Consider the following 72089-nt stretch of genomic DNA (forward strand, 5'->3'; position numbering starts at 1 on the left):
GCAAACGAATGGCACATATGGCATACGAAACCACACAGTTCCACATGTATTGATGACACCGATATTACTAAGCCTTAATGTCATTTGTCTTTTTAACTCCTTTGTTCCTTTTTCTTCTCTTAATCTCAGTTCTTTAGGATATGCTTCTCCATGCTTGCGCGCATTTGCTGCTGGAAAGGCTGCAGCATTTAAAATGTTTGAGACGATAAACAGAAAGCCGGCTATAGATCCTTATGATATGAATGGACAGAAACTTCATGACATTAGTGGTGACATTGAACTTAAGGACATTTATTTCTGTTATCCAGCAAGACCACAGGAGAGCATATTTAGCGGTTTTTCTCTGTCGATACCAAAGGGAACAACAACAGCTCTAGTAGGGCGAAGTGGAAGTGGAAAATCGACAGTGATAAGTCTAATAGTGAGGTTCTATGATCCACAGGCTGGTGAAGTTCTGATTGACAGTATAAATATCAAAGAATTTCAGCTTAGGTGGATCAGGGGAAAGATCGGGCTTGTTAGCCAAGAACCTGTGCTGTTTGGTTCAACAATAAAGGATAATATCGCCTATGGGAAGGACGATGCAACTCTTGCAGAAATTAAAGCTGCTGTTCAACTTGCCAATGCTTCCAAGTTTATTGATAATTTACCTCAGGTCAGGCTTTAGACTTTGGAGTTGTTTTATTTCAGTCTCTACTTTGAGATCTAATTTTCTTCTTGCTACTTAGAAAGATTAGCTTTGTCCATTGTTTCTTCTAATTCAGGGACTAGACACCAGAGTTGGCGATCACGGAAGTCAGCTGTCGGGAGGCCAAAAGCAAAGAATTGCTATTGCAAGAGCAATACTAAAGGATCCCAAAATTCTACTTTTGGATGAAGCTACAAGTGCTCTTGATGCAGAATCTGAGAGGATTGTTCAAGAGACATTGGACAATGTCATGATTAACCGAACTACAGTTATTGTTGCGCATCGCCTGAGTACAGTAAAGAATGCAGATACAATAGCTGTAATCCAAGAGGGAAAGATCATTGAAAAAGGTTTGTGTCACATATACTATCTTTTCCAGTACACCGGATTCAAGATTATTAGCTAGTTCATTTAAATGAATGTAATTATAAAGATGATAGCAAAAATGTACAACAACAACCACCCAGTGAAATCCCACAAGTAGGGTCTGGGGAGGGTAGTGTGTACGCAGGCCTTACCCCTACCTTGGAAAGGTAGAAAAACTGTTTTCGATAGACCCTCGGCTCAAGAAAATTAAAAGAAACAGTAGAAACAAGCAATATCAACAAAGAGGGCCAGAAAGATAATAACAACAAAAGGAAACAGTAGCAACAAGCTGTAACAACAACAAAATACTAAGAAACCGAGGCGAAAGATAAATAGGAAAACAACATGAACTACTAGCAACCTAAGACAAGAAAAACTAACAGACTAACCCTAAAACCAACGGTACGGAACAGAAATGATAGCAAAATATGTATGATTACTAATTTCTTATCCTTTTCAAACTTTCAGGTTCCCACAAGGAACTGCTGCAAAATAGGGAAGGAGCATATGTTCAGCTTATACAGTTGCAAGAGCTTAGCAAATATTCAGGAGAACAAGATTCAAATGAACTGGACAAGGAAGAGATAGTCCTAACACCTGAAAAGAAACCAAATAAGCAGAATATCCTAACACGATCAGTAAGTGGAGGCTCGTTCAGGATCGAGAATAGTAGCCATCATTCATTGTCCATTCCAGTTAGTGCAGCAGAGAAAGAAGTTAGGGAATGCCATGATCTTAATTCAACAACAGCCGTACTGAAAAAGGGTAAAGACAACGCACTTTGTCGCTTGGCATTTATGAACAAACCAGAGATTCCAGAATTATTACTTGGTTGTATAGCTGCAGTGGTCAATGCTATAATACTACCTATTTTTGGTGTACTTCTTTCTAATGTTATCAAGACTTTCTATGAGCCAGCTCATGAACTCAGAAAGCATTCAAGATTTTGGTCATTGATATTTGTCGGTCTAGGATTGGCTTCTTTACTAGCAACACCCTTGAGGACATTCTTGTTTGCTGTAGCAGGATGTAAGTTAATTAAGCGGATTCGCTTAATGTGCTTCGAGAAAGTAGTTTACATGGATATAAGTTGGTTCGACAGAAAGGAGAACTCCATTGGAGCAATTGGCACCCGACTATCTACAGATGCAGCATCTGTGCGAGGTATGGTTGGAGAATCACTTGCTTTGGTTGTGCAGAATACGTCAACAGCTATAGCTGGTTTAGTTATAGGACTTGAAGCAAGCTGGCAATTGGCACTCATAATGATAGTTATGGTGCCTCTAATTGGATTAAATGGATATCTTCACATGAAATACGTTAGTGGTTTCGGTGCTGATGCTAAGGTTAGCTCCAAACTTCTGTACTAACGAAAAGTTACAACATCAGTTTTCTTAATGTAAGTGAAATATTTCGCAGAAATTATACGAGGATGCAAGTCGAGTTGCCAGTGAAGCAGTTGGAAGTATCAGAACAGTGGCTTCTTTCTCTGCTGAAGAGAAAGTGGTGCAATTATACAAAAGAAAATGTGAAGAACCGGTTAGAGCTGGAATAAAAGAAGGATTATTGAGTGGTGCAGGATTTGGTTTTTCAATGTTCTGCTTGTATTCTGTCTATGCTGCCAGCTTTTATGCTGGTGCTCGATTGATTGAGTCCGGTAAGGTTACATTTGCTGAGGTTTTTCGGGTAAGTCTTGTGAGCTAAAGATAAGATTTGTATTTTAAGTTTCTTCTCTTTGTTGTTTTATTTTTCCTAGTTCTGAGTTTCAGGTTTTCTATGGTCTTAGCTTGACAGCAACCGCGATTTCTCAATCAGGTGGACTCGCTCCTGATTCCACCAAAGCCAAAAGTGGTGCATCTTCTATCTTTGCACTTCTTGACAGACGATCCAAGATAGACTCAAGTGATAACTCAGGAATGATATTAGACAATGTGAAGGGAAATATTGAGTTTCAACATGTCAGTTTTAATTATCCAAGTAGACCTGAGGCTCAAGTTCTAAAAGATCTATGCCTAATCATTAGCTCTGGAGAGGTAAATTCTAATGCATTATTCTCATAATCATTTTTTTGCGGTCTTATGACGCGATTTGTCAATGATTCTGATGTAAAAAATGTATTTTTTTATGCTAGACGGTTGCGCTAGTAGGAGAAAGTGGGAGTGGAAAATCAACAGTTATATCTTTGTTGCAAAGATTTTATGATCCTGATTCAGGCCTAATCACATTAGATGGAATAGAAATTCAAAAGCTGAAGGTGAAATGGTTGAGACAGCAAATGGGACTGGTAAGTCAGGAGCCTATATTGTTCAATGACACAATCAGAGCTAACATAGCATATGGAAAGGAAGGTGATGCCACTGAAGCAGAAATATTAGCTGCTGCTGAGTTAGCCAATGCTCACAACTTCATCAGTGGCTTACAACAGGTAACTTTTTATGGAATGAAATTCTAGCTTGTTACAAGGGGAGTCTTGGTGTAGCTAGTAAAGTTTCTGCCATGAGACAGGAGGTCACAGATTCGAGCGGTGAAAACAGTCTCTTGCAGATCCCGCGTATAGCGGGAGCTTCGTGCGCCGGGATGTCCTTTTTTCTTGATAAGATTCACTAAATAGGTTCTTGGTCACCTTTCTTGTGTGTAAGTTCACATACACCCTAAGGGGTGTCATCCGATATTGGTTCGATTTTTGTGTGTGTGTAAATAAAAAAAAATTCAAAAAATAATATGTATATATACAATAGACCGAATATTAATCTTGGACATGACGTAGAACTTTAAACCATCATAGTTCTAGACCAAACCTACTTACAAGATGAATTGTGACAATAGGCCGACACTGCTTTTGCAAAATCCTGCATACGACATTGCATTATGTCATATGACATTATATTTATTTTTTATACATTATATGTGTATATATATATATATATATATATATATATATATATATATAATAGACTAAGTTAAAAGTAGATATGAAGTAGAACTTTAAAACCATCATAGTTCTAGACCAAACCTACTTACAAGATTAATTGTGACAATAGGCCGACATTGCTTCTGCAAAATCCTGCATACGACATTGCATTCTATCCTATATTACATGGATTCGTTACCTGTATAAATAAAATACGAATACATGGAGTTTTTCTAGCTTTAAGTGTATTTTGAAGAATTTGCACGAATATCTTAAGTCACAGCCGTTCAACTCGCGTATGTCAAGACATATAAAAGAATCATGTAACATAGACTTTATCTATGTCCTTTGACTCTTAACAACTCTAGTAAGTTGTTCTCTTCTTTGCCTTTAATGTGCAGGGCTATGACACATTAGTTGGTGAAAGAGGAATACAACTATCTGGTGGACAGAAGCAAAGAGTTGCAATTGCAAGAGCAATAGTGAAGTGTCCAAAGATACTACTACTAGATGAGGCCACAAGTGCACTTGATTCTGAGTCTGAGAAAGTGGTTCAAGATGCACTTGATAGAGTAAGGGAAGGCAGAACTACAGTTGTGGTGGCTCATAGGCTTTCCACAATTAAAGGAGCTGATGTTATTGCAGTAATGAAAGATGGTGCCATTGTTGAAAAAGGAAACCATGAAACTTTGGTTAATAGAGAGGATGGTATTTATGCTTCTCTAGTATCAAAGTCTACTAGCACTATGAAGTAGTACATGTTTTTAATATAATAATGGTGTCTAGACCATAAGGGAGCTTGCAACAACGGTAAAGTTGTCTTCGTGTGACCTATAGGTTACGGGTTCGAGCCGTGAAATCAGCCATTGATGCTTGTATGTATCAAGGTAGGCTACCTACATCATAACCCGTTGTGGTGCGGCCCTTCCCCGAATCCTATGTGAACGCGGGATGCTTCGTGCACCAGGCTGCTCAATGGTATCTAGTCTAGTTTATGCCTACATCGACTATTTCATCACGCACCTGCTATTTCTAACAAAGCAGTACTAAGGTAGTTGGAAATGTAATGTTGGACAAGGGAACTACAATTTCTTAATCTCTTTCATTCTCTCCTTTGTTTGACATATTGTGCTATTATTAATGGAGTATTCCATATTCTTTCTTTCTCATGGAGGAATGAAGCATCAATCCTTCTCTCTTTTCTGTTATAATAGCTTTTGGGATTGCTTGGACCTTTGACTAGTAGGAGAATGGAAGGTAGAAGACAGGGCTACAACCTTGTACTTCAAATGATTCTCCCTCTCAATTTATGTGACGTAGTTTGACTTGACACCGAGTTTCAGAGGAAAAAAGAAGAAGAAAGCTTTTAAAATTTGTGGTCTCAAAAACTTAAAAGGTAAAAGTTGGTAGAGCCATAATATTTGTATGACTATAAAAAGCTTCTCATTAAGGGTAAAATGGGTTAATTAATTTATTTTTTTGAATATAGAAGCGTGTCGTTCTTTTAAGAACAAAGTAATAAGGAAAGTGTGACACATAAATTGAAACGAAGGATGTATGTATTTAAGTTATACTTATATAATAGTAACAATGTCAATTCTTTTTTGACATTGAAATTTTTTGTTATCATTCTATCTTTTCAGGTCACTAGATCCGACATGATATGGAGAATTATTTGTTATTGTTTACTAATGTAACCTGATAGTGTAAACGAATCTAAATATTGTTAGTACACAAAACCTAAATTCAAATGAAATTACAATCCTCAGACTCTATTTCCAATCCCTCCTATCAGTCGTTATTGCTTCTGTGGTGCTATTTATTTTCTATGTTTCTGGGACCTTTTAGATTGTTATACCAATAGCCGGTCAAATTAATTGTTTACCTTTTCTAGCCGTTATATATTTACCAGCTATTTTTAGTTTAAAAGATTAAGTGGTTGGTTATTTGAATTAATTCTTCATAACTTTAACCTCACTCCTATTTTAGTTTTTAATTGTAAAAGTAATATTTATTTTTCTTAAAATAGTTAAGGAAACTAATTAAAGAAAAAAATGTAATAATTTTAAATTTTGATTAAGGAAAAGACTAATTCTTTCCAAATTTGGGGAATTCTTAAGTCGTCCAAGCAAAGATTTCGTAAGAAGGGATGACAACTGATGAGGATATGAAATACTAACCTAAACTTAAAAGAAAAGAAAAAGAAAAAGAGAGAGATTATTTTCTTGCTTCTAAAGTAACGTTTTTTTTTTTTGTTTTTTTTTTGTGTGTGTGTGTGTTGATTGAAGTTGGGAAAAAGGACTACCTGAAGCCACAATTCAGTGACTTGGCAGATGCTAAAAGACACTTGGTTGTATATGTAAGCTTTGGGCTGAAGATTGACGATTGAGTAAGCGTGCTTTAGCTGTTCGTGGTGGAGTACTCTATGATAAATTCACTCTATTATTGCCTCCTATTTTTGAGGTAGAGATCGGGATTAAGCCGTGTTTCTCTTACGAAAGTTGAAACAGGAGACTCATTACTATCTATGTGAGATGTGGATCACTTTTCGAAGTTGACAAAGTATATATAAGAGCGTATCTTATTTTAGAAAATAAAAGAATTTAATAAGTTAATATGGTTATTGTTTGAAATTTCAATCCCCAATAAAGCTTGACACAAAACTACTTTTTGGACACTCAAAATAAAAAAAATACCATATCTCTATTTCCTTTTAAATATATTTTATTAATAATTTTAATCATATTATTAATCTTTCAAAGTTTGAATCATATTTATCACTACGTCTCACTATTAAGAAATTATAGTTAAACTTATGTTCCCACTTTACAATTTCTTGTTATTAATATCACAACCAAAGAAGCAAGAAAAAGAAAAAGAAAAAGAAAAAGAAAAGAAGTAAAAATAGCAATTGCCACGTAAATCATCAAGCATTCCACGTGTCTTACACAAGGCATAATCGTAGCCGTAGATATTAATAAAAACAATCTGACGGTCCTAAACATAAGAAAAAAGCGTGGCGGGAAGAAGGAAAAACGTGGGTAACCGAAAATGTTAGCAAGCTCACCTGCGCAAAGCACAAAATTGCTGCCACGTAAGCCTCAACCAACCAATATCTTCCGCGTGTCATAAATACAGTTAGTGAAACTTCTCCTTTATTTCTTCGAACAAGGAACAATTCTTTTGTATATAAAAACCAAAATCTTTGTTCGGTTTGACGGTGAAGCTCAATCAAAAGAACTTCAGCGTCTATATCAAAATGGAAACCTCTACCGGAGTTTTGCGCCGATTTCCTTCCGTCACCGGCGCCGGTGCCGGAGTTAACATCAACCGTTTTCACCATAACTCTTCTAGTTCAAAACTGTCCATGTTAAGTTTTACAGAAATTAGGGGAAGTTTGAAATCGAAAAAGTTAATGGTTTCTGGGTTTAAAGATGAGGGTTATTTGGAGTATTATAATTCTTCTGGTAGAGGTAGTAGTAGGATTATTAGGTGTGGGAAGAAAGAGAAGAACAAAGAGAATGACGTGGCGTTGAAAAAGACGAAGAAGAAGATGAAATTGCTTAAGGGTTTGTCTAGGGATTTGTCTAATTTGACTAAGATGGGATTTGGTTTTGGTTCTGATATTGGTTTGGTTGATCAAGTTCAAGGGAAGACTATTTCGGTAAGTATTTAATGATTTAATTTTCTGTATTTCTCAAATTTGAATTGTGTTGTTATTGTCTTATTTGTTTAAATTAAGTTAGTGCAATTATTCAATCTGTGTATAGTTATTGTCTTGTTTGTTGTAGCAAATCAGAAGTTAACTGATCTTGTGAGATGATCATTTTTTTGTTGGTGTTCAGGTTTGAGCAATATATATTAGTATACAAATATATAATTTTAGTAAGTTCAAACCTAGTTTTGCACCTATGTTGTCTCTGGATCTACAAATCTAAAATTGTAGATTTAGCTTACTCATTTGGTACTTGACACCCAACGACATAAGTGGTATTTTCATCAAAGGGATTCAAAAAATGAAAAAAGTAAACACGCGAAAAACTAAGTTAGATTCAATATCTAACATATATAATTCTGTTAGATATTGACCTTCATAGTTTAATACCCCAAAATATAATTCTGCTCAATCAATTGCTCGAATCGACCAGTTTAGTTTCATTAGATTAGATTTAGACTAGTTAATGGGCACACAAATTGCATGCACTGAGTTAGATGGAAGTGCAAATAGATGATTAACCATATATTAATACAATTTCTTTCATTTCTATTCTTGGTAGTAAATAAGTTAGAACTATATGGCAAATTTATTTTCAAGTTTATTTATGTTGCGTTTCTTCTCTATTCAGGAAACAGCGGAGCTATTGTTAGGACAACTTCAACAGCTAAAGGCAGAGGAGAAGGAGTTGAAGAGGAAAAGAAAAGAAGAAAAAGCACTCGTGAAAATGAAAGGAGCAAGTCTAGTACAAGGTATAACGAACCGTGAAATGTCATCATCTTCAAGCTCTTCTTCGGAATCAAGTGATGATGAATGTCAAAATTTGGTTGACATGAAAAGCCTAAAAATAGAATCTCTTGCCCAAACAATACCCGAGGCATGTGAACGTGCACTCGAGAATGCAACATCAACAATAGAGAATCATATGATTGAGCCTCGGACTCAAAATCCGGAAGTGGATACATCAGTAGAGATCTCAAGCAAATCATCAATTTCCAACGAGGACTCAATAGAGGGGAAGACGAGTCTAGTAGTTCCGGTCCCTACTATTTTAGATCAAAATGAGGAACGCTGCTTGGAAGCTAGTGACCGCTACATTGGCAATGTAGGCAGCAGCCCTAATGCAGCTGTAGCTGCTACAACAACAACAGCGGGTACGAAGAAGATTGAAGTATGTATGGGCGGTAAATGCAAGAGATCAGGCGCTGGGGCGATATTAGAGAAATTTCAGCAGATGGTTGGGATTGAAGCTGCAGTTTCGGGGTGCAAATGCATGGGAAAATGCAAGGTTGGTCCAAATGTCAGGGTTTCAGTGAGTAGTGACAGTTGCTTCGACGCGTTCCAAGCCGGTGATTCTGTCTCTGTTAACTCTGCTCCTAGCAGTAATAATTCTTTGTGTATTGGAGTTGGTTTAGAGGATGTGAGTTTGATTGCAGCCAATTTGCTTGGTAGATATCCAGAAGTAGGGCTAGCCAACGCTGTGCCTTGAGATGTTCTTTTCTTTCATTAGTTTTTTCAGTGCATGTATTAGGTAGGATATGAAGTGATTTTTAGGATTAGCAATGGGTTTGAATTGCTTTTTGATAATGTAAATATTATCATTATTGACTAAATTCCTTTGTAAATATTATCATTATTTACTGAGAATTTTAGTGAGTAATTTGTAATGGGCGTATATGTCATACTATACTGTACTTTGGTGATTTCATTTTACATGGCACCTTCTTTTTGATACGTTGTAGCACTATAACTTATTTTTTAGTCTTTTGGCACTATTATTTACTACTAGTAGTTGATATGGCAAAAGTCGTTTTTCTTAATATTGAGTTCCATCGAACACTGTTGTCAAGGACTAACTTATAGTTTGTCTTGTTCAGTCGAACGCTATCATCTAAAATAAAATATACGGACTAACTTTTACCTAGCTCGTTGACACCATTAGCGATCATCGTTTTCTTTATTAATTATATAACATTCAGACTTGTGAGGTGAAGTCTAATGCACTTATTATAATTACTTTGTATGATCATGTTTACACGAAAAATGGATAGAGTTCAATTTATACGCAATTTCGAGAATATGTGGCGTAACTTAATACAAAATACAAGGATAAATAAAAATGTAAATGTAGATTGGAGAGAATGCAAAAATAGATAAGGTTATCAGGAACAATGAATCTTAGGATTCAACAAATAGAATCAATTTAAGGAGTCTGAAAGAGCGATTTTTTACTGTAGAAGAATATAGCACTTTTATTACAATGTAAGCCTTAGAAAAAACTTGTCCTACAGAAATGATAACCAAACCCTTTTATAGTGGAGGGATTTGGCTCTAAGCATAATAAAATAAACATTCAGTGGGAGACCCATGATAAGTCAGCTTTTTCATAATTTCTGCCAAGATTCTCTCTAGTGGGATTGCAATGGCTTTTGTCTGCGAGCTCGATCTTGCTTAGAACCCTCGATTTTGGTTTGAGCTTGATTTCGGCTCGAACTTGTGATCTTGGTTCGAGCCCTCGAATTGATTCGAGGTCAATGTTGGTTGGTCTCTGGATTATTAGCATGATAGGTCTACTTTGCATCATGGTTCGATTCTTATTCGAGCTTGATAATGATATCGAACTCGACACGGATCAGCCTCCCCGTGTTCGAGGTTAGTTTGTTCCCCCTTCGGGATCTTACTTCGATAAATCACCGTTCGAACTCGATCGGAAGTGCCAAGGCCGAAATCTATTTCGACCGTATACAGATAGTCCCCTCGTTTCTCAGAAAGAATGTGGCGAGAAACGATATGATTTTTAACAACTCGATCGGATTATATCCTGTCGTTTCCATCAGGTTCGACCATGACGCATCTGGTAGCTGTCCCGTCGGTTTAGTCTTTCAAGGCATTTAATGCATGTCAGGCGGCGATCGGCCACTGCTGATACTGAACCGCCATCGTTTGAACCTATAAATAACCCTTACTTTTATCTTTTACCACTTTTACATCTTCTATCTTCCAAAATTTCCCAAGTTCTTCTTCGTACTCTCTAACTTACCAGTAAATCTGTGATTTCTTTCCGCAAAAAACCCCTCTTCAATTCTACCAAATCTCTGTCACTTTCTTCTATTCCTTACCTTTGAATTCAAAAATGTCGAAAACATCGCAAACCATTCCTCAGAAAGGGAAGGCTTCATGTTCACAGTGTGCCGCCGATGAAACACCGGCAGAACCACGGTCTGAGGAGTGTGTTCCCGGGGCGTGTGTCCTTACTTCAGATTTTAAGGTTGATAAAGGTTCATCGGTCCCTGGCCGGTGTGATCCGGTATCGAGGTACATGTGTTCGATAACCGAGAAGCACCTCGATCAGCTAAAGAAGGATTGCAATTGGGGTGAAAAAGAAATAATAATTCCTACCCTTAACGAAGATATCACTTCTTACGTGAAAGGGTTTTTGAAGGTGTATACTTACCCTTTCACTTTGGGTCCCCTCGATTCCGTCATTATTGACTTCTGTCGACAATATCAGGTAACCCTAGGCCAGGTCCATCCTTCTTTGTGGCGGATCGTTATCCTGATCCGATATTTTGTGAGTAAAATCGAGGGGATGTCGTTCACCCTCGATCATCTTATCCGATTGTATCGTCCTTGACTTTTTCGAGGAGGGTTAATAAAACTCCAGCGTCGGGCTACCAAGGCTCTGTTCTCGAGTATTGACGAGGACAGGGACTGGGGTTGGATGAGCAGGTTCGTTCGAATAAGGACTTCGGACCTGATTCCGACTGAAAAGATGCCCTTTCCCGAGGAGTGGAATATGAAACGTAAGTGTGATCTTGTTGTTGCTTCTATTTTGTTCTTTCATTTATTCTCTTATCGATCTCAAGAACTGGGTACGAGCCCTTGTTTCAACCTCCACATACGCCGAGCGTTCATGGCGTGATTTGTCAAAGGGTCGGTGGGAGGCCAAAAATCACGGTGAGCTCATTTCTCGGACTCTGATGATCCGAACTAGGCGTTTTTCAAAATATTTTTTATAAGGTTTCCCATATGCAGGTTTGGGTAAAGACGCGGTCTTGAGGCCCTTGTCCAATGAGGAGGAAATTTCGGCCTCTGTCCAAAAGCCGGTGAAGGAAAATAAAAGGAAGAGAGCCTTGGTTCCCGAATATCCAAAATTGAAGAAGAGGACGGCTCATAAGCCGAACAAGAATGCCATTCCTTTGACCGTGGAATCCGTTCTGCATCTAAGGGATGAAGATGAAGAAGAAGAAGAAGAAGAGAACAATGAGTCCGTGCTGGCGGTCCGAACGAAGAGAACCACTGATGCCTCATCGCCGGTTGGATCGATGATGCTCTATGAGGCTCCGCCTCGAACTGAAGATATACCGGAGAAAGATTCGGGTAGAGTCCCCGAACTATCGGATATCGAAGACGCATCTCATCGGAGTCAACCGGCAGGGGATATGAAGAGCCCCTCGAACCCCTCCGAACCGAGGGGAACGCTCCAAGCGAGTCATTTGGGGCAGCAGCGATCGAGGATTCGCCTACCTTTCCCGCTTTTTCCGCAGGGGTGATTCGGGAAGCTCAAGCTCTGGGAGCCCTCGATCTAGACATGCCTCACGATGAAGAAGATCCATTTCGTGACCTGTTTACCGGCATTGAGGACGTTGCCGGTGCCGGTGCCGGTGATGAATCAGATCTTTTTCACGGATTGCGGCAGGCTTTGAATCAGGCGAGCTTTTAAAATTATTTTGTCGGTACTATCTTTATGTTCGTTTTTCGTTGACTTCGCTTCTTGTTTCTTTGTAGGCAGCGGCAGTTCATCGAGAACAATGTTCTCGGTCCCAGAATGAGCTGCATCGATACGCGGCCGACCTACAACGTGCTACTGACGAGAGGAACTCCCTTAGACTTTCCTTAGGGCAGAGAGAGTAGGAAATAAAAGACCTCTGAGCTGAGCTGGCCAAGGCTTATCGAGATCAGACCGATTTTTCTGAGTAGGTAATGATGCTTTTGAAAGCCTATGGGCTTGATACCGGAACGATAGCTAACATTGCGGTCTCACAGTTGCAGCAAAAAATCGAGATGATCGGGAAGCTTCGTGAGGAGGTCGACGTGATAAGAACGGAGTCCTTGTGGTGGAAAGAAGGTATGGACCGCTTTGCTGCAGAAAAAGAGACAGCCCGAGCCCAGTTATCATCGTCTAAAACCCAACTTCAGAAAATGAAGGAAAAGGCATGGTTCAAGCAAGAAGAATTGAGGAGCTTGAGGCTCGGTTGGCCTCTGTACTTGCCAAGGCCGAATCTGATGCCGAAAAGGCAAAGGCCGATGCGCTCGTGGCCGTCTATCGGGCCGATGTTGAAGCTGCCCAAGTCCAGGCAAGAGAGGCAGCCGAGTCCGTCGATACTCGAGCGCATTGGGTCGCCAAACTTGCTAAGTGCCGATCTAGAAGGGAAACTCTCGAGGAGATTCATGCTCGTGACTTCGATCTCGCTGAAGAGATAAAAAGGGCCAAAGAACTCGAAGCCGATGCTGAAGCTCTGGTTTCTGATGGCGATGACGATGACGATGGGAGCAAGAGCGGATCCGAAAATGGGGGGGACCTGATAAAGAAGAGACCGCTCCTGGTCGAGAAGTTTAGTTCTTAGTTTTTACGTTGTAATCACCCATGCAGATAAATTTGTATATAAACATATCTCCCATTTTGCCGACTTGCTTCTGTTTTTTTTTCCCGTCTTGCGAGGACTTTATTCATGCCTTATGAATGTTTCCACAATGATTTAAACAACTTAATCAAATTTGGACCTCGTAGCCTCTGTAACCGAGCGAGCGTTTACTCAAACTTGGGGCAATGTAGCCCTTTAGGCTTATTAGTTGTCAATGATTCGATCTTGAAGAAATATAGCCTGTAAGCGTAATGATCGAGTGAGTATTTGCTCGAACTCGAAAATAAAATAGTGAGTGTTAGCTCGAACTCAAAATAAAAGTAGCCCGTAGGCTTAGTCGAGTGAATGATTCGAACTCGAAGTAATATAGAAGTAGGCTTAGTCGTCGAGTGAGTGTTTGCTCGAACTCGAAATACAAATAGCTCGTAGGCTTAGTCGAGTGAATGATTCGAACTCGAAGTAATGTAGCCCGTAGGCTTAATGGTCGAGTGAGTGTTTGCTCGAACTCGAAATAAAAATAGCCCGTAGGCTTAGTCGAGTGAATGATTCAAACTCGAAGTAGTGTAGCCTGTAGGCGTAATGGTCGAGTGAGTGTTTGCTCGAACTCGAAATAAAAATAGCCCGTAGGCTTAGTCGAGTGAATGATTCGAACTCGAAGTAGTGTAGCCCGTAGGCGTAATGGTCGACTGAGTGTTTGCTCGAACTCGAAATAAAAATAGCCCGTAGGCTTAGTCGAGTGAATGATTCGAACTCGAAGTAATGTAGCCCGTAGGCTTAATGGTCGAGTGTATCTTAATTCTGATTGCATAATAAATCTCAAAATAGAGGAATTTTCATTGGATATAAGATGCCGATAAAGAAGAGAACTTTCTTCGCACGTTATTACACGCCTGGGTTCGGGCCAATCTATATGAGCATGGTTCGCTTCGACCATTTGGCTCTTACAATTTTTCCTATTGGGACCCTGTTGTTGTGAAATAACTTTCTTGCGAGATCTCGGATATTGTTGTAAATGTTGCACGATCAATGGTTGCCTCATTAAAAACCTTGCCGAAAAACCCATTTGGGATAAAACCGGTCTAAGGGAAAAAGAGTGTAACGCGTGCTTTCAAGAGAGATATCTGTCTTAGCCCTTGTTCGGACTTCTGCAAGGGTCAGTTTTGAGATATAAACGAATATGGAAAGGTTGTACCTTAGCAGTAGTACCATTTTAGATGTGATACATTCCAGCTGCTTGATAGCTGTTTGTCGTTTATAATGCCGAGCATGTACGATCCCTTTCCGATGTTCTCAAGCACCTGATATAGTCCTTCCCAATTCGGTCCTAGTTTCCCTTCATTCGGATTTCGGGTATTGATGGTAATTTTTCTCAACACTAAGTCCCCAGGCTTGAAATAGCGGAGCTTGGTTCTTCGATTATAATATCTTTCGATTCGCTGCTTTTGGGAGGCCAATTGGACGAGAGCAGCTTCTCGTCTTTCGTCTGATAGTTCGAGGCTTGTATTCATAGCCTCGTTATTTGATTCTTCCCTTGCGAATCGAAATCTGGCACTGGGTTCATCAACTTCGACTGGTATCAATGCTTCAGACCCATATACTAAGGAGAATGGGGTCGCCCCCATACTGGATTTTGACGTTATCCGATATGCCCAAAGGACTTCGGGCAGGATTTCTCTCCATCTCCCTTTAGCGTCGTTCAACCTCTTCTTTAAGTTTTGGATGACAGTTTTGTTTGTTGATTCGGCCTGCCCATTCCCACTGGGGTGGTATGGCATCGACAGTATCCTTCTTATCTTGTGGTCTTCGAGGAATCTTGTTACTTTACCGCCAACGAATTATTTTCCATTGTCACATACTATTTCGGCGGGTATCCCAAATCGGCATATGATATGATCCCAAATAAAGTCTATAACTTCTTTCTCTCTTATTTTCTCGAATGCCTGCGCTTCAAACCATTTAGAAAAATAGTCAGTCATAAATAAAATGAATTTGGCTTTACTTGGGATCGATGGCAGAGGGCCGACGATATCCATTCCCCATTTCATGAATGGCCACGGGGATAGGACTGAGTGGAGTTGCTCTCCGGGCTGGTGGATCATCGGTGCGTACCTTTGACATTTGTCACATTTACGAACAAATTCCTTCGCATCTTTGCCCATATCGATCCAATAATACCCCGCTCTGATTATTTTTCGGACTAATGTATCGGCTCCAGAGTGATTCCCGCAAGTACCCTCGTGCACTTCCCGTATGACGTAATCGGTATCCCCCGGACCCAAGCATACTGCCAACGGTCCATTGAACGTTCTTCGGTACAACGTTCCGTCCGAAGCCAATGTGAATCGAGCAGCTTTAGTCCATAGGGTTCTGGAATCTTTTGGGTCCGATGGGAGTTTTTCGCTTTTCAAGTATTCAATATACTTGTTTCTCCAATCCCAGGTTAAGCTTGTAGAATTATCTCGGCGTGACCTTCTTCGATTACCGATCTCGAAAGTTAAACAACATTCCCCTAGCCCGTATCATCTACCTCGACCGACGACCCCAAATTCGCAAGCGCATCGGCCTCATTATTCTGTTCCCGTGGTACATGCCGTAAAGTCCATTGTTTGAAATGGTGCAAAGTGACAAGCAGTTTATCTACTTGACTCACCACCAGCAAGAAGTCGCAATTGGCTTCAATGACTTCTGCTCCCAAGTTTCTAGCTAGATCGAGACCTATAATCATGGCTTCATACTCGGCCTCGTTGTTAGTCAACCTGATAGTTTTAATAGATTGCCTAATAGTGCTACCCGTGGGTGGTTTCAAAACTATACCCAGCCCGGACCCTTTTACGTTCGAAGCCCCGTCCGTAAAAAGGATCCATACCCCCGATGATGTACCTGATTTCAACAGTTCTTTTTCGACTTCGGGTACGAGGGTTGGCATGAAATCGGCCACGAAGTCTGCTAAAATTTGAGACTTGATGGCCGTGCGGGGTTGATTTTCGATATCGTACCCACTGAGTTCGACGGCCCATTTGTCCAGTCGGCCTGATAACTCGGGTTTGTGCAAAATATTACGAAACGGGTAAGTGGTTAACACACATATGGGATGACATTGAAAGTACGACCTTAACTTTCTTGAGGCGCTTATCAGCGCAAGCGCCAATTTTTCTAGGAGCGGATATCTAGTTTCCGCTTCTCCTAAGGTTCGACTCGTATAATAAACGGGGAACTGCGTACCTTGCTCTTCTCGAACTAGGACACCACTTACGGCGACTTCCGATACTGCCAAGTACAAATAAAGTTTTTCGTCTGTTTTTGGAGTGTGAAGTAGTGGTGGGCTTGATAGATATCGCTTTAGTTCCTCTAATGCTTGTTGGCACTCCGGGGTCCAAGCAAAATCGTTCTTCTTTTTTAGGAGAGAAAAAATTTGTGACTTTGGTCAGATGATCTTGAGATGAATCGACTTAAGGCTGCAATCCGACCCGTTAGCCTTTGTACGGCCTTCACGCTGTCCACAACGACGATGTCTTCGATGTCCTTAATTTTATCAGGGTTAATCTCTATTCCCCGATGTGACACCATGAAGCCGAGGAACTTGCCCGACCCGACCCCGAAAGCACATTTCTCGGGGTTGAGCTTCATGTTATATTTCTTTAAAATCTCGAACGTTTCCTGCAAATGAGTCAAATGGTTTTCTGCGCGCAGGGACTTAACTAACATGTCGTCAATATAAACTTTCATTGATTTTCCTATTTGTTCTTCGAACATTTTATTTACTAGGCGTTGGTAAGTAGCCCCTGCGTTTTTCAGTCCGAAGGGCATCGCATTATAACAATATGTTCCATATTTGGTGATAAATGAAGCATTTTTGGTCCTCCGGGTTCATCTGGATTTGATTATACCCGGAATAGGCATCGAGAAAAGTGAGGATCCCGTTGCCGGCCGTGGCATCGATCATGCGATCGATGTTGGGCAGCGGAAAGGAATCTTTGGGGCATGCTTTGTGTAAATCCTTATAGTCCACACACATTCTAAGTTTGTTCCCTTTTTTAGGGACTGCAACTACGTTGGCTAGCCATTCGGGATATTTCACCTCCCGAATGGACCCTACTTTGAGAAGCTTGGTTACCTCGTCCTTTATGAATGTGTGCTTTCTCTCGGACTGGGGTCTTCTCTTTTGCTTCACCGGTCTGAACCTGGGGTCCAAACTTAGCCGATGCGTCGTTATGTCCGGCGGGATCCATGTTATATCTAAATGGGACCAGGCAAAATAATCGATGTTATCGATAAGAAATTGAACGAGTTTCTTCCTGAGTTCGGGGCTCAACCCCGTTCCCAAGTATACCTTTCGCTCGGGCCAATGCTCGATTAATATGACTTGCTCTAGCTCCTCGATTATTGATTTGGTGGAGTCGGAATCATCGGGAATCACGAAAGATCGAGGGACCCTTTGATCATCATCCTCTTCGATTTTTTGGTTGTCTGGCTGGGTTGAAGCCGATGTCTGTGATTGTTATTTGGTGTCCCGTTCTCCTTCTGGGCCCGATCCTTTTATCGGCGAAAGTGAGGACATTGGTTTAGCTTCGTCGACGACGAACATTTCCTTTGCGGCTGGTTGTTCTCCGTACACCGTTTTGACACCTCCCGACATCGGGAATTTGAGCGCCTGGTGTAGGGTCGAAGGCACAGCTCTCATGTTGTGGATCCATGGCCTTCCAAAAAGGGCGTTATATCTCATATCGCCTTCGATCACGTGAAACTTTGTTTCCTGGATGGTTCCGGCCACGTTTATTGGTAGGACTATCTCACCTTTGGTGGTTTCGCATGCCATATTGAACCCGTTTAGGACCAGAGTTGCGGGTACGATCTGATCCTGTAGGCCGAGCTGCTCTACTACCTTCAATCGGATGATGTTGGCCGAGCTACCTGGATCGATTAACACACACTTAATTTTAGTTTTATTCATGAGTACGGATATTATCCAGTGCGTTGTTGTGAGGTTGGATGACCCCCTCTGCATCTTCATCATCAAAGGACAGAGTCCTCATGGGTGCGTAATCTTGAGTCCGAGATCGCTTTTCCCTCACCATCGATGTTTTAGTGCGTTTAAGCATTGGTCCCTGAGGGGTATCGATGCCGTCGATGATCATGTGGATGACGTGCTGCGGTTCTTCTTGCTCGTTTTGCTTGCTGAAATCCCTGCTTTTAAAATGGTTCTTCGCCCTATCCCTCAGAAATTCCCGAAGGTGCCCTTTGTTAAATAAGCGAGCTATTTCCTCTCTTAGTTGCTTGCAATCTTCTGTTCTGTGGCCATGGGTACCATGATATTCGCATGTTTGATTGGGATTTCTTCGGGCAGGATCGGTCTGCATTGGTCAAGGCCATTTAGTGTCTTTGATGCGTCCGATGGCTGACACGAGAGCGGATGCACCAACGCTGAAGTTATATTCTGATAATCGAGGTGCTTCTATAGGATCGGCATATTTATCGAAGCCGCTATTACTCATAACCCCCTGAGAATTTTGTCCTCGGTCAATCCTTCGATTGTTCCGAACTGCGTTGCGTGCTGAACCGTTGTTCACCCGATCTGCGACGTACGGTCGATATCAGTCTCTGTTCGACCTTTGTTCTCTGTCGACCTCCTTTTGGTTTTTAATAACTGTCCTGTTCTGATGAATGGGTCCGTACGGGGCTCCCAACTGATCATCCTCGACCCTAATTTCGATTGATATCGGTTGTGTACATCTGCCCAAGTTATCGCTGGATACTCGATCAAATTTTGTTTCAGCCGATGTGATGGTGTCGAACTTAGCTCGTTCAACCCTTGGGTGAAGGCTTGTACGGCCCAATCGTCTGTGACCGGGGGTAATTCCATGCGTTCCATTTGAAATCGGGATACGAATTCCCTTAGAATTTCATCCTACCTTTGCTTTACTTTGAAGAGGTCTGATTTCCTCGTTGTAACCTTTATGGCACCAGCATGTGCCTTTACGAACGAATCTGCTAACATGGCAAAAGAATCGATGGAATTCGGCGGTAAATTGTGGTACCAGATCATCGCTCCATTCGAGAGGGTCTCCTCAAACTTTTTCAACAACACGGATTCGATCTCATCGTCCTCCAAATCGTTGCCTTTTTATGGCACATGTGTAAGAGGTGACATGTTCGTTAAGATTGGTCGTACTGTTATATTTGGGAATTTCGGGCATACGGAATATTTTGGGGATTGGCTTCGGTGCCGCACTCGACGGAAAAGGCTTTTGTATGAATTTTTTTGAATCAAGCCCCTTTATCATTGGTGGAGCCCCCGGAATTTGATCGACCCTGGCATTGTACGTTTCCACCCTCTTGTCGTTGGCTTCGACTCGTTTTGTGAGTTCCTCGAGCAATTTAGTAATTCCGGGAGTAGTCCCCGATTCTTGCTCGTTAGATTTCACTATGGCGGGCTCTATTCTGGGGGCGACTTCTCGAAATGGATTGGAATCCGGCCTGCTTTGTGCGCGAGTTTGGCTCTGTAGCTGAGCTATCGCTACTTGTTGGGCTTGTAGCATCTCGAAGATCATACGTAAGCTGGCCCCGATTCCCCCCGCGTTTTAGGTGTCTCGGGCTACGGATCGAGTACCGCCCTGAATGCTTCTTTCCGGTTCGGAACGCTGGTTCGCCTCCAAAGCTATTTGTGAATTGACATCCAATGGTATTTCGGCTCTAATTTCGGGTACTTCGATTTGAGCCTCGGGTGCCAAGTTGTTGGTTTCATCTTGAAGGCCGACTTCGTAATCGATCGGTGAAGCCATTTGATTGGTGGTTATTCGTAGTTGATTCGAAATTCAAGATGTTTTCGGAAATAAGTGCAAAGCACAATGGCGTGTTTTTTCAGATTTGTATCAAATGACCACTGTTATCCTCGGTCCCACGGTGGGCGCCAAACTGTTTGCCCGAAAAATGGATAGAGTTGAATTTATACGCAGTTCCGAGGATATGTGGCGTAACTTAATACAAAATGTAAGGATAAATAAAAATATAAATGTAGATTGGAGAGAATGCAAAATAGATAAGGTTATCAGGAACAATGAATCTTAGGATTCAACAAATAGAATCAATCTAAGGAGTCTGAAAGAGCGATTTTTTATTGTAGAAGAATATAGCACCTTTATTACAATGTAAGCCTCAGAAAAAACTTGTCCTACAGAAATGATAACCAAGCCCTTTTATAGTGGAGGGATTTGGCTCTAAGCATAATAAAATAAACATTCAGTGGGAGACCCATGATAAGTCAGTTTTTCCATAATTTCTGCCAAGATTCTCTCTAGTGGGATTGCAACGACTTTTGTCTGCGAGCTCAATCTTGCTTAGAACCCTCGATTTTGGTTTGAGCTTGATTTCAACTCGAACTTATGATCTTGGTTCGAGCCCGATCCTGGTTCGAGCCCTCGAATTGATTCGAGGTCAATGTTGGTTGGTCTCTAGATTATCAGCATGATAGGTCTACTCTGCATCATGGTTCGATTCTTATTCGAGCTTGATAATGATATCGAACTCGACACAGATCGGCCTCCCCGGGTTCGAGGTTAGTTTGTTCCCCCTTCGGGATCTTACTTCGATAAATCACCGTTCGAACTCGATCGGACGTGCCAAGGCCGAAATCTATTTCGACCGTATACAGATCACAAGATCTACAGATTAATAATCATGCGAAGTTTAATCTACTTCATGGATTCAAAAGATACAGCATCTTCTACATCGAAGAAAACACACAACCAAACCATTGAAAGATTGAGTTATTACAATAGATTGCCAGAGCAAAATATCAGGCTGTAAACATATTGTAATGCCAAGGGCACTAGTTATTTACACTGTTAGAAGAAAAAAGTACTGTCTTGCCAAAACATGACGTGAACATGCAACCATGTTATTTCGACTATTCGTGAGGCATGGCTTCCTGTAAGAACAGCTTATAGCAATGTTTCACCATGTTTAAAGCATACAGAGAGTTGGTAACATCATCTCTTACCATTGACTTAATTTATGCATGTCAGAAGAATCGATATAGCTAACAAAATAAGGGGGGGGAGGGGGATAAGAGATCAAAAACACATCTCAGGCTAGGGATTAAGGCGTAGTTGATTGATTGATATTGAATGTACATACATTGTATATCCGAGAGATGGAGACAGTAAGGTAATAACATAGTTGACAAAATTGAAAACGTGTTTTATAGCCCAAAAAGGAAACAAAGCATATTACTATCCTCAGCTGCATCTTTAACGGCTCTACATCTATTAAACAAATTGAGGGAATGCTCCATACTACTGCTAAACAAGTATTCACAGACTTACGTCGAATATACATACCCCCGATATCCTCAAATGTGTATACGAGACGGGGATTTAATATTTGTTCTTGAGTGCTCATTGCTCACTGATGACAATGTTTTTTCCTGGGCTCATGAGGTGGTGAGTAATTACACCGCTTTATGAAGGAGTCGAGGGTCTTCTGTTTTGAAGGGCTGCTGTAGGACTGATTAGTCGAAACTTCCAAGGACTTCTCGTGGCCATCAAGCATCTGCATATACATTTGTAAATTTATAAGCCAGGGTGCTAGTTTTGTACCTCAAGTATTCAATAGAGAATTAAATAGAAGACCTGTCCGAGATTTTCCAGCTTGCTCTGAACAACATCCCTGTACAAAAGTCATAAGAATAGCCATTACATCAGAACTTCTACCTTAGCATGTTCACTGTCAAATAAATTAGAAAGCTCTATTAGTAATTAAGGGAACGTACCAAATAATGTCATCAACAGTGTCATTTGCCAGCAGATAACACACATTGACAGAGGACACCTAGAAAGGAAGCACATCCGTTAAAGTTCTGACTCCTGAATATATTGATTTCTTATAGAATTAACGCTCTGCAGTCTGCTAACTTAACATGCAGAGACATCCATAATGTAGTCGTTATTTAAACCAAAATTACTGGAATACAGACAGGAAATAGCGAAATACTGCAAACGAATCAGTGTCTTCCAGCTTATACTCCTTTTATATTCCTATTTTTGGTTGCATTAAGTGCTAATGAATCACAGCAGCTTGCTTTAACACCCAACAAACCAACCCAGGTATACTTGCGGATTTGAAAATAATTCAGGAACGAAAAATATCTTCAAAAAGTTATCTAACATTATGTTGCTCACCTGGCCAATTCTGTGAGCTCTATCCTCGGCTTGAATGAGGTCACCTGGTGTCCATGATAATTCTGCAAATATCACTGTGCTTGCTGCTGTTAATGTTAACCCGACACCCCCAGCTTTGATGGATAGCTATAATACAACAGTTATAACAATATCATTTCCCATTTTGCATAATCTCACTTTCTCACTTTATTTATAGATCAACCAGGAAACCAGTCCTATGGTCAAATTACACAGTTTCTTTGACTAATTATAATAGATCATGGCATTACCACTGCAGCCTTAATTGTTTCTTTTTCCTGAAAATCCGTTACCAGTGCTTGTCGTAATGCTGATGGAGTACTGCCATCAATCCTAATACAACCAACCTTCTTCTTCTGCAAAACAAGGGGAGCGTTCAAATAGTCTACAATTCTCGAAAATCAACTAAAACATGCAAATCTTACAAGTAAATAGTTGTGTATCGACTCAATCATTGGTTGATGATGCGCAAATATCAGGAACTTGCAGTCTGCCTGTATGTTTGAAAAAACTACAGTTACTACACCAAGAAGAACAAGAAGAATATCTAAGCTTATATGAAGAAGCAAGAAGTTGGCATATTGGAGAAGACATGCAACTGCTCTATAGACAAAACATAAATCACTGTGTCAGATAAAACGACAGCCACTTTTTGCGTGACAGAGCACTCTTTGGTGTAAATAATGGAACTGATGCAAGGACCTTACGAGCATCACTTAACAACTTGAAACTCGCACTTGACTCGAAAATTAGTTTATATGAGAAGTTGTACATCAGACAAGTTTTAATTGACCTGTGTTGTCATTAGTAAGGTCTCAAACACCTAGACCTCAAGTTGCAACTTGGTTGTTTTGAGTAAACTCACGTCGAGTAAACTCACATCGAGTTAAAACAGCGCTTCCAATATCCTTATTTATCTGTAGGTTGTGTATCTGATACTGGAGTTCCCTTTCTTCTATCTAATGGAAAGTTTACAGCATGTATATAGTGTAGTATTGTCCCACATTGGTAGAAGAGTAGTATGTCCTTGTATAGTATAGCTATAAATAAGGACCTCTTGTATTTTATTGTTCATCCAATATCAATAACATATTTTCTCCCGTGCCTTCTCACATGGTATCAGAGCAATTGTGAGAGACTTATCGCTGTGCATAAATTCCAGCGATTCCGGGAAAGAGAAATCGCTATGCATAAATTCCAGCGATTCCGGGAAAGAGAAATCAGAATTTTTTAAGGCTGTTTTCTATCTGCTTCATTTCTGTCAGTGTTGTGCAAAATCCAACACTACCACAAAAGTCGTCACTGTCCGGCGACCAAACCCCAGTGAAAAACTCCGGCAGCAGCCTCCTCACACGCCTCCACGCGCCACCAGAAGCTCACGCGCCGGCGCGTACGACCACTTTCGGCCATTTTTTTGAAAATCTTCCTTCAGAACAGTTGGGTCGCCTGGTAATTCCGATACTACTCCTACTGTTTTCATTTCATTCCGACAACTTTGAGTTTTTTCCGACAGCTACTTAGCTTTAATGGGAGGTTCAAACTACTTAGCTTGGGCTTCATCTGTCGAGTTATGGTGTAGAGGTCAAGGTGTTCAAGATCATCTAATCAAACAGTCTAGCGATGGAGATGAAAAGGCAATAGCACTTTGGGCAAAAATCGATGCTCAGTTATGTAGCATCTTGTGGCGATCTATTGATTCCAAGTTGATGCCCTTGTTTCGTCCATTCCAGACATGTTATTTGATTTGGGCAAAGGCACGCACCTTATACAGTAATGACATATCTCGCTTCTATGATGTGATATCGCGGATGACAAACCTAAAGAAGCAGGAATTGGATATGTCTACTTACTTGGGTCAAGTACAGGCAGTCATGGAGGAATTTGAGAAGTTGATGCCAGTTTCTGCTAGTGTGGAAAAACAACAAGAGCAGCGACAGAAGATGTTTCTCGTTCTTACCCTCGCTGGACTTCCTAATGATCTTGATTCAGTACGCGACCAGATTTTGGCTAGTCCGTCTGTCCCGACAGTTGATGAATTATTCTCTCGATTACTCCGCCTTGCTGCAGCACCAAGTCCACCAGTGATCTCATCACAGATACTTGATTCCTCTGTTCTTGCATCCCAGACAATGGATGTTCAGGCATCTCAAACTATGGAGCATAGACGAGGAGGAGGTCGTTTTGGAAGATCTAGACCCAAGTGTTCTTATTGTCACAAATTTGGACACACTCGTGAAATGTACTATTCCTTACATGGTCGTTTACCCAAAAATGCTTACATTGCTCAGACCGAGACTCCAGGTAACCAAGGATTTTCTTTATCTAAAGAAGAATATAATGAGCTCCTTCAGTATCGAGCAAGTAAGCAGACATCTCCACAAGTAGCCTCAGTTGCTCAGACTGATACTTCTGTTACTGGTAATTCTTTTGCTTGTGTTTCCCAGTCTAGCACTCTTGGCCCATGGGTCATGGACTCCGGCGCTTCTGATCACATCTCTGGTAATATATCACTTTTGTCAAATATTGTATATTCACAGTCTCTTCCCACTGTTACTTTAGCCAATGGATGTCAAACTAAGGCAAAAGGAGTTGGACAAGCTAATCCCTTGTCTTCTATCACCCTAGATTCCGTTCTTTATGTCCCTGGCTGTCCTTTTAGTCTTGCATCTGTTAGTCGTTTGACTCGTGCCCTCCATTGTGGTATATATTTTATTGACGATTCTTTTATTATGCAGGACCGCAGTACGGGACAGACAATTGGTACAGGACGTGAATCAGAAGGTCTTTACTACCTTAACTCACTCAGCCCTTCCACAACATGTCTAGTTACAGATCCTCCAGATCTAATCCACAGACGTTTAGGACATCCGAGTTTATCCAAACTTCAGAAGATGGTGCCTAGTTTATCTAGTTTGTCTACATTAGATTGTGAGTCGTGTCAACTTGGGAAACATACCCGAGCCTCCTTTTCGCGTAGTGTTGAGAGTCATGCAGAGTCTGTCTTCTCCTTAGTTCATTCTGATATATGAGGTCCTAGTAGAGTCAGTTCATCCTTGGGATTTCGTTATTTTGTCAGTTTCATTGATGATTATTCAAGATGTACTTGGCTTTTCTTAATGAAAGATCGTTCTGAGTTATTTTCTTTATTCCAGAGTTTCTGTGCTGAAATCAAAAACCAATTTGGTGTTTCTATTCGCATTTTTCGCAGTGATAATGCCTTAGAATATTTATCTTCTCAATTTCAGCAGTTTATGACTTCTCAGGGAATTATTCATCAGACATCTTATCCTTATACCCCTCAGCAAAATGGGGTTGCTGAGAGAAAGAATAGGCACCTTATTGAGACTGCTCGCACACTTCTAATTGAATCTCGTGTTCCGTTGCGTTTTTGGGGCGATGCAGTTCTCACAGCTTGTTATTTGATTAATCGGATGCCTTCATCTCCCATCAAGAATCAGATTCCGCATTCAGTATTGTTTCCCCAGTCACCCTTATACTCTCTTCCACCTCGTGTTTTTGGGAGCACGTGTTTTGTTCATAACTTAGCCCCTGGGAAAGATAAGTTAGCTCCTCGTGCTCTCAAGTGTGTATTCTCGTGTTCAGAAGGGATATCGTTGTTATTCTCCAGATCTTCGTAGGTACCTTATGTCAGCTGACGTCACATTTTTGAGTCTAAACCTTTCTTTACCTCTGCTGACCACCATGATATATCTGAGGTCTTACCTATACCGACCTTTGAGGAGTTTACTATAGCTCCTCCTCCACCTTCGACCACAGAGGTTTCATCCATACCAACCGTTGAGGAGTCTAGTGTTGTTCCCCCTAGTTCCCCAGCCACAGGAACACCACTCTTGACTTATCATCGTCGTTTGCGTCTTCCATCAGGCCCAACTGGTTCTCGTCCTGCACCTGACCCTGCTCCTGCTGCGGACCCTGCTCCTAGTACACCGATTGCACTTCGGAAAGGTATACGGACCACACTTAACCCTAATCCTCATTATGTCGGTTTGAGCTATCATCGTCTGTCATCTCCCCATTATGCTTTTATATCTTCTTTGTCCTTGGTTTCCATCTCTAAGTCTACAGGTGAAGCGTTGTCTCATCTAGGATGGCGACAGGCTATGAGTGACAAGATGTCTGCTTTACATACAAGTGGTACTTGGGAGCTTGTTCCTCTTCCCTCAGGTAAATCTACTGTTGGTTGTCGTTTGGTTTATGCAGTCAAAGTTGGTCCCAATGGACAAATTGATCGACTTAAGGCCCGTCTTGTTGCCAAAGGATATACTCAGATATTTGGGCTCGATTACAGTGATACCTTCTCTCCCGTGGCTAAAGTGGCTTCAGTCCGCCTTTTTCTATCCATGGCTGCGGTTCGTCATTGGCCCCTCTATCAGCTGGACATTAAAAATGCCTTTCTTCACGGTGATCTTGAGGATGAGGTTTATATGGAGCAACCACCTGGTTTTGTTGCTCAGGGGAGTCTCGTGGCCTTGTATGTCGCTTGCGTCGGTCACTTTATGATCTAAAGCAGTCTCCTCGAGCCTGGTTTGGTAAGTTCAGCACGGTTATCCAGGAGTTTGGCATGATTCGTAGTGAAGCTGATCACTCTGTGTTTTATCGGCACTCTGCTTCAAGTCTCTGTATTTATCTGGTAGTCTATGTTGATGATATTGTTATTACTGGCAATGATCAGGATGGTATTACCAATCTGAAGCAGCATCTCTTCCAGCACTTCCAAACTAAGGATCTAGGCAGATTGAAGTACTTTCTAGGTATTGAGGTTGCCCAGTCTAGCTCAGGTATTGTTATTTCTCAAAGAAAATATGCTTTAGACATTCTTGAGGAGACGGGGATGATAGGTTGCAGACTTGTTGACACTCAGATGGATCCGAATTCTAAACTTATGCCAGGACAGGGGGAGCCGCTTAGCGATCCTGCAAGCTATAGGCGGCTGGTTGGAAAATTAAATTATCTCACAGTGACTAGACCTGACATTTCTTATCCTGTGAGTGTTGTAAGTCAGTTTATGAATTCTCCCTGTGATAGTCATTGGGATGCAGTTGTCCGCATTATTCGATATATAAAATCGGCTCCAGGCAAAGGGTTACTCTTTGAGGATCGAGGTCATGAGCAGATCATTGGATACTCAGATGCTGATTGGGCAGGATCACCTTCTGATAGACGTTCTACGTCTGGATATTGTGTTTTAGTAGGAGGAAATTTGGTGTCCTGGAAGAGCAAGAAACAGAATGTAGTTGCTCGGTCTTAGTGCAGAAGTAGAATATCGAGCAATGGCTATGGCAACATATGAGCTAGTCTGGACCAAACAATTGCTCAAGGAGTTGAAATTTGGTGAAATCAGTCAGATGGAACTTGTGTGCGATAATCAAGCTGCCCTTCATATTGCATCAAATCCGGTGTTGCATGAGAGAACTAAACACATTGAGATTGATTGTCACTTCGTCAGAGAAAAGATACTTTCAGGAGAGATTGCTACAAAGTTTGTGAGGTCGAATGATCAACTTGCAGATATTTTTACCAAGTCCCTCACTGGTCCTCGTATTGGTTATATATGTAACAAGCTCGGTACATATAATTTGTATGCACCTGCTTGAGGGGGAGTGTTAGTTTACAGCATGCATATAGTGTAGTATTGTCCCACATTGGTAGAAGAGTAGTATGTCCTTGTATAGTATAGCTATAAATAAGGACCTCTTGTATTGTATTGTTCATCCAATATCAATAACATATTTTCTCCCGTGCCTTCTCACATAATGGAAAGGCAATATCTTTCTAATTTCCAAAGAAATTCAAAGGCCAATATTTTCTGATTTTATCTTCCTTTTTTGCTCTTCAACATGAGAATAGTGCTTCCTTTTCCTTTTCCTTTTGCACTCCCTTACAGATGGTATTGTTTTTTAATCCAACGTGATGAAAAAGGTAAAGAAAGAACATTCCAAAGCAGCTGGAGATGCTTTCGCTTTGTATTCTGAATACATAGGATGTAGAAGAAACCAAGGCCATACCTCAACCATGGTTCCTAGGTAATCCAAAACGGCTGGAATTTTGGCCTCAGCAGAGGCAGTGTAAATCTGCAGCCCAACAAGCAAAGTATAGGGTTTAAAACTTTGGTAAAAAGTAAACACAATGCAGCCAAATCAAGTATTTAGAAACAAAAACAAAAAACAAAAAAAAATGGCAGTGAGCAATGTAAGAAACCTAGATCAAATTTGTCAGATTTAATTATTACGCACCAGCAATTAAAGAAATAGGGTGCCCAGAGAAATCTAACGTAGCCCCAGAAGTATGGGCAGCATGCAGGTAAAAGATGTCTGAGATTAGGCACTGTTAACACAAGGTGACAGAGTAATTTAATACTAATGGAAGGTTTTCAGGTTTATTCCAGTACATGCTCTCTGTAAACTATAACATTTACTTCTCCAAATAAAAGTTTCATGCGCATTATTCTATCCTATCGGGCCAACAGCAATTCAGCTCATATTGTATTAATCTGTGGGTATTCCAGTTGATCAAATAAAACTTAGCCAACATGAACATGAATTTTTTTCAAACAACACTTTCTATGTACCAGATACTATGAAGATCTTTGAGACCGCAGATAATTCTTAGGTGGTTTTACCATTATTTTCTTGGATGGTCTGTTCTTCTAGCATTACCTTTTAGTAGTTGTCACTTTTTTATAGGACAATTGTGCATGGATTTGACAACAAGGTCACAAAAACTCAGCTCCTATTACTCTAGGAGACTGAGGAAGCTCATTATGCTTTCTACATCAATCACACCGCTCATTTTACACAAAAACACTTAGGTGTGTGCCCCAAGCAGCGCGTCATACCAGAACAGAATATTGTTGCCGTCCCCCAATTTGACTTGAGTTCTAACTGCAAATTTCTCTTATAAACTCCTAATTTATTTGTGGTCTACTTACCTACAAAGAGGAAAAGTTTTTCAATCGGCCTGCACACAGGAGCACTATTCTGACAGCAGAAGTTTTCGGAGAAAATGGATATATATTGTGAGCCAAGTGCTCAAGGTGCAAGAGGCAAAGAGAAGCATATCATGTAGTAAAACCAGGATAAGATCAGTATAATTTTCAAGAATCCTTGATATAGCACTCAACTCTCCAACTGATAAAAAAGAAATAAATAAGTAATCATGATCCAAATTTTGCAGATGTACCTTAGTGATGAGGCTCTTCTCTGCAAACTTAAGAGATTTAGCCTCCTCCTCGGACTGAGCTAATTTATGTTTCCCCTTAATGACCTCCAACTACATGATGCAACATTAGATTAAGTAACTACGCTTCCTCAGAGATCAAGGACCGTCAGGCATCATTATCAAAGACAGTTCTTTACATTCTTTGAACCGGACTATCAAGCATCATATATTTCTCTAAATCCATTTCTTTAAATTCAAATTAGAAAAAGGAAGTTTCAAGAATAATAATAAGTTTCCAGTGAGAAGTACCACAAGAGACGTTAAAGTATTCATAGCTGAAAAGTCAAAAGGAGGTTAACTGGAATAATTAAAGGTCATTAAATGCATAAACTTAGATAATAAAAAACAGAAAAAACAGCATTTCTGGTTCAAAGTCCCCTTCAAGTTATTGGGTGTGAAGGGGCCAATAAAGTATAATCACAAAGGTATACAAGAATACCTCACGAAATAGACTATTAACATGTCTCATCTCCTTCTCCCCCAAGTCTAGGAAAACCTGTAACGAAGTGAGAGAGAATGAGATGAAGTCATATGGCCAGAACCACCAAAATGTAAGTCCAAAGTTTATACTTGTTGCCTCCGCTTCTGAGGGAGCTCAGAAAGAACATCTTTTTTCAGTCGCCGAATCATCAGCGTTGCTTTCATTAGACTGTGCAGCTCTTCGTGATTACTTGCACCTTGATAAACTCCAAAGATGCCCTAGAATGTCAGCAAACCTGTTAGAGCACTTCTTTATTGCTGTAAGATGTCAGAAAAGGCTTCTGATGCAGGGGAGTTTTGACTTACACCCTTGCAATAGCGGTTGCCATATTCATGCACATTCTTATATACATTAGGATACAAGGCCTCCAGCTGTCAAGCACACAGTTTTAGATCACAAACCCCCAATAAATAATTTTTTTCCCTTCTATTTGAAACTTGATAGCAGTTAAGACCTGTACGCAGAGTACCAATAAAAAAAAAATTGATCAATATATTGTATACCTGTTTGAATAGTTCAATTGGCCTTGATAAAGCAGGAGTTCCACTGAGCAATATCACATACTGAGCTTTCTGCAGTGGTTAAAATGTAAGTTTATCAGAACCACTCCTTTCCATTTATAGATTTGGTAAAAAATGTTGGAGCTAAGGTCCAATATATGGAAGAAACAAGCGTTTCCACAACCCTACCACCCAGTCAATTCTGTTCCACTTAATCTCTCTTCCATGCTCATCAACTTGGATGGGAGTATTCAACCAATTTTCCACCAAGTTTTCAAAGAGCCATTTGTTCAGAGGCCAACTGATACTTTTGTTTCTTTTCTTTCTTGTTCATTTCGATATGTTTAATACTGCAGAAAGATTTAGACAAAAGAAGATTTGAAGTTTCACCTAAATTTTGTCAACTTGATAACCATGAGTTGAGCTTCTCTGTTGTGAACTGTATCTTGATATATATATATATTGCATACAGTTCAGGGTGGTGCACTGGACTAATTGATGTGTGCCTCTTTTCCATTTACTTTTTTTTAGATGGATGAAGGTTACTGTAAAAAAGTATCAAGAGATGCCTCCATGTATCGAGCACAAGTAACTACAGTGATATATCCATCTTCTTTTTTTCCTTTTTTTTTGGAAAAAAGTAATACATTCATTACCATTGAGTAAGAACTCTATAGAATAAACCCACACCTGAACACAGTGAGAATGCACACAGACCTTTTCTTTATAAAAGAAAGGAAGCAGACCTGTAATAAGGGAAGTGAAGCACCGGTTCTTTTTGCTTGGGCATTTTTCAAGAAGTGTGATTCATCTGCAATAACAACCTGAATAAACATATCATCACGGATAACAGTCATTAAGTAGCATGAAAATGCCAACCATTAGGGGATATCCAACACAAAGCACTTAATATAAAGTTATAAACACAATAATCAAGAGGTTAGAGAAGTATCAACATCCAAAGACTGAAGATCTTAAGCCTCTTGTATTTCCTATCATTCTTTTCGAATTGTCTTTTCGATAGCTCAAAAATTTTCAAAGTTGTTAAAAGAAAGGTATAAAAGCAGCACAAGAAAGTGAACCAATTAAGTATTCTTGTTGAAGCAAATAAAAGTGTATCCAAGCAAATAAGAATGGAAGAAAATCCAGATAACAGAAAGGTTCATTGATTTCCTGGATAGGTTTTTCAGCCCTTCAAGAAGCCATCTGTCATTTCCTCTAAGTACTCCACAGATCATAAAGAGGAGCCACCTCTAATACACTTTATAGAGCATTATCTTAGCAAATGAAACGGCAATTTATTTCAACTGGTGTGCAACCGTTATATAACAAAAGGGTATCCAAGCAAATAAGAATGGAATAAAATCCAGATAACAAAAAAAGGTGTTTTAACTTTTCAGTCATGTTATATCACTCACATATACAGAGCCATGTCGAGTATAGCGTCAAGGTCCATCAAAAGATAAGTTACTAAGGATTCATATTGTTCAGGTATTAGGGAATTGAATTACAGCAGATGTCAGATCCTGTAGATAATGTACTGGACTTACCTTAAAAGTTGATGCCATAAGTGGATCTTGAAGCTTAGGGACTATGTCGTACGATACTATGTTGAACACACCATCAAGGTGAACGGACTTCTTAGTGTTTGAAGGCACTATTTTAAATCCTGCCTTATTTGAACCACCCCATTGAGATAAAACCACCTGTGTAATAGAAAAATATTAATTATCTGGGAACTTGAAATGCAACTTGTTTGTAACATTACATTGAATGCACTCTCTAGAGGCACTTTCTCTTTAAGGTTCCACTGCACGTAAACATAGAAATGTTAATCAACTTATACTAACCTAGTAATTAAATAGCAATGAAAAGCTTCTCATACGTTACCTCAAAGTAGGCAGTAACATAATTAGATTCTGCGATAATTTAAGGTGCAACATTAGAAAATTTTGAACCAGAGTTAAAAAGATGGCCCATTAGAAACTAGCCTTCTTACTTCTATAACATTGTGGTAGACAAAGAAGATAGGGCACGACAAATATTTCTATTGGAGGGAACAATGATATTTGCAGTCCAGTTTGTAGAATGAACTTAAAAGAACAGAAGGCACCTATGGCCTTACAGAAATTTGCCAAGACAAAAGATTGCTCTTAATACCAAATGAAGAAAGCATTGATGAAGTCTGCAGTCCAGATCACTGACTACTGATTCACAGAGGAGATTGAACTGAAAGTAGGTGTCAAAAAAAGGGGAGAGCATGGCTATTGCTGGAAATGGAGAACCAAACATGGGGGTCTGACCCTGCGAGCCATTGTCTTCCACGTGGAAACCCTTTGGCCACTGTTGTTGCCTCAGCGATAGAGATTCGTGAAATTTGGCCAGAGTAATTTGAAAGCTTTCTTTTACTTATTGTTGAGGGTATTTTATTCAGTATCCATTAACAAGAAACTGCAGTAGAAATATTTACAAAGTAATTTGAAAGTTGAATCAAAAAGCTATGGAGTGAGGTAGAAAAAGCAAAGCCAGTTCACAGAATAGTTTTTATGGTGAAAGTTTGAGAAATGAGGAACAATGTCAGATTTATTGATGAAGAGAACTAATTTGTGTATAACTTGATTTTAAGAATACAAAGGAATACTCAAATTATTAGGCGGAAATACAACAAATTAAACCATATTAATTAGGTTAACCAACATTAATTTTTCAGATTGGCACCTCGGGCCCATCCTTGACTTTCACCAAAAACCTTTATGATTTTTTTTCATTTTCTAGTAATTACAGCTTGCCGACCCCAACTTGGTTGGGATTGAGGCATAGTTGTTGTCTAGTAAATACAACTTCTCTTTAAGTGATTAACCAATTTAATCATATATGAAGAAAGTTCAAATTTTAAGTACAGGAACAAGAAATACTAATTATCTAACATCTTTAATTATCCCAAAATCTAGTGCAATATAGTAAATATCTATAATACCAGACTAAATTAACTTTATTATGATATTTACACCTTATTTCCTTGTGTAATATCCAAAAATGTGAAACTTCTACTTGAAGTGAAATTGAGGATTTAAGAGCTCGGGTGAATTCTTTCATGTAAAAACAAGGAGTGCATAGAGCTAAATTTGAAGTATAACCAACTCCACAAATTGAATTGTAAAATACTAAGGCAGCAACCGACATGATACTACTATACATATTTGTGAAATCATCATATTTAGATCTCAAGCTATCGAACAATGCTAAACATCAAGAAACATTAATTTCATTCTTACTGTTCCAAATTTCACAGCCCAATCATCAGCAACTTACTTCTCTATAAAAGAAAAAAAGGAAAAAAGTTATTGAACCATACAAGTATTTCCGATGATGGAATATCCAGCCACTGTTGAATCATCTGCATTAAGCACCAAAAACAGTGAGTGTAAGGCAAAAACTCCTGATAATACACAAAAATTACCATGACTTACAGAAGCCCAGTGAAGCCGTAAGGAAGATGGAGCAAGAACAAGAACTGGCCATGATTCGCGGATGCATGAAACCACAGCGATAGCCTGCAAATGTGAAAAGAAATAAAGCATGTATGATACATAGAGATAGGGCAACCAAAGATCCATGTCAAAGAAAATCCCAACCAAAAAAAAACTTGATTATAAGTATGTCACACATTTGGTCATATAATTATGCGTATCAGTTACGGATTGAGGTGTGTAAAACACATGCTAGCTGAAAATCAAAAATCATCTATGTCAAATATAGTTGAGAGAAACAAAAATGATCACTTTTGATAAGGCATATTTAGGTCGGCTATCAACTGTCAACACTGACTCTCAATCAGCTTAAGTTCATAGTTGAAGGCAAAAAAAGATCTGACAAAGTGATTTTGGGTTGTAATGCAAGAACAAGGTCTGACTAGTCATTACACAACGGCAATAGATATTTTAAAACAGGGACAACATATTGAAACAGCGATAGATGGCGACGTTTTGGAGTCTTCTGGCAGAAGATATCTATAGGTAAGAGTAAGACCTAGGTAACCATAATTTTGTAAAGCTCTTATTTGCTATTTCCTTTTTTCTCAGATAGAAATAGAAATATTACCAAGAACAATGCATTACAAGCAACAGGAGGAAGGTGACACTTCAATTGCACTAGGAAAGAGTTAAAAGGTTTGTTTCCTACTTGGGCCTACAATGAGCTGAATTTCTCTAATGCTGAAAAGCCTTCCAATTTTTCTTCACAATGTTATTTCATCGTGGCCCTATTTTAGGATTCTTGGGCCTACAATGTGCTGAAATTCACTAATACCAAATGCCTTTTAATTTTACTTCCAGATGAGGGTTTAAACGAGAAGCCAAGTGGTACTATTTTTAAGTTAAACAATCCACAGAATTATCTTATTGTGTATAAATAAGTACTAATAGAAGGAAGGAGCAAAATAACAACATAATCATAACCCAAAGACAGGAGAACTAAAGCGGAAATCCAAATATAAATAGCAGCAGTAGAAGAAGAAGTACATGAATGTCGAAGCTTGCAGATGAGCCACAATTGTTGACTCAAATTTGAGTAAATTCTCGTCCTATTCACTATTTTTTCTTTAAAAGAGAATTTTTTTTCCAACAGTTCAACACGCACATATTTGATGCCATGACATTGTGCTTTTGAGCCTGAAACAGTCACTTCGCTAAAGCACACAGGTCTAATCCTAAAAAGCGACCCATTGACTCGTTATGCTTCGACAAATTATGCGCTTTTGCAAATATTGCTCATAGGAAATCTTATACAAAGGATAAAGTTTGATCTTGAAACCCTAAACACTCTGGTGGATCGGAAGATAAAATCAGTTCTTGATTAAGATGATCTGCTAGATAATCCTGGAAGATAATGAAATTGGTTGAAAAGCTAAATTATTTAACTATTACTATACGATAATGATTGCAGTAGCGGTTGTGGAGTTAGATCTAGTTATACGGATGCAGTTGTGGCATCATAAGGTATCTCTTATTGTTTGATAAATGTAATGCAAATGCTCATACGGACGTAAGGATACCAATAAAACCAATACCCCACCGGAATTAAATATTATTAGATATATGAAAGAATATAAGCATTAAACCCAAAACCTTAAGACAATGGGTGCATTGGTCCAAGACCTTTATAAACCATTTTGGAAGCCCTTAAACAATTCAACCCTCCAGCGCTTATAACCTCATTTTGGGGTTTACGCGTGATTTTTAACACGGCCTTACAGGTACGAGAACGGCTTACCATAGGTTGGCTCTGTTACTATGTAAAAGAATATGAACGTCCAAACCAATTTTTAAGGCAAGGTGGGGTCCATTAGAACCCTTTATATCATCCATGCCGGACAATTAATAACTCAACAAGCTATCAAGCTAGAACTTAGGGCCTAAAGTATGACATCATAGGAAAAAAAAAATACAATACCATAACCAGTAAAATGCTGTACCCTGAATGAATAACCATTAAAATTACTACTAACTTGATATTGCTGTTATATGAAAATATCAGCATGTAGCAGGTAAATGACTCTAAACTAACATTCAATTTGACATAGTTTTAGCCAAAACCTGAAGAGTCTTTCCAAGTCCCATCTCATCGGCCAATAGGATACGCCCTCCATGCTGTAATGCAAATCTAAACAGAAAAATGTTATACCTCCTTTTTTAGTCAAAGAACAAAGAACAGCATGCCCTTCCTACAGATCAAATTGACTAATAAAGGAAAAGCTCAAAAACTTTGTATAACATACCTGACCCCTTCACGCTGAAAAGGCATCAGCTTTGATTCAATATTATTTGGAATAAATTCATAATGATCTGGTGAAAAGAGAAAAACTAAATATGCATACAAAGCTAGACGAACTGCTCTTTTATACAAAATGAATGTTTTATTGATATACAAAAGCAGGTGCTACATAGATGAGGATAAGATGTCCTATCAATTCTAGGAAATAGACAGAAAATATGCTAACATGACCCTTCTAATACGAATTGTATAAGAGCTACCAAAGGTGTTTATGAAGGACTAAGACTATTCGACTCGTTGCATTCAGATTTTGGATTAGATATTCATATTCTTTCACGCGGTACAAAAATGTGTGCTAAGCCATTTCTCACACTCGTAAGTCTTGTTAAATTTCACCTGTAAACCCAAAAGTCAGTATATGTGGAAAGGTGTTCAGTTACATAATTGTCTCAAATTAATTGGGTAAGGGATCACAAAGGTGTATAAAGGTCTTGACATACTCCACCCATTGCCTTAAGATTTTGGATTGGATGCTCAAATTCAATACATACCATGAGAAATGAATGTCTAATAGGTATTGACGGCAATACATGGGCCTAAAATGACACAAGAACCAGCATAAAAGAATTTGTTCAAGGTGGCGTTGAACCAGCTGTTCAACTTAAACATTGTCTAATTCTTGAATTTACTATCTACTCTGCACAATAATCTCAAAGCAAGCACCTAATAGAAAATTGCATTAAAAATCCAACTCATTTCTGTTATTTCTTGATAATCTATTTCATGATAAGCATCGCCATGGAATCTCCATGGCAGTAGTCTAGCAGAGCAGCAGTGATAAATTTACCTCGAAGGTCAGGCATCGTAGAAGCAGCAGCAACGGCACATTGTACCAGAGGATCTAAATTCTCCAACTTACATGTTAAAGATGAACCAACATTAGCTTAATTAAATGGAGCCAAAGAAGATTCAAGATATTTAAGTACCCGATTCTATGGAAAAAAACATATGCACAAGGTCCACCAAAGCTAACTCCTAATTTTTATTGTATTCTCATCAGAAGTTGGGAAAGTGATATGAGGAGAGCAAAAGAATTTTCAACTCCTCACCTCCAAATTGGAGCCTGAAATTTCACGAAGAACTTTTTCTGCTATGGACAACGATGACAAAGGAAACATCCATAACCTGCAACATATATATAGAGGGACTCACTGCATTTGAATTTCGAAATCAACCCTGGCCAACATGATTTAAGATACTTGGCCAACTGACAATCTAAGGGTTGATAACACAACAGAGCCAAAAAAAAAGTGTTAAATTGTGTGACCATCTTAGCTAAAAATCGGCATTCTGCTCCTAATATTATAGTGATACTTTCTCTCTCGTGGCTAAAGTAGCATCTGTTCGTCTCTTTTTGTCCATGGCTGTTGTACGTCATTGGCCTCTTTATCAGTTAGACATTAAGAATGCTTTTCTCCACGGTGATCTTGAGGAAGAAGTTTATATGGAGCAACCACCTGGTTTTGTTGCTCAGGGGGAGTTTAATGGTTGTGTGTGCAGATTGCGCAAGTCACTATATGGTTTGAAACAGTCCCCTCGAGCTTGGTTTGGTAAGTTCAGCACAATTATTCAGGAGTTCGGCATGACTCGTAGTGAGGCTGATCACTCTGTGTTTTATCGGCATTCTGCTCCTAATCTGTGTATTTATCTAGTGGTTTATGTTGATATTGTTATTATTGGTAATGATCAGGATGGTATTACTAATCTGAAGCAACATCTCTTTCAGCACTTCCAGACTAAGGATCTGGGCAGATTGAAGTATTTTCTAGGTATTGAGGTCGCTCAGTCTAGCTCAGGTATTGTTATTTCACAGCGGAAATATGCCTTAGACATTCTTGAGAAGACTGGAATGATGGGTTGCAAACCTATTGACTCTCTTATGGATCTGAATGCTAAGCTTCTGTCTGGACAGGGGAGCCTTTTAGAGACCCTACGAGATATAGGAGGTTGGTTGGCAAATTGAATTACCTCACAGTGACTAGACCTGACATTTCTTTTCCGGTGAGTGTTGTAAGTCAGTTTATGGATTCTCCCTGTGATAGTCACTGGGATGCAGTTGTTCGCATTCTTCGGTATATAAAGTCAGCTCCAGGCAAAGGATTACTATTCGAGGATCAAGGCCACGATCAGATTGTTGGGTACACAGATGCTGATTGGGCAGGATCACCTTTTGATAGACGTTCTACGTCTGGATATTGTGTTCTAGTATGAGGTAATTTGGTCTCGTGGAAGAGCAAGAAACAGAATGTAGTTGCTCGATCTAGCGCCGAAGCCGAATATCGGGCCATGGCTATGGCGACGTGTGAGTTAGTTTGGGTCAAGCAGTTGCTCAAGGAGTTAAAGTTCGGAGAAATCAGCAAGATGGAACTAGTGTGTGATAACCAAGCTGCTCTTCATATTGCATCAAATCCGGTGTTCCATGAGAGGACTAAACACATTAATATCGACTGTCACTTTGTCAGAGAAAAAATACTTTCAGGAGATATTGTTACAAAGTTTGTAAAGTCGAATGATCAACTAGCAGATATTTTCACTAAGTCTCTTACTGGTTCTCGTATTAGTTACATGTGTAACAAGCTCGGTACATATGATGTGTATGCACCGGCTTGAGGGGGAGTGTTAGTTTATAGATATGTATAGTGTAGTCTTGTCCCACATTGGAAGAGGAGTAATATCTCCTTGTAGTGTATAGCTATAAATAGGGACCTCTTGTATTGTATTTATCATCCAATATCAATAACATATTTTCTCCCGTGCCTTCTCACAATATATATAGAGGGACTCACTGCATTTGAATTTCGAAATCAACCCTGGCCAACATGATTTAAGATACTTGGCCAACTGACAATCTAACGGTTGATAACACAACAGAGCCAAAAAGAAAAGTGCTAAATTGTGTGACCATCTTAGCTAAAAGTTTAAGCTGTTAGAGAGAGTACACTTTTAATTATTTAATTAAATCTCCAACACACCCCCTCACGTGTGGGCCTGATCGTTTTTCATGAGCACATGAAAATTCTTTTTGATTATGGCTGGCGGTGAGACTCGCACTCAAGACCTCTGCCTGCTCTAATAACATGTTGAATTGTATAATCATCTCAGCTAAAAGCTTAAGCGCTTAGAGAGGGTATGCTTTTATTTACTTAATTATATCTCCAACAAAAAGAAAAAAAATGTGAGTGATAAGGATGGTGTTGTTCAAGAGATAAGAGAATAGTTCTTCCAAGGAAAAGAAAACATTTTTCCATTTTCCCTTTCTTTTGGTAACACAGAATACAAATATATTTGACATCCACACAATGGTTGTCTTTGGTCATGAGAGAAAAGGATACAATTGAAATGTCATTTGCTATCAGTTTGTCTACTTGGGTGAAATCTAGTCGCAGAGAACAGGAGTGATTTTTGTTACTTTTAGACTTTTAATTCCCATATCTCCTCTTTTTCGGGGTTTATTGGAAATGAGGATTGGTGTTGCCAACTCCAATTAGCTTGGGACTGAGGTGTTGTTGTTGTGGGGAGGGGGTATTGCATAGCAGCAGTTTCGTTGCCTGATTCGACTATATTTGAAAAGAAAAGGAAAAAAAATATTTGAAAGGAAAAGGAAATGGGTCAAGAATACCTCTCTTTAGCACTCCAACTGGCTTTAGGGATTTTACGGCAAGCTTCAACAAGTATCTGGTAAAGATAAGATCCACGTTGTATCAAAAAGCCAAAAAGGAAATCAGAATGACATGATGCAAGTAGGCCAACAGCTACCTGGTCATATGAAAACTTTGCTGCAATATTTCCACTTGCATGAAGGAAAAATTTAACATAGCGCTTTTCTTTTAGCTGTTTCACATGATTGGCATCATGAGGCCCAGAATTTCCAGCAGAGCTTTTTCCTTTGTTTTGTCAAGGGTGTTTGGAGGACAGGCATACAGGAGTCAGGAATATCTGAAAATCAGATATAACCACCTTAAGATGGGAGATGCAAAACACTCACCAGAGACCTTATCTTCCCCTGATGAAGGCTTTATTGTAGGTGCAGCAGATGACGATTCTTCCTGCAACAGAAAAAGGCAGTAACGGGGAGTACCCAATAAGCTATTAATTCAGTTACAACTACTACTACTAAGTTGCAAACAAGTTGAGTAGGCTATATGAATTCTCACTAATCATATTTCCCATTAAAATACATCACAGGCCATCATACAAAAAAAAAAAAAAAAAAAAATTGAGAAGTACTAGAAATTCTCTAGATTTCCTACTGGCATAAGAATCTCTAATAGAGCTAAAAGACTCCTAGAAAGTATAGGACCTAACATAGATGTATCAAAATGATTAAAAAATATTCCCAACTAATTGGTATCGCTATCGCCTATATAAATATTTTTCTTCTATTGTGTCTTGTCTTGTTGTTGTTCTTACTTGTTGCCATTACTTTTTTTCATCCTTTTTCCGGTCGAGGGTCTATCGGATACAGCCTCTCTGCCCTTCCAGGGTAGGGGTAAGGGTGTAAGGCCGCGTACATCTTACTCTCCTCAGACCCCACTTGTGGGAAATCACTGGGTTTGTTGTTGTTGTATTGTGTCTTGTCTCTCGTTAAGTCTGCTGATTCTAATAAGTTAGTTACTATCAAAAAAGAAATACTAACAATTTAGTTGGCAAAATATACAAATAATGTCAAGAAAAATCACCAGAACACCAATGATATTAAGCAACCGTTTTAGCTAAAGGCTCACCAGCAATGCACATATACAGACAGTTACATAACATGGACAGCACAGCTAAATTCTCCAAAGATGCAAGAAAACACAGACTAAAACATGCAAATATCTGTAACCTAATGAGTCAAACAGTCTTATTCAATCTAAAACCTTAACACCATAGCTGGAGTAGACCAAAAACACATTGCAGGTCTCATTCTTTTCCTTGGTCAAGCAAAGCCTGTACAAATATTTTGTTGAGAGGTGCGGTGTTATAGCAACAATTATGCCCAAAATACTAAAACTATTGAAGACATAATTAAGTAAGAGATGTGCCCTCTAGTAAAGCATTTCACAGTTAAATATGGTAATAGAGCTTCCAGAAGTCCCGAGTTAAAGTCTCACAACCACCCTTCAAAAAAAAGGTCTTCACATTCTTGGCCCATCAAAAAGAATCAATTCCTCATCTGTGCGTGTTTAAGACAACTAATTAAGTCAATAAAGTGAGAGGAGATTCAAATCCAAGTGAAGGCAAAAGAAGCGCTAGGTGATTTCTTCCCGTTTTCCTAAGCCTTGATGGACAGAGTTGCTGCGGGAGGTTGGTCGGAGGTAGCAGGTGCCCTACGGAATAGTCGAGGTGCACCGGACACCTCATAAAAAAAGGACCTAACTAATTAAATAAATGAGTGGTGTATCTAGCCGCTTAAGCTTTTAGATGATCTGGTCACACAATTCAGCACATACAATTAGTGGAGTAACCATTTTTTTTATAAATCCCTTTAATTTTAGGGCTGCAACAGTATGAAAGACAGGAAGAAACCCCGAGCAAACAATTTATTTAGTTGGTTTAATTCTGAAAATAAAATCAACTTGAATCGTATCACCCACAGAAATCACAAATATACTTTACAGGGTGCAGATAATGTGCTTGAAGAAATGCCTAGCAGAAATTAAAATCAAACAAAGGTGAAAATTCCCAATTGGGTATTGATTAAAAACGAAGTAGAAATGAAACTGACTCTTTTATATGTAGCTGGAAACGTAGAAGGGAGTTTAGATTGTAGAGAAGCGGCACTAGTAGCAGCAGCAAAAGAAATCACAAATATATTTTAAAGGGTGCAGATAATGTGCTTGAAGAAATGCCTAGCAGAAATTAAAATCAAACAAAGGCGGAAAAATTCCCAAATGGGTATTGATTAAAAACGAAGTAGAAATGAAACTGACTCTTTTATATGTAGCTGGAAAAGCAGAAGGGAGTGTAGATTGCAGAGACGCGGCACTAGTAGTAGCAGCAGAAGAAGATGCGTTGCGCTCAGCTATTTGTTTTAGGGCATCTCTTTCGAGATTGTCCAGTTCCTCTACGCTCAATTCCCAATCATCCAAATCCATGGCTAATTGGCGTCTCCTTGTTGTTTGCTTGCTTTACTCAAATTTTGAATTCAAGAATTGCTGCCGGGTCTTTTCAAATTTTGGGGTTTTGCAGTAGATATCTTTACTATTTTTTTGCAGAACAATATACAAAAATGGTCCCTTACCTTTGGGAATGGTATAAAATAGTCCCTTATATATACTCTTGAGCAGGTTTGATCCCTTAAAGTTGCCAAAAGTAAGCACTTTTAGTCTTCATCATCAACAATAACTGTGAAAAGAAAGATTAAACAAAAATACACACTTGGAGATGCTATTAAAAACGTAGCCAAAAAATGAAGGTTAATAATCACTTTTAAAAATTAAGTAATGTCAAGATCAAATAATTGATAAAAAAAGTGAATTGGAATTAGTTTCAATTGTAAATTCCCTAATGACTAATGTGATTTTCAAATTTTGAACTTAGAACTTTCACAAATACACAAACTTTTTCAACTTCAATTTAAATATTGTCCAAAATCATAAAATACTAGGCGTTTGGACATTGATTGAAGTTGAAAAAAGAGAGGAGAATGTGAAATCGATGTTAAAAGATAGTATTTGAAAGTTAACTATAATCTATTTCCGAAGATAAATTAATATAATTTAATGTATATACTGATCAGTGTGACTAAATTTGTTATCATTCACGTGTCGGCAAGACACTAGTAAATAATCACCATGCTTCAATTAATGAGCTTCTTAGAAAATCCATGTCCTTGCTATTAGGGGTGGCAAAATGGTTAAAAGAAAATAATTAACCACCCATATTATTCATTAAAAAGTGGGTTGGATAATGAACTTTTTAAAAACGGGTCAAATATGGATAAGAACCATACTATCCATTTAAAAAATGAATAACTAATGGATAACCATTGGATAACTAATGGGTTTAACTTTTACATTTGTAAAGCCTCAAATTGGGGGTTCCTCAAGTTTGAGAGACTAGGAATTCTCCCAAAAGTGATCATATTCAAAAAGTCATGACCCATATTACCTGTCGGTTAACTTATTTTTTATCCGTATTAAATATGGGTCAGGCCGGATAATTTATCTATTTTTTTATTACCCGTTTTTGACATGTCTCATATCCGATCCGACCCGCATGTTTGCCACCCCTACTTGCTACGTACAAACGCTAGGGGTGGCAAGTGGGCCGCGGTCCCGGGTCGGTCCCGGGCCTTAAATAAACAGGCTAAACGGTCTTTTTGTAGGAACCGATCCGGAATCGGGCCCGCGAACTCACGATTTCGGGCTAAGCGAGTCGGCCTCGTGGGCTAAGTGGGCCCAACGACTAAGTAGTGATTTTAAAAAAAAATTAATAGAAATTAGAGACAAAAAGATCTTAAAAAAATATCTAAGGCAATGTCTTGTAAATTTATTATGACCTAATTTTTTAATTCAAATTTAAAGACAAAACAATTGTAAAAAGATATTCAAAGCAATGCCTTGTAATTTTATTATAGCAATAAAAAACATGGCAATATCTTTCTTATTCTTTCTCCCTCCTATGGAATGAACACAACAAGGTGTTAATACCACCACCTTCACAAATTGTAACAACCTCAATATCTTTTGACTATTTTTTGGAATAAAGTAAGCAATAGTAGCAAGTATAAAAGAAAATTATAGAGAAATTATGATAGATTGATATTAATTTTGTAGAAAATGAAAGAATGAGGGAGTATTTATAGTTCAAAACAGAAAAAAAAAGTGTAATTATAAAAAGGGGTTAAAACTAAGTTAGGGGGGTTAAAAGGCTATTTTTAAATAGCCAACGACTATTTTTTAAACCCCTAACAGCTTTTTTTTTCAAAAGCCAAACGACTATTTAAAAAAAAAAAACCATTGGCCCGTTTGGCCCGCCAATAGCCAAACGGGTTCGGTCCTAACGATTCCTAGCTAAGAACCGGCCCACGAGACCAGCACGAGCTCACCTCTAATGGTCCTAATGGTCCCAACCCTCTTAGCCCGCAGGCCCGAACCGACCCACTCGCCACGACGCCAATCGCCATGCTTCATTGTCCCATCCCTAATTAAGAGCAGGCCTAATTAACATTTTTCTTCGCATATGTTTGTACGAGTAACTATGAGAACCTTTGATATTAGATAATTCCAAATTTTCTTGAAGATGAATTATATGGTATTTGAATAAATTGGACTTTAATACTATAACATAAACGAATACATAGAGTTCGTATGACAAGTCTAACTAATTTGAAATTAAAACGTAATAAATTGATTTTTTTTTTTAAAATTGGGAGGTTGTAATTGACAAAAAAGAGCTAAAATAACCTGAAAGCTTACTTAAGTACAGAAAGGAAGATTTGAGGTTGCTTAATCGTCCATTTACAAAGTGTTTTGATTATGCTAAGAGTATAACTACAGTTTTTCCGAATTAAAGTTCGAATTAAGAAAAAGCAAGAAAGGTAAAACAAGTTCCCATAAAATGCGAATACAAAAGGAAATACTTAAGTGAGTAGAGGTCGAGATTTTAAAGTTATGGATTTTAGAACGACGAAATAATATTTGAGTTGTAAATTTATTTTTTGTACAAATTTAATAAATTTTTGACACAAATATAATGTTTGAGCAAACGCTTCTGGGCTTAGGGTCTGCCCATATCTTGTTGGGATTAAAAGATTGGTGAATGAAAAATAGAGGGAAGAAAGTGGAGGGAAAGTGAGCTCCATTTTGCTTTGGAAAGAGCAAGTGTCCCTCATTGGTGGTGCAAAGAAAAGTGAATGCACTTATATTGAGAAAACACTTCTCTTGGTGTTAAATGGGTTGGAAAGAAAGTAAGCCTCGCGCTGTCGTCGTCGTTGCTCGCTCGGCTTCGGGTTTGGTCAAAGATTGATTGATTAATCTTTTTAGACAAAATTTCTTTCAATTATTTAATTAATTAACGAAAATTCAACCCGAAATAACCCAGGACCCGCGATGCGACCCGGTCCGTTTCTTTTTCCGGATTATTTTAAATCCTTTTTTTCCGGAATATTGTTTCTTCTTTTTCTGCACAAAATTTTCCAGTGTGTTTTACAACAATTGAGTTGTTCGAAGTTCATCAGCGTTTTTGGTACCAATACACTGGTGAGTTAAAACCGTTCTATCCTGGGAGGATAATATTCCGGCACCTCGGGTACTTTAGGGGAATAATTTCCTTAAGGACACACTGTGCATTCAGTGGGCTCGATTTATTCCAAAATTATTTTCAAATATTATTTCGACATTCTGTTGCTACTAACTTTCTGTTTCAGAAAGTTTACTGTTTCATTATTCATTATATTAATACAGATTGGCTAACAATCGTAAGAAAATTATTTCTTATATTATAATCGGTATTCTGTTTTTAGAGATTAAAACTTGTGTGGTCTTCTACTCCTTCTAAATTTTTCTATTCTGATTTGAAGATATAAAAACTTCATCGGAGTATTAAAATTGAGAAACGATTTGAAGAACATAAAAAGTTCATCGTTTTCTGTGAAACAGTATATAAAAACTTCAGTTTTATATTTATTATACGTACTGTTTTGTAACGGCTCGGTCGGTCTTTTTAAGTATTATAACCTCATTCCCCTATTTACTGCTCAAGTCATGCTTTACAGTTATTTTATGACTTACCGGGTTAGTTTGGTCGGGTCCGAAAGGATTTCGGAGTGAAATGAGACACTTAGTCTCATAATTGAAAACTTAAGTTGGAAAAAGTTGACCGGATGTTGATTTATGTGTAAACGACCTCGAATTTGAATTCTGATGATTCCAATAGCTCCGTATGGTGATTTTGGACTTAGGAGCGTGTCCAAAAAATTATTTGGAAGTTCATAGTGTAATTAGGCTTAAAATGACAAAAGTTAATTTTTGAGAAGTTTGACCGGGGGTTTGACTTTTGATATCGAGGTCGGAATCCGATTCTGGAAATTTGAATAGGTTTGTTATGTCATTTATGACTTGTGTGCAAATTTTGAGGTCAATCGGACGTGATTTGATAGGTTTCGGCGTCGTTTGTAGAAATTGGAAGTTTTAAAGTTCATTAGGCTTGAATTGGGGTATGATTGGTGATTTTAGCGTTGTTTGTTGTGATTTGAAGGTTTGAACTGAGAAAGCATCGCAAACGTGAGTAGTCAGATGCGTCCGCGAAGAAGAGAGAAGGCAGCTGGGGACCCCGTGCATTTGGCCTTCACGTTCGTGTAGGGTTGTCGCATTCACGAAGGGAGGGGTCAGCGAAGCTTCGCGTTTGCGAGGCTAGGGACGCGTTCGCAAAGGGTTAATTCGAGGGGCAGTCAGATTGTTCTACGCGAACGCGAGGGTGAGGTCGCGTTCGCGATGAAGGCATATCTGAGCAGAATTAAAAGTTCCAAAACGGGGGCTTTGAGTTCATAACACAAAATCGAATTGGGAGAGATTCTTGCGTGGATGTTTGGGGTAAGTGATTCCTATCTAGTTTTGGTTAATTTCCATGATTATGCCTTTGATTCCATCATTTAATTGGTGAATGAAGTTGAAAAATTTAGAAAACCCTCTTGGTTTAATTTGAAGATTTAAGGGTCGAGTTAATGTCGGAATTAGGTAAAATTGGTATGGATAGACTCGTGGTTGAATGGGCTTCGGATTTTGTAACTTTTATCGGGTTCCGAGACGTGGGCCCCATGGGCGATTTTTGGGTGAATTTTCGGATTTTTATGAAAAATTTGTATTTTCAGATGGAATTAATTGCTATAATTTTTATTGACTGAATCGGATTATTTGTGGCTAGATTCGAGGCGTTTGGAGGTCGATTCGCGAGGCAAAGGCATTGCAGAATAAAGAATTACACGGTTTGAGGTAAGTAACAGTTCTAAATTTGTTCTTGAGGGTATGAAACCCCGGATTATGTGTTATGTGATTGATTTTTAGGTGACACACATGCTAGGTGACGGGCGTGTGGGCGTGCACCGTAGGAATTGTGACTTGGTCAAATTCTATGGAACTGTGTAGTTGAATAATCTGTTGATATCCGTATATTCTCTACGTGTTAGAGAAAATTGAGCTGAGACTCGTATTAAAAATCATGCTTAGACATATGTTGTTATTATTGGTACCAACTGAGGTCATTTCTATGGTTGAATTATATGTTCAAATTGTAATTTCACACTCAGCCATGTTCATTCATTTCATATCATATTTTAATCTCTGTTGCTATTTATTGATACATCATATTATTATTTTTGGGTTGATTTTCATGACATCTTGAGCCCGAGAGACTGGAGAGGTTGATGACTGAGTGAGGCCGAGGGCCTAATTGTGAGGATATTTATGGGATTGAGTTGCGCGCCGCAACATGTTTCATTGTTATATGCCATGATTGGCTTGATATAGCGTTTGGGCTGAAGGAGCCCCTCCAGAGTATGTACACACCCCCAGTGAGCGCATGTACCTACTGAGTGCGAGTGCGAGTGCCGAGTGTTGAGTGATTGAGAGGAATAAGTGACTGTGAGGAAAGATTGACTGTGAGATTGGGGTGAATGGGAGGACCGAGTGACTGTTATTCTGAGAGGATGCATTGATTTCATTATTGCTGCACTTCAGTTTTCATATATCACTATTTTGGAAATTTCGGAAAAATATTATTTTCTGTTTCAGTCAAATTTGATATGAAATTACTGTGAAGTTTTAAATGTTGAACTAGAAAGCATGCCTACCATTTTATGTTGGAAAGTACTGTATTTGGACTTAGCTGAGAAGCTCGTCACTACTTTCAGTTTCTTATTTATTATTGTTACTTACTGAGTTGGTTGTACTCATACTACATCCTGCACTTCGTGTGCAGATCCAGGTGATTCCGGGCACAGGGGGTGTTGATTCTTTCACATAGTTGATTTTTCGGAGATTCAGAGGTAGCTGCCATGTTTCGTAGACCTTGTCTCTTCTTTCCTATTCTCTTGTTTACTGTATTTGGTCTCAAATCATTATAAATCGTGTTTTCCAGACTTGTAATGTATAGATACTCATGTACTCAGTGACATCAGGTTTTGGGAGCGTTTGTATCGGTATTTGCAAAAATTTTGGATTGTGTTTAAGCATTATATTTTCAAATTTAAAGGAAATCGTGGATTATTGATGGTGTCGGCTTGCCTAGTATTGAGATAGGCGCCACCACGACAGATTAGGATTTTGGGTCGTGACATGTTGGTATTAGAGCCTAAGTTACATATGTCTTACGAATCATGAGCAGGTTTAGTAGAGTCTTGCGGATCGGTACGGAGACGTCTGTACTTATCTTCGAGAGGCTGCCGAACCCTTAGGAAATTTTCACTTTCTTGCATTCCATTGTGTGAATTTGTTGATTCCGGAAACTAAATTTCTGTTATTTTATTCTCTTGTAGATGGTGAGGACACGTACTACCGAATCAGACGGTCAGCCACCAGTCCGACCAGTTAGGTCCACGAGAGGTCGGGGTCGTGGTAGAGGCCAGGGCCGAGGTAGAGGTCGAGGTGTAGCTCATACAATAGTTGGAGCAACACCTGTAGCACTACCAGTTGCTCCAGCTCAGGTTCAGATTCCAGATACAGCTGAGCCGACAGGTCCAGCTTAGGCACCAGCTGTGCCTATTGTTATTCCAGGACTTTAAGAGGCGTTGGCCCAGATATTGACAGTTTGTACTGGCCTTGCTGGCCGCACCTGCCACTTCTCAGGCCGGGGGAGGTACTCATACCCCTATTGCCCTTACTCCAGATCAGGTAATACGGGAACTTCAGATACCGGGGGCACTACCATCCCAGATGGTTGCAGCTGCTCAGGCCCCGGTAGTTCCAGTTATGGAAGATGATGAGCAGAGGAGACTTGAGAGATTTGGGAGGCTTCAACCTCCATCATTTAGCGGTGCTGAGTCAGAGGATGCTCAGGATTTTCTGGATAAGCTTTAGCGAATGCTTCGGACAACGGGTATTCTGGAGACCAATGGGGCCTCGTTCACTACTTTTCAGTTTTCTGGGGCTGCCTTCAGTTGGTGGGAGGCTTACGAGAGATGCAGGTCGGTCAGTGCAGTGCCACTTACATGGCAAGAGTTCTTCATTCTCCTTTTGGAGAAGTTTGTGCCACAGTCTCGCAGAGAGGAGCTGCGCATACAGTTTGAGCAGTTACATCAGGATGGCATGTCTGTGACGCAGTACGAGATGAGATTTTTTGAGTTGGCTCGTCACGCAGTTTGGTTGGTTTCCTCTGATAGGGAGAGGATTAGGATGTTCATTGATGGCCTCACATATCAATTGTGGTTACTTATGACTCGGGAGAGGGTACCTGGTGCTACTTTTGACGAGGTAGTTGACATTGCTCGGCAGATAGAGATGGTCCGTAGCCAGGAGCGTGGAGAGAGGGAGGCCAAGAGGCCTCGTGGACCAGGTGATTTCAGCGGTGTTCCTTCAGGGGGTCAGTTTTACCGCGACAGGGGTCATCCTTACAGACACGCTTAGACGGGTCGTCCAGTTCACCGTGGTGCATCATCCGGCCATGGTTCATATAGTTCTCATCAGGGTCAGTCATCTCTCAGTGCCCTTCCAGCCCAGAGTTCATCCCGTGCCCCTTCAGTTCAGGGATCATTTGCACCGGGTGATTATAGAAGTTATTCTGGTTCTCGGGGCCCGATTCAGTCCGCATCACCACCAGTACCGAGGAGTTGATTTAAGTGCGGGGAATTTGGGCATATGTGGAGACAATGTCCTCATCGCTCGGGAGGTCCAGTGCAACAGAGGAGTCAAACTACGACTTCAGCACCAGTTAGTTCGCCACCCGCCCAGCCAGCTCGGGGTGGGGGTCAGTTAGCTAGGGGTCACCCAAGAGGGAGATGCCGATCAGGTGGTGGTCAGGCCCGATTCTATGCTTTTCCTGCCAGGCCAGATATTGTTGCTTCAGATGCAGTAATCACAGGTACCGTTTCAGTGTGCCACATGGAGGCTTCTATATTATTTGACCCTGGTTCCACTTATTCATATGTATCATCATATTTTGCTTATTATTTGGATATGCCCCGTGAGTCCTTTGTTTCACCTGTTCGTATATCTACGCCGATGGGCAATACTATTACTGTGGACCGTATGTATCGGTCGTGTGTGGTAACTATTGGGGGGCTGGAGACTATAGTTGATCTTTTATTGCTCAGTATGGTTGATTTCGATGTAATTTTGGGTATGGATTGGTTGTCTCCATGTTATGCTATTATGGATTGTCATGCAAAGCCTATGATGTTGGCGATGCCAGGGTTGCCGAAGGTCGAATGGAGAGGTTCTCTAGATTATGTTCCCAGCAGGGTAATTTCTTATTTGAAAGCCCAACGTATGGTTGGGAAGGGGTGTTTGTCATATTTGGCATTTGTAAGAGATGTTGATGCAGATACTCCTACTATTGATTCAGTACCGGTCGTGCGAGACTTTCCGGATATATTTCATGCATACCTGCCAGGTATGCCACCTGACAGGGATATTGATTTCGGTATTGACTTGGTGCCGGGCACTCATTACATTTCTATTCCTCCGTATCGTATGGCACCAGCTGAGTTAAAAGAATTAAAAGAGCAACTTCAAGAACTTCTTGATAAGGGGTATATTAGGACTAGTGTGCCGCCTTGGGGTGCACCGATTTTGTTTGTGATAAAGAAAGATGGTACTATGCGGACGTGCATCAATTACAGGCAGCTGAACAAAGTTACAATCAAGAATGAATGTCCTTTGCCGCTTATTGATGATTTATTTGACCAGCTTCAGGGAGCGAGGGTGTTATCCAAAATTGATTTGAGATATGGGTATCACCAGTTGAAAATTCGGGATTCAGATATTCTAAAGACGACATTCAGGACTCGTTATGGCCACTATGAATTTCTTGTGATGTCTTTCAGGTTAACCAATGCCCCAACAACATTTATACACTTGATGAATAGTGTATTCCAGCCATATCTTGATTCATTTGTCGTGGTATTTATTGATGATATCCTGATGTACTCACGTAGCCAGGAGGAGCATGCACAACACTTGTGTATTGTATTGCATAGGTTGAGAAAGGAGAAATTATATGCCAAATTCTCTAAGTGTGAATTCTGGCTTAGTTCGGTGGCATTCTTGGGATACATAGTGTCCAGTGAAAGAATTAAGGTGGATCCGAAGAAAATAGAGGCAGTTCAGAGCTGGCGTAGGCCATCTTCAGCTACTGAGATTCAGAGTTTTCTCGGCTTGGCCGATTATTATCGTTGCTTTGTGGAGGGTTTCTCATCTATTGCATCGCCTTTGACCAAATTGACCTAGAAAGGTGCTCCGTTCAGGTGGTCGGATGAGTATGAAGAGAGCTTTCAGAAGCTCAAGACAACTTTGACTACAACTCCAGTATTGGTGTTGCCTATAGGTTTAGGGCCTTATACTGTGTATTGTGACGCGTCACGTATTGGTCTCGGCGCAATGTTGATGCAAGACGATAGGGTGATTACCTATGCGTCCAGACAATTGAAGGTACATGAGAAGAATTATCCGGTCCACGACCTTGAGTTAGAAGCTATTGTTCATGCCTTGAAAATTTGGAGGCATTACTTGTACTGTGTCCATTGTGAGGTATATACCGATCATCAGAGTCTACAATATTTGTTTAAACAGAAGGATCTTAATTTGTGGCAGCGAAGGTGATTGGAGTTGCTTAAGGATTATGATATCACAATTCTCTATCATCCCGGAAAGGCCAATATAGTGGCCGATGCCTTGAGTCATAATGCAGAGAGTTTGGGCAGCTTAGCATACTTACCGGTAGCAGAAAGGCCTTTAGCCTTGGATGTTCAAGCCTTGGCTAACCAGTTTGTTAGATTGGATGTTTCAGAGCCAAATCGAGTTTTGGCTTGTGTGGTTTCTCAGTCTTCTCTTTATGATCGTATCAGAGAACGTCAGTATGATGACCCCCATTTCCTTGTCCTTAAGGACACGGTTCAGCACGAGGATGCCAAGAAAGTCACTATTGGGGATGGCGGTGTATTACGGATGCAGGGCAGGCTATGTGTGCCTAATATAGATGGTTTGCGTAAGTTGATTCTCCAGAAAGCTCACTGTTCGTGGTACTCCATTCATCTAGGTGTCGCGAAGATGTATCAGGATTTGAGGCAGCACTATTGGTGGAGGCGCATGAAGAAAGATATAGTTGGGTTTGTAGCTCGGTGTTTAAATTGTCAACAAGTGAAGTACGAGCATAAGAGACCGGGAGGATTTCTTCCGAGACTTGAAATTCCGGAGTGGAAATGGGAGTGTATTACCATGGACTTTGTAGTTGGGCTTCAACGGACCTTGAGGAAGTTTGATGTTGTTTGGGTGATTGTGGATCGGTTGGCCAAATCCGCGCATTTTATTCTAGTTGGTAGTAATTATTCTTCGGAGCGGTTAGCTGAGATTTATATCCACGAGATTGTTCGCCTACACGGTGTGCCAGTGTCCATCATTTCAGATCGGGGCACGCATTTTACACCACAGTTTTGGAGAGCAGTGTCGCGAGAATTGGGCACACAGCTTCAGTTGAATACAACATTTCACTCTCAGACGGAAGGACAGTCCGAGCACACTATTCAGATATTTGAGGATATGCTACGTGCTTGCGTCATTGATTTTGGGGGGTTCTTGGGATCAATTTCTACCACTCATAGAGTTTGCTTACAATAACAACTACCAATAGAGCATTCAGATGGCTTTGTATGAGGCTTTATATGGGAGACAGTGTCGGTCTCCGGTGGGTTGGTTTGAGCCGTGTGAGGCTAGGCTATTGGGTACTGACTTGGTTCAGGATGCTTTAGAGAAGGCTAAATTGATTCAGGAGCGGCTTCGCACGGCGCAGTCTAGATAGAAGAGTTATGCCAACAGGAAGGTCCGTAATGTTGCTTACATGGTTGGGGAGAAGGTTCTGCTCAAGATTTCACCTATGAAGGGTGTGTTGAGGTTCGAGAAGAAGGGAAAGTTGAGCCCTCGGTATATTGGGCCTTTTTGAGGTACTTAAGAAGATTGGAGAGGTGGCTTATGAACTTGCTTTGCCACATAGTCTATCAGGTGTTCATCCAGTGTTCTATGTATCCGTGCTCCGAAAGTATGTCGTGGATCCGTCTCATATATTGGATTTTAGTACAGTGCAGTTGTACGGTAATTTGACTTATGATGTGGAGTCGGTGGTTATTTTAGGCCGGCAGGTTCGAAAGTTGAGGTCAAAGAACATAGCATCAGTGAAGGTACAATGGAGAGGCCATCCCGTCGGAGAAGCTACTTGGGAGATTGAACAGGAGATGCGGAGCAAATATCCATATCTATTTGAGACTCCAAGTATGATTCTAAACTCGTTTGGGGTCGAACGTTTGTTTAAGAGGAGGAGAATGTAATGACCCGGTCGGTCGTTTTGAGTATTATAACCATGTTCTCCTATTTACTGCTCAAGTTATGCTTTACCATTATTTTATGACTTACCGGGTTAGTTGGTTTGGGTCCGGAAGAATTTCGGAGTGAAATGAGACAGTTAGTCTCATAATTGAAAACTTAAGTTGGAAAACATTGACAGGATATTGATTTATGTGTAAACGACCTCGGATTTGAATTCTGATGATTCTAATAGCTCTGTATGGTGATTTTGGACTTAGGAGCATGTCCGAAAAATTATTTGGAAGTCCGGAGTGGAATTAAGCTTGAAATGGCAAAAGTTAAATTTTTGGGAAGTTTGACCGGGGGGTTGACTTTTTGATACCGGGGTCGGAATCCGATTCTGGAAATTTGAATAGGTCTATTATGTCATTTATGACTTGTGTGTAAATTTTGAGGTCAATCGTACGTGATTTAATAGGTTCCGGCGTCGTTTGTAGAAATTGAAAGTTTCAAAGTTCATTAGGCTTGAATTGGGGTACGATTCATGGTTTTAGCGTTATTTGATGTGATTTGAAGGTTTGGACTGAGAAAGCATCACAAACGCAAGAAGGAAAACGCGTTCGCAAAGAAGAGAGAAGGCAGTTGGGGACCCCATGCAGTTGGCCTTCGCGTTCGCGTAGGGGTTGTCGCATTCGCGAAGGGAGGGGTCAGCGAAGCTTCGCGTTCGCGAGGCTTGGGACGCGTTCACAAAGGGTTAATTCGAGGGGCGGATAGATTGTTCTATGCGAACGCGAGGGTGAGGTCGCGTTCGCGATGAAGGCATATCTGGGCAGAATTAAAAGTTCCAAAATTGGGTCTTTGAGTTCATCACACAAAATCGAATTGGGAGCTCGGTAAAAGGCAATTTTTGGCGAGATTCTTGCGTGGGTATTTGAGAAAAGTGATTCCTATCTAGTTTTGGTTAATTTCCATGATTATTCCTTTGATTCTATCATTTAATTGGTGAATTAAGTTAAAAAATTTAGAAAACCCTCTTGATTTAATTTGAGATTTGAGGTTCGAGTTGATGTCGGAATTAGATAAAATTAATATGGGTAGACTCATGTTTGAATGGGCTTTTGAATTTTGTAACTTTTGTAGGATTTCGAGACGTGGGCCTCACAGGCAATTTTTGGGTAAAATTTTGGATTTTGATGGAAAATTTGTATTTTCATATGGAATTAATTGCTATAATTTTTATTGACTGAATCGGATTATTTGTGGCTAGATTCGAGGCGTTTGGAGGCCGATTCGCGAGGCAAAGGCATTGTAGAATAAAGAATTACACAGTTTGAGGTAAGTAACAGTTCTAAATTTGTTCTTGAGGGTATGAAACCCCGGATTATGTGTTATATGATTGGTTTTGAGGTGACACACATGCTAGGTGACGGGCGTGTGGGCGTGCACCGTAGGAATTGTGACTTGGTCAAATTCTATGAAACTGTGTAGTTGAATAATCTGTTGATATCCGTATATTCTCTACGTGTTAGAGAAAATTGAGCTAAGACTCGTATTAAAAATCATGCTTAGACATATGCTGTTATTATTGGTACCCACTGGGGTCATTTCTATGGTTGAATTATATGTTCAAATTGTAATTTCATACTCAGTCATGTTCATTCATTTCATATCATATTTCAATCTCTGTTGCTATTTATTGATACATCATATTATCATTTTTGGGCTGATTTTCATGACATATTGAGCCCGAGAGACTAGAGAGTTTGATGACTGAGTGAGGCCGAGGGCCTAATTGTAAGGATATTTATGGGATCGAGCTACGCGCCGCAGCATATTTCATTGTTATATGCCATGATTGGCTTGATATAGCGCTTGGGCTTAAGGAGCCCCTCCGGAGTCTATACACACCTAGTGAGCGCATGTACCTACTGAGTGCGAGTGCGAGTGCCGAGTGCTGAGTGATTGAGAGGAATAAGTGATTGTGAGGAATGAGTGACTTTGAGGAAAGAGTGACTGTGAGGTTGGAGTGAATGTGAGGACCGAGTGACTGTTATTCTAGGAGGATGCAATGATTTCATTTTTGCTGCACTTCAGCTGTCATATATCACTATTTTGGAAATTTTGGAAAAATATTATTTTCTGTTTCAGTCAAATTTGATATGAAATTACTGTGGAGTTTTAAATGGTGAACTAGAAAGCATGCCTACCCTTTTATGTTGGAAAGTATTGTATTTGGACTTAGCTGAGAAGCTCGTCACTACTTTCAGTTCCTTATTTATTATTGTTACTTGCTGAGTTGGTGGTACTCATACTACACACTGTACTTCGTGTGCACATCCATGTTATTTCGGACACAAGGGGTGTTGATTCTTTCACATAGTTGATTTTTCGGAGATTCAAAGGTAGCTGTCATGTTTCGCAGACCTTCTCTCTCCTTCCCTATCCTCTTATTTATTGTATTTGGTCTCAAATCATTATACATCGTGTTTTCCAGACTTATAATGTATAGATGCTCATGTACTCAGTGACATCAGGTTTTGGGAGTATTTGTATCGATATTTGCGAGATTTTTGGATTGTGTTTAAATATTATATTTTCAAACTTAAAGGAAATCATGGGTTATTGATGGTGTCGGCTTGCCTAGTATTGAGATAGGCGTCATCACGACAGGTTAGGATTTTGGTTCGTGACATTTTTATCATTAATTACAGTACTGTTTACTGTACTATTTTTTGCCATTAATTGAACTCTTCTATTTTTGACAGTGAGAAATGGCAATTGATAATGAAAATCCTTCTGCGACTGTTGTGGCAATGACGATAGCCTCGTCAAGCCGAACTGGTGTGCCACCGACCGAAAAATCGAGGAAATTTTCTGGAGCCAGCTTCTAAGGATGGCAGCAAAGGGTATTTTTCTGGCTTACCACGCTTGGTATGTAGAAGTTCACCAGTGAAGACCCTCTAGTGCATGTCGCCTACATGCCGGACAATGAGAAGTATATGATTGTTGAGGCGTGGAAACAGACAAACTTTCTTTGCAAAGGCTACATCCTAAGTGCTTTGGATGATGACTTGTACAATGTCTACAATGCTATGAAAACTTCGAAAGAATTATGGGACACACTTGAGAAGAAGTATAAGACTGAAGATGCATGCTTGAAAAAGTTTGTGATTGCCAATTTTTTAGACTATAAAATGATAGACAGCAAAACCGTTGGAACCCAAGTTCAAGAGCTTCAACTTGTTTTCACGACCTTATTGCTGAAGGTATGGTAGTGAATGAAGCATATCAAGTGGCTGCAATGATTGAAAAACTTCCTCTTTCGTGAAGAGATTTCAAAAACTATCTAAAGCACAAGCGCAAAGAAATGAAGTTGGAAGATCTTGTGATTCGTCTCAAGATTGAGGAAGACAACAAAATAGCCGAGAAGAAGTCTCGTGGAAATTCAACGATTATGGGAGCTAATATCGTTGAGGAGACTGCTCCAAAAAGTAAGAAGAGAAAGAGGTCTTCTGGATAGACTAAGGAGCAGAACAAGAAAAAATTCAATGGCAACTGCTACAATTGCCGAAAAGCTTGACACAAAGCCTCTGATTGTCGTCTCCCGAAAAACAACAACAACAACAAGTTGAGAGAGAGGAAGGCTCGGGATTTGGACCAAGTGAGATGCATCAAGGACAAAGATGGTAGAGTATTGATGGAAGATGCACATATTAAGATGAGATGACAGACTTACTTTCATAAACTTCTAAATGAAGAAAGGGATCGGGATATTGTGATGGGCGAATTGGAGCATTCTGAGAGTCACCGTGACTTTGGGTACTGCAGGCTTATCGAGGTTGAAGAGGTCGTGAGAGCTATGTATAAGATGAGTAGGGGTAGAGCGACCGGGCCAGACGAGATTCCGGTAGAATTTTGGAAGTGTGTAGGGAGAGTAGGTTTGGAGTGGTTGACTAGGTTGTTTAATATTATTTTTAAGGCAAAGAGGATGCCGGATGAGTGAAGGTGGAGTACGGCGGTCCCATTGTATAAGAACAAAGGTGATATCCAGAGTTGTAACAATTATAGGGGTATCAAATTACTGAGTCATACCATGAAAGTGTGGGAGAGGGTGGTTAAAGCGAGGGTGAGGATGTCAGTGTCTGTATTTAGCAACCAGTTCGGGTTCATGCCGGGTTGTTCGACTACAAAAGCTATACACCTTGTTAGGAGGTTGGTGGAACTGTACAGAGAGAGAAAGATGGATCTGCACATGGTCTTTATTGACCTAGAGAAAACGTATTACAAGGTTCCTAGAGAAGTTCTCTGGAGATGCCTGGAGGCAAAATGTGTGTCGGTTCCCTACATTATGGAGATTAAGAACATGTATGATGGGGCTAAGACTCGGGTTAGGACAGGAGGAGGCGACTCTGAGTATTTTTCGGTTGTAGTGGGGTTACACCAAGGTTCTGCGCTCAGTCCGTTCTTATTCACCCCGGTGATCGACGCGTTAACACACCATATTCAAGGGGAGGTGCCATGGTGCATGCTATTCGCCGATGACATAGTTTTGATTGATGAGTCGCGAGCCGGTGTTAACGAGAGGCTGGAGGTTTGGAGACAGGCTCTTGAGTCTAAGGGTTTCAAGCTAAGTAGGACGAAGACGGAATACCTGGAGTGTAAGTTCAGCGCTGAGCTGTGGGAAGTGCGTATTACACCCCATATTTTCGTACATGAAAGTATGCCATAAATAAATTAATGGAAGCTCGAAAATGAGATGTTACATATCGTATTTTCGAATGTTAAAGTTTCGTCATAGGTTAATCGACGCAAGTTCGGGAATGAAATTATTTTGTGATTATAAGCATTATGCTATTTTAAACAAGTGATGAGTAAATTGGTGAAGGTGAGAGGGTAAGCAAATCGAAAAAAATAAATTTCGTCGAAGTTTGACATTTTGTGATTAAATATGGCCCGAACTAAAATACCCGGTATTTATGGACTAGTACCTTACAAGGTACCACATGGCCATGATAGTGAGGTGTATAAGGTATGCTAAAAATGAGTAATATTTTAAGTAATTTGAGATAATTCTTAATTATGTGGATAATTGATTAATTATTCGATAATGGGATATTACCTAGTTAATTAAGGAGTTATGGGTGATTAATTAAAGAATGTGGTCGAGATAAAATATCCCCACGTGGCAGCAAACTAACTCAAAAATTGTGACTCATAAGTCACTATAGGTGGCAAGTCTTAAAGAAGTAAGTCATTTCCATTTTAATAAAGGATGACACATGTACGTGAGTCATAACCATCCCTTAAGAAACATAAGTCAAAATACCCATTCTTACATACATTTAAACATAAGTGTTTGTATATTACAAATATAAGTCACGAACCTAAGTCACCTATGTAAGATCAGATCTTCAACAATTCAAATCAAAGTGAGATTTTGCAATTATAATGGAATACGGTGCAATTTTTCTCAAGAATATCATACGGACTTTTTCCTACTCTGATCTTGCCGTTACGTATTGTCGCAATTGACGTGTGTTAGAGGGATTCAAGAGAATCGACTCAGGTATGTTAAGGCTATCCCTTGTTTCTTTTGGTATGATCTATACGACACAAACGAAACGAGCAAATGCACAATTCCCATAAATGACTCTATTCATAGAAGTATTAGAGATGCCTATGTTCTTGAATTCCCATATGTTTCATTGTTCTATCGTCTGTTCATGGGTCTCAGAAAAATATGTATTTGATAAAGTTTATCCGAAGGTCATATTGATTTTTATGATACTCCGAGAAATCTTATTAACGTATTTCTTATGCATTTCATGCATTTATACATGTACATTGACCCATGATCAGATGTCGTTATATACGCATATATATGTGTATATTATATGTATATGGGATATGGAAAAAGGTTACGGCGTTATATACGCACCACCACCTGATCAACTGGTATACGTTGATGATTTTGCCTAAAATGGCCGAGATGATATAATGGGATGTCCTCAGAGACTTGATGATGTTATGAACGCATATACCTATGCATGGTATAACGTTTATACGCATATGCATGACATTTTAAGTATTAAAAGATTCATAAAGTTGTTCAGACTTACATGTCGAGTCTTTTACTCCATGTTTCACTCATGTCTATTATTTACTGATTTTTATTCCTTACATACTCGGTACATTATTTGTACTGATGTCCTTTTTTCCTGGGAACACTGCGTTTCATGCCTGCAGGTCCCGATAGACAAGTCGAGAGTCCTCCAAGTAGGCTATCAGCTCAGCGGAAGATGTTGGTGCGCTCCATTGCTCCGGAGTTGCTTATTTGGTCAGTATAATTAGGACATGTATGGATTGGTATGGCGAGGCTCAGTCACGACCTTTATGACACTTATGTACTCTTAGAGGCTTGTAGACAGATGTCATGTATACGAATACTTGTATGGTCTTGTCGGCCTATGTTTTGAGTTTATAAATGATCATGTTGGCCTATTAGACCCGTATGTCATGCATATATGATGATGTAATAAGAAAGATATGTTACGTTGGTACTCGGTTGAGTAAGGTACTGGGTGCCCGTCGCGGCCCATCGGTTTGGGTCGTGACAAAAGTGGTATCAGAGAAGTTCTATCCTAGGGAGTCTACAAGTCGTGTCTAGTAGAGTCATGTTTATGGGTGTGTCGTGCACCACACTTATAAGCAGGAGGCTATAAGGCATTTAGGATTGTCACTCTAGATCGTGTGGTAGAGCTCAGTTGTAAGAAGTCATTTTCCTAAACTCTATCTTATTCGTAATACAACGATGCCTACATTCAGAAAGATGGTCGGTAGGAGATATAGCCGTGGAAGTGTTGAGTCAAAGGAACTCGATTTTTGCATTATGCTTATGATGAGTAAATGTGAGATCTTCAGCAGACCATACGTGTACTAAAAGGTGTAAGGTTCTTGACAAGGAGTTTTAAAGCAATAATACTTATCCACTCTTACGGTTAAAAGGAATAACAGAATCGGAAGGTAAACACAAGTTTCAGCAAGTAAAAGAAGCAAGGTGAAGGAGGGTACGAAGTACCCAGTTAATAAAGATTATCATTATTTACCATTCAAGAAGGGAGATATAAGCATTTTGAGTTACCTTCAACAGTGACAGATGTACGTACAATCGGCCATACCGATCTCAGTTATGCCCTATGGGAGCTAATAGATATAGTTTAAGAGAAGGACGGGTTATCAGGATCCGGCTGAGATTAGAGTAACCCAAAATAGGGGATGGATTGGTAGAATTAGTTGACATTTCCGAAGGATAGTGCAAACGTGGTAATGGATCCCTTTGTAAGACACCTAGATGGTGCACTCTAAAATAGTACAGCTAGATATGAGTGCTACCGGCACTGGAAGTTTGGAAAGGATAAATATTATCTTAGTATGACTCCCGTCCCTAGTAGAGAGATAATGCTAGGCAACCCGAAAAGCCAGCGGATGGAGCAAAGGGGAGCTAAAAGAAAAAGAATATCTTGTTGAAGTTTTCAGAATAAAGTGATAGATAGAAATGTTAGCAGGAAATAAGAAGAGAGCTAATGAAGTATTAAGAGTAAGATGTGATACATGGATGACAATGGTAGGGCAAAAAGATGACAGTATTATAGAGTCTATAGTCAAGTGAAGGAAAAGATGAGAGGTGACAGGCCTTGAGACAACAAAAGAGTATAGACCGTAAAGTCATATCCTCACTTCGAGAAATAAGTTCGTGACTCCAACATAACTACCGAAAGGAAAAGTTAGACTCCAGAGTAATAGAAATCAGTATGGGCTGATGAACAAGATAAACTAAAGGTGAATTAGGGACTGAGTGATTGGATAATACTCGGCATTATGAGAGTTTCAGATTTTGTTTCGGCGATAATAGAATAGACAGCAGGAGAAGATTCATGATAAATTCAGAGAATGGTCATTCAGGAAGACGCCTCCCTAACGTAAGAAATGTGAGCAAAGTTAAGCTTAAGGGACTATGTGTGCCAGTTACACTAAGTGCCACTCTCGCGAATAAGGAATTTCGTTATCCTTGGTACAGAAAGATTACCGCAAGGCGAGTAAGGGTTATCGATAATGCGAGAAGACGCCAATGATGAAGAGGTAAAACATCTATAGGTAGATCGTTGTAGTGCTAAATATTAGTACTTCCCTAAAGGGGGGAATGTGGAGTGAGGTGGCATTAAGTCAGAATTAAGTGATTCTAGTAATTATGGAATGGTAAAGGAAGAATGCGATATAATGAAAAAGGGATGAGATTGCACTTATTCAAAGCCTACAGATATGCTACGATGCCAGAGCATTATGCAAACACGACGTCAAGGAGGGGAAGTAAGGGTTCCTGCCCGAGATGTTAGTGATTAATAAGGAGCCATTGCGAGAGATAAGTTAAGACAAAGGAAATAACCCAAGAAAGATTACGCGGAATATTGATATGAGAATGGGCCAACGAGTAGCCAGTAATTGATTTAGGAAGAGCCTAGTTATGGCTAAACAGGAGGTTACAGACGAGTTAGTAGATCGTCCAAGATAAACATAGTAAAACCCAATATGGTGAATTCAGTCTCGCAGATATGACATCGTGATCCTTGAGAAATATTCAGATAGGAGTTGGGGTAGTTAAAGGTACCATATGAGTATTACTGAAATAAAAGAGAAAGCCACTGGGAAGACAGTCAAAATATCAGTTTAGAAGCAACCCTACAAGCACAAGGGCGTGGAGGTAAGCAACTACAGATAATTATAGGCAAGGAAGGACATCAAAAGGTCTGTAATAAGCTCACAGCTTTACAAGAGTCAAGGGTTCTCTCTAAATACTACAACAAAAGACTAGTTGAGGAAATAAGGAAGAAGGCTTCAACCTAAGCTGGGTGACCTAAGGAGGAAATTGTCTTATAACAGCAGTCTTACAACAACATTGTATGCACTCCATAAGAAAATGACACCTATTGTGGCTAATGAACGGGGAGTAAAATCAGAAGTGATATTCAAGATCATATGAGTTGTATGGAATTCCAATATGCATGAGCACCAAGATAAGCTAAGTATGCACGCAAAAAGGGGGCAGAAAGACCAGAAAAAGTAATTGCTTACGTTTGAAGAAACCTGAGATAGAACAAAAAGAATTATTCGATTCATGATCCAGAGTTAGTTACGTTATGAACGCACTTAAGAGTTTGGAGTTTTATACATGCATCATATACAACCGTAGAAGATTCCGGTATAAGTTAAAAGAAAGAATTGAGCCCAGGTCATAGACAAAGGATTGAATTGTTAGAAGATTATATCATGGATATTCCATAGCATCCATGAAAGGCTAAAGTAATAACTAATACCATGAGTCGCAGATCGGAAGATAGCTTAAGCCTACATAAAGGCTGATCAGAAGGAGGAGGAAACTAAAGAGTTACATTAACGAAGTAAACCAGGAGTCTGAAAATTGGACCCAGAAAATTATAGAAATCGTGGTTGAGAATATTGCAGAATCACTCTTAATATTATAGGTACAAGACAGATAGTACAACAACCATATTCTATAACGGCTCTACGATAAAGCTAGTTAGAAGAGTACCAGCCTCATCAGAAGTCAGTATAAAGCTTCCACAGGATTGTATAGGCACCAGAGGTGCAAGTGTTATAATAGAGCTTCAAGTTATGGACGTGAATTATACCTATGTGGAAGGGAGGTCATGAAAGAGATAAAAGATATGATGCGAGATTTTAAGGTAAGTATGGTAAAGGTGAATAACGTACAAGATACTCAAAAGCAGAAGGTTGAGACTAGTTCATGCTTCGGATAAAAGGCTAGAAGCACTAGGATTCAGTATCCAGGAATGATAGCGTCGTCGTCTGTGGCATATATTCCAACCTATGGTTTTTAAATATCGAGAGGTCTAGCTAAAAGAGTAAAGAAGAGTTTGAGATAATGTGATGTCTCACTTGATGTTCTGGAATAACATAAGAAAATCTATGGTGCAAGCAAGTTGAAAGAAAGTTGCGAATAGTATAAATAGATACGTAGAGGTCGCAAGCTAAAGTATAGTAAAGTGACGAAGTTTTATGACAGGAGTAAGGATGAGAAAGGACAAGTAAGAAGGTGACGAGAATGGATAAGTGCTCGAGATTAAGCTCATGAAAATAAGAGAGTTGATGGTTTCTCTATGTTATAGAAAGATCAGTATAGCCTGAATGAACTCAAAGAAGTCTAAGACTAATAACATCTAGAGTGGAATGAGGGTGTGATTGTGATAGATAAATGATGCCGTTTGGGCCTTCGATGGAGTAATGACTTGAAGAGGATTTCATGAATTGTACAGGATTAAAATACCCATGTAAGGTGAGTCATATTGGGATGCTATAAAATACGGTTATGGAAGTATAGTATCGCCCCTAGGTGGATCAATCTAATTACTCCAGATGTCCCTGATGAGACGTGAGCCCTAGCGGTAGTGTTACATAAGAGATCCAATTATCAGTGGTAGATGATAGATCAACATTAAGGTGAATCAACAGTGGATGGACAAAAGTCACAAAGTATGAGGTGAGATTAGGCCGTCATTCTTAAGATGATCAAGTAATGAGGAAGCATTAAAGGACTTAGATTTATACATATGGGATAAGTAACGAAAGTAGCTTGGAGTTTGGTAGCAGACCTCAGTAACGATAAAACAAAGTAAGAGTTATAGTATAATATGACCTACCTTGATGCAGTAAAGTCATAGAGATGGATAACCAGGTCTATGAAATAAGATATAACAATAATCATAAGTTCGATAAAGTACCGAGCGAAGAACTTCAGTATACCTATAGATAACTAGAGGGACATCTCATTAAGCTCTGTATACGTTTGCGAAATGAGGCATAGAGATTGACTAAAAGCTGGAGGAAAGAAGAGAGAAGAGTCGCATATGCGCGCATACAAGGAAAAAGTCGTACAGGTTGCGTGATAGAAGGTAGCAACAATTACGAGATTGGAAGGATTCCGACCACAAGTCGTGGTGTGAGAAAGAGACCTAAAGGGGGGAATTCCCTGTCCTTTGGAATTATTTATAGAACAATTGCCTAAATGGCAAGAAGCATATTAAAGTATTCGCAAGAGCTAGGGATTATGAGAATGATAAGTGCATCAGTCAACATTCGAGGACGAATGTTCCAAAGGGGGGAATGATGTTACACCCCATGTTTTCGTACATGAAAGTATGCCATAAATAAATTAATGGAAGCTCGGAAATGAGATGTTACATCCCGCATTTTCGAACGTTAAAGTTTCGTCGTAGGTTAATCGACGCAAGTTCGGGAATAAAATTATTTTATGATTACAAGCATTATGCTATTTTAAACAAGTGATTAGTAAATTGGTGAAGGTGAGATGGTAAGCAAATCGAAGAAAATAAATTTCGTCGAAGTTTGATATAAAATATGGCCCGAGCTAAAATACTCGGTATTTATGGACTAGTACCATACAAGGTATCACATGACCATGATAGTGAGGTGTATAAGGTATGCTAAAAATAAGCAATATTTTAAGTAATTTAGAATAATTCTTAATTATGTGGATAATTGATTAATTATTGGGTAATGGGACATTACCTATTTAATTAAGTAGTTATGGGTGATTAATTAAAGAATGTGGTCGAGATAAAATATCCCCCACGTGGCAGCAAACTAACTCAAAAATTGTGACTCATAAGTCACTATAGGTGGCAAGTTTTAAAGAAGTAAGTCATTTCCATTTTAATAAAGGAATGACACATGTACGTGAGTCATAACCATCCCTTAAGAAACATAAGTCAAAATACCCATTCTTACATACATTTAAACATAAGTGTTTGTATATTACAAACATAAGTCACGAACCTAAGTCACCTATGTAAGATCAGATCTTCAACAATTCAAATCAAAGTGATATTTTGCAATTATAATGGAGTACGGTGTAATGTTTCTCAAGAATATCATACTGACTTTTTCCTACTCTGATCTTGCCGTTACGTATTGTCGCAATTGACGTGTGTTAGAGGGATTATCAAGAGAATCGACTCATGTATGTTAAGGCTATCTTTTTCCTTCTTTCTTTTGGCATGATCTATACGACATAAACGAAACGAGCAAATGCACAATTCCCATAAATAACTCTATTTATAGAAGTATTAGAGATGCCTATGTTCTTGAATTCCCATATGTTTCATTGTTCTATCGTCTGTTCATGGGTCTCAGAAAAATATGTATTTGATAAAGTTTATCCGAAGGGCATATTGATTTTTATGACAATCTGAGAAATCTTATTAACGTATTTCTTATGTATTTATACATGTACATTGACCCATGATCAGATGTCGTTATATACGCATATATATATGTATATTATATGTATATGGGATATGGAAAAAGGTTACGGCGTTATATACGCACCACCACCTGATCAACTGGTATACGTTGATAATTTTGCCTACAATGGCCGAGATAATATGACGAGATGCCCTCAGAGGCTTGATGATGTTATGAACACATGTACCTATGCGCGACATGCCGTTCATACGCATATGCATGATAGTATGAGTATTTCATGATTTATAGAGTTATTCAGACTTACATGTCGAGTCTTTTACTCCATGTTTCTCTCATGTCTATTATTTACTGATTTTCATTCCTTACATACTCGGTACATTATTTGTACTGACGTGCCTTTTGCCTAGGGACGCTGCGTTTCATGGCCGCAGGTCTCGATAGACAGATCGAGAGTCCTTCAAGTAGGCTATCAGCTCAGCGGAAGATGTTGGTGCGCTCCATTTGCTCTGGAGTTGCTTATTTGGTCAGTAAAATTAGGACATGTATGGATTGGTATGGTAGGGCTCAGTCCCGACCTTTATGACACTTATATACTCTTAGAGGCTTGTAGACAGATGTCATGTATACGAATACTTGTATGGCCTTATCGGCCTATATTTTGAATTTATAAATGATCATGTTGGCCTATTAGGCCCGTATGTCACGCGTATATGATGATGTAATAAGAAAGATATATTACGTTGGTACTCGGTTGAGTAAGGTACTGGGTGCCCGTCACGGCCCATCGATTTGGGTCGTGACAAAGTGGGCGTGGATGTGAGGCTTGAATCACAGGTCATCCCGAGTAGAGGTAGCTTCAAGTACCTTGGTTCGGTTATCCGGGGGAGGGGGGATCGACGAGAATGTCACACACCGTATTGGGGTAGGATGGAAGAAGTGGAGGTTAGCATCTTGAGTCATGTATGACAAGAGAGTGTCAAAAATAATCAAAGGTAAGTTCTATAAAATGGTGGTTAGACCGGCCATGATGTATGGGGTTGAGTGTTGGCCCGTTAAGAACTTACATATCCAGAAGATGAAAGTAGCAGAAATGAGGATGTTAAGGTGGATGTGCGGGCACACTAGGATAGATAAGATTAGGAATGATGTTATTCGGGAGAAGGTGCACGTGGCTCCCATTGATGACAAGATGCGGGAAGCGAGGCTTAGATGGTTCAGACATGTTCAAAGGAGAAGTCCAGATGCTACGGTACGGAGGTGTGAGTGGCTGGTTGTGAAGGGCACGATAAGAGGTAGAGGATGACCTAAGAAGTATTGGGGAGAGGTGATTAGATAGGATATGGCGAGGCTCTAGATTTTCGAGGACATGACACTTGATAGGAAGATGTGGAGGTCGAGTATTAGAGTCGTAAGTTAGGATGTAGTTGAGTCTTGACTTACTTCATACCATTGTGGGACTAGCCAAGTAGGGTTTTTGTCTAAGATAGCTAGTGACAATGTTGTGTTTTACTACTTCATTTTTCAGTGCATGTCCTATTTACTAGCTATCGCTTTTGCTTTGCATCTTTCTTCTGCATTCCATGGTGTTCCTATTTTTTCTATGATTGTTGTGATGATACTAATATTGTCTCCTTTTGTCGTTTTGTCTTTTTGTTTTCTGGAGCCGAGAGTCTTTCGGAAACAGCCTCTCTACTCCTTCGGGGTAGGGGTAAGGTCTGCGTACACACTACCCTCCCCATACCCCATTAGTAGAATTTTACTGTGTTATTAATATTGTTGTTGTCTACTGCTGGTCCCGAAGAAGAGCTTTCCATGGAAAATGCTGCAACGGCCAAGATTGAGGGTTATGAGAAGATATTCCCGAAGATGACTTCCGGCAAGGTGTTAATGCTCAACAACATTCTTCATGTTCCTACTATTAGAAAGAATTTAGTTTCAACTTCTTTACTTGTTAAGAATGGATTCAAATGTATATTTGTATCTGACAAAGTTGTTGTAAGCAAGAGTGAAATGTATGTTGGAAAGGGCTACCTCACAGAGGGCCTTTTCAAACTCAATGTAATGGTTGTTGACAGTATTGATAAAATTTTAGCTTCTTCTTATTTACTGGAGTCAAATAATTTATGGCATATTCGTTCAGGACATGTCAATTATAAAAGCTTGCGGAAATTAATTAATTCAGAAGTATTGCCTAAATTTAAGTGTAATAAATCAAAATGTCAAATATGTGTTGAATCTAAGTTTGTAAAACATCCTTATAAGTCTGTTGAAATAATTTCAAATCCTTTAGACTTAACTCATACTGACATTTGTGATATGAAGTCGACACCATCTCGAGGTGGAAAAAAGTATTTTATAACTTTTATTGACGGTTGTACTCGATATTGTTATATTTATTTGCTTAATAGTAAGGATGAAGCAGTTGAAGCATTTAATAAATACAAGAATGAAGTGGAGAATTAATTGAATAAAAAGATCAAAATGATTAAAAGTGATAGGGGTGGAGAATATGAGTCTCTGTTTGTAGAAATATATTCGGAATATGGAATTATCCATCAATCTACTGCCCCCTACACACCTCAATCCAATGGAACTGCGAAAAGAAAAAATCATACATTAAAGAAAATGATGAATTCTTTATTAATAAGTTCTGGATTACCGCAGAGTTGTGAAACCTGCTTATCAAGATGCAATTAATCCTTGCATGTAAATCACACACTCGTCTGTGTATTTTTTTTTGTCTTATAGCCATTCCCCATTCATGTGGGGGTATTGTTTGGATTAAAAGATTGGTGAATGGGAAATGGAGGGAAGAAAGTGGAGGGAAAGTGAGCTCCCGTTTGCTTTGGAAAGAGCAAGTGTCCCTCATTGGTGATGGAAAGAAAAGTGAATGTGCTTATATTAAGAAAAGACTTCTCTTGGTGTTAAATGAGTTGGAAATAAAGTAAGCCTCGTACCATCGTCGCTCGCTCGCTCGCTCGGCTTCGGCTTCGGTCAAAGATCGATTGATTGATTAATATTTTTGGACAATTTTTTTTTAATTATTTAATTAATTAATTTAATTACTTAACAAAAATTCACCCCGGAATAACCCAGGATCCACGATGCGACCCGGTCAGGAAATGTTCCCACCTGTTCCAACAACCATGGCTGTTTCTGAAAGGTTGCAAACCTTTTCAGAAACAGTGCCAGAAAATGGCTATAAATATGCCTTGATCCAGAATCTTTCCTTATGAAATTTTCTAATCTTCTTCTTCTTCTTCTGCTCAAAATTTTTCAGTGTGTTTTACAACTATTGAGTGGCTCAAAGTTCATCAGAGTTTTTGGTACCAATACACTGGTGAGTTAAATCATTCTATCGTGGGAGGATAATATTCCAGCACCTCGGGTACTTGAGAAAAATAATTTTCTTAAGGATACATTGTGCATTCAGTGGGCTCGATTTATTCCGAAATTATTTTCAAATATTATTTCGACATTCTGTTGCTGCTAACTTTCTGTTTCAGAAAATTTACCGTTTCATTATTCATTATACTAATATAGATTGACTAACATATCTTTCGTTCATACCATATGTTTTTTGCATAAAAATATTAAATATATACAAATAATAAATTTTGAACCTATTAAATTAGATAGGATATAGTAGAATTGCAAATCTGAACCTATGTCTGGGCTTGGTCTAAACCATGTCTGGCTTCTACCTCCTCCCATGATTATGTCCCTTTTATAGCCTGTTTGGCCAAACTTCTTCAATCCTAGAATCATTTATTTTTCAAAAAAGGTGTATTTTTTCAAAGTTGAAGTGTTTGGCCAAGCTTTTAGAAGAAAAAAAATGCTTTTGAAGAGAAGCAGAAACAATTTTGGAGAAACAGAAAAAATAGCTTCTCTCCAAAAGCACTTTTTTGAAAAATACTTTTGAGAAAAATACACTTTAAAGTAGTTTTTAAAAGCTTGCCCAAATACTAATTGCCGCTCAGAAGTATTTTTCAAATTAATTAGTCAAACACATTATTTATTACCAAAAGTACTTTTGAGAAAAACATTTTTGAGAAAAAAATGTTTCTCAAAATAAGTTTATTTTTGCAGCTTGGCCAAACAGGCTAATAGTTTGCTTGCTTAACTTCTTTCAAATCCAAGTTTCCCGCCTCATGATGCTTCAAAAATAAATTTTAAAATTAAACATTTTACTTAACAATGGTAGGTCGGCTGAAGCCTTAATTAAAGTTGGAGGTTGGAACACAAAGCAAGAAAATCGGGCAAATGCTGCTTCCTAATTACCTACAACAGCGCGTTTAAAATTTTGTTTGTAAAACGACTTTAATTTTTCTAATATAGATAAATTATGGCTTCTGGCCTGACTTCAGTTGGTGCACAAGTTTGAAACTCGGGGGAGTACAAAGCTGCTTCTCTACTACTCTCCTCTCAACTTAAAGAAAAGAAATTATTCAAAATTTAAATTTTATGTATTCAAGTTCGAAAATTTTATCACAACTATTTGATTTAGTGGATTAGAAGTTAATTATTTATATTTATTTAGTGAATATCTTAATAATATACAAGAGCCGAACCAAAACCACTATTTTGACGCTACATTTGTATTGGGGTTCGAACTCGTGCGCCTATCATTGATAAAGCTAGAGTGGTGGAAGGGAAGCTAGGATTAGAATTTTATGGGTTCAGGATTCTAGTTCTATTAAGTTATTTGGTTCTAAACTAATATTTTTCATATGTTCAATAAATGTTTTAAAGAGAAAATGCATAAAGACCCCATTCAACTTGTCCTAGAAAATCATTTACACACCTAAATTTTACGAGGGTCATAACACCCCACTATGGTTAAAACAATTGTATTTATTTACTCCTTCCTAAGCCCTGGCCCAACTATATTAATTTGAGTGGGAGACACACGCTTTATTAGTAAGCCACGTAATTATCATGGACGTCACTCAACAAACTGTCTTTCCTCTATCTAATCTTCATAGCACGCTATATATTTCCATGTCATCTTCCTATATTTTCTCCTCAATTCAAGAATTCCAAATACCAATTCATTTTCCACTGAAAATTCAGAAAAAAATATTACATAAAAATCAAGAAAAAAACAGTGTTCAATTCATTGAAAAAATCTGGTTATGAGCGTGATGGAATATACAGAATATACCTCCTCTATTTCTGCCAAAAAAAACAAAATCTTTCTATGGTCTCTTTTCTCTTCAGAAATATTTCATCTTTTCCTGAAAAACCAGCTCTTTTTTATGTTGATTCTAGTCAAACTTTGACTTTTTCTCAATTCAAAATGTCTAGTAAATAAAAATAACAGTTTCTAAACGAGCCTTATTCACCCCATCAGTTAAAAATTCCCAAATTGAAGAACCCTAATGCCCAACCATTGAAAATTCTTCTTGCCTCACCAAAATCGATTTGTGTGAACAAAATCGAAGTGACCGGTTGCAAAATCCTTCGATTTCATTGTTATTTAGAGTTCTTGACGTCTTGGAGGAAGACCCGTTCGAAGCCGAAGTTCTTTGAAGAATCAAGCTCAAACATTGAAGTTGAATTATCTGTGAAACATTATTATGTTTGGAGGAAAAAGATTAACCTTTACTTTCAAAGATCAAAACTTCAAAGAGCAATTTGAGGCAATTTCGGCAGAATTTAGATGAAGAAGAAATTAGGGTTCTTCAATTGGGTTTGGTAAAATATCGGGGAATAATGGATTTTATCGTTGGTTGGGGTTATATTGAAGATAAAAATTTAATTTA

General features: G+C 39.3%; 3 protein-coding genes across 6 annotated transcripts in view; 2 read left to right on the forward strand and 1 right to left on the reverse strand.

Annotated features, from left to right (window-relative positions):
- Positions 1-5132, forward strand: part of LOC107811380 (ABC transporter B family member 4-like) — a 7248-nt gene extending 2116 nt beyond the window's left edge. For 2 of the 3 annotated variants that reach the window (XM_016636297.2, XM_016636299.2), the window contains 7 exons: positions 130-655; positions 765-1038; positions 1523-2400; positions 2474-2740; positions 2824-3087; positions 3186-3479; positions 4367-5132. In XM_016636297.2, the coding sequence (XP_016491783.2) occupies positions 130-655; positions 765-1038; positions 1523-2400; positions 2474-2740; positions 2824-3087; positions 3186-3479; positions 4367-4720 (2857 nt within the window). In that variant the 3' untranslated portion in view covers positions 4721-5132. The remainder of the gene's footprint in view (positions 1-129; positions 656-764; positions 1039-1522; positions 2401-2473; positions 2741-2823; positions 3088-3185; positions 3480-4366) is intronic. The other variant, XM_075231309.1, reaches the window with a different exon arrangement.
- Positions 5133-7137: 2005 nt separating this feature from the next.
- On the forward strand, positions 7138-9347 carry LOC107811379 (diacylglycerol O-acyltransferase 3). Its single transcript, XM_016636296.2, has 2 exons — positions 7138-7629; positions 8312-9347. The coding sequence occupies exons 1-2, from the start codon at positions 7225-7227 to the stop codon at positions 9167-9169; spliced, it is 1263 nt and encodes a 420-aa protein (XP_016491782.1). The 5' UTR covers positions 7138-7224; the 3' UTR covers positions 9170-9347.
- Positions 9348-21413: 12066 nt separating this feature from the next.
- Positions 21414-42732, reverse strand: LOC107788977 (uncharacterized). 2 transcript variants are annotated; one of them, XM_075231310.1, is made up of 24 exons: positions 42484-42730; positions 40557-40617; positions 40328-40455; positions 40191-40246; positions 37621-37696; positions 37359-37425; positions 36516-36582; positions 36334-36400; positions 34210-34293; positions 34095-34136; positions 32290-32445; positions 31486-31563; positions 30743-30811; positions 30545-30610; positions 30329-30457; positions 30198-30254; positions 29720-29809; positions 28546-28611; positions 22945-23013; positions 22771-22875; positions 22502-22627; positions 22093-22151; positions 21953-21989; positions 21414-21872 (listed from the first exon to the last, which is right to left on the reverse strand). In XM_075231310.1, the coding sequence occupies exons 1-24, from the start codon at positions 42646-42648 to the stop codon at positions 21726-21728; spliced, it is 2067 nt and encodes a 688-aa protein (XP_075087411.1). In that variant the 5' UTR covers positions 42649-42730; the 3' UTR covers positions 21414-21725. The 2 variants fall into 2 exon arrangements, 1 of the variants encoding a protein (XP_075087411.1); XR_012699469.1 differs by lacking the exons at positions 21414-21872; positions 21953-21989 and having other exon boundaries at positions 22089-22151; positions 22502-22575; positions 42484-42732.
- Positions 42733-72089: the final 29357 nt, after the last annotated feature.

The sequence above is a fragment of the Nicotiana tabacum genome, chromosome 15, assembly GCF_000715075.1.
Source record: "Nicotiana tabacum cultivar K326 chromosome 15, ASM71507v2, whole genome shotgun sequence".
Lineage (NCBI taxonomy): Eukaryota > Viridiplantae > Streptophyta > Magnoliopsida > Solanales > Solanaceae > Nicotiana > Nicotiana tabacum.

Excerpts from the sequence above, each read along its gene's own strand:
- LOC107811379 (XM_016636296.2), top strand. The coding sequence starts at position 7,225 with ATGGAAACCTCTACCGGAGTTTTGCGCCGATTTCCTTCCGTCACCGGC. Across the intron at positions 7,630-8,311 it reads TTCAAGGGAAGACTATTTCG|GAAACAGCGGAGCTATTGTT; the intron begins GTAAGTATTTAA and ends TTCTCTATTCAG.
- LOC107788977 (XM_075231310.1), bottom strand. The coding sequence starts at position 42,648 with ATGGATTTGGATGATTGGGAATTGAGCGTAGAGGAACTGGACAATCTC. Across the intron at positions 36,401-36,515 it reads TTTCAGCGTGAAGGGGTCAG|ATTTGCATTACAGCATGGAG; the intron begins GTATGTTATACA and ends TTTTCTGTTTAG. Across the intron at positions 29,810-30,197 it reads TTAATAGTCTATTTCGTGAG|TTGGAGGTCATTAAGGGGAA; the intron begins GTATTCTTGTAT and ends TGCATCATGTAG.